General features: G+C 39.6%; 6 protein-coding genes across 6 annotated transcripts; all 6 read right to left on the bottom strand.

Annotated features, from left to right (window-relative positions):
* Nucleotides 1-22,092: 22,092 nt before the first annotated feature.
* LOC117972873 (olfactory receptor 1E16-like) lies at nucleotides 22,093-23,146 on the bottom strand. The gene has a single exon (XM_059029550.1). It carries the CDS (start codon nucleotides 23,059-23,061, stop codon nucleotides 22,093-22,095), a length of 969 nt encoding a protein of 322 aa, XP_058885533.1. The 5' UTR covers nucleotides 23,062-23,146.
* A 7,248-nt stretch (nucleotides 23,147-30,394) lies between these two features.
* On the bottom strand, nucleotides 30,395-31,363 carry LOC117973069 (olfactory receptor 4E2-like). The gene has a single exon (XM_059029549.1). It carries the CDS (start codon nucleotides 31,361-31,363, stop codon nucleotides 30,395-30,397), a length of 969 nt encoding a protein of 322 aa, XP_058885532.1.
* Nucleotides 31,364-35,809: 4,446 nt separating this feature from the next.
* Nucleotides 35,810-38,909, bottom strand: LOC131737822 (olfactory receptor 1E16-like). The gene is made up of 2 exons (XM_059029548.1): nucleotides 38,788-38,909; nucleotides 35,810-37,441 (listed from the first exon to the last, which is right to left on the bottom strand). The coding sequence occupies exon 2, from the start codon at nucleotides 37,394-37,396 to the stop codon at nucleotides 36,428-36,430; it is 969 nt and encodes a 322-aa protein (XP_058885531.1). The 5' UTR covers nucleotides 37,397-37,441; nucleotides 38,788-38,909; the 3' UTR covers nucleotides 35,810-36,427.
* A 10,803-nt stretch (nucleotides 38,910-49,712) lies between these two features.
* LOC131737821 (olfactory receptor 1E16-like) lies at nucleotides 49,713-50,840 on the bottom strand. The gene has a single exon (XM_059029547.1). The coding sequence runs from the start codon at nucleotides 50,804-50,806 to the stop codon at nucleotides 49,847-49,849; it is 960 nt and encodes a 319-aa protein (XP_058885530.1). The 5' UTR covers nucleotides 50,807-50,840; the 3' UTR covers nucleotides 49,713-49,846.
* Nucleotides 50,841-57,868: 7,028 nt separating this feature from the next.
* LOC117406149 (olfactory receptor 4E2-like) lies at nucleotides 57,869-58,837 on the bottom strand. Its single transcript, XM_034010019.3, has one exon. It carries the CDS (start codon nucleotides 58,835-58,837, stop codon nucleotides 57,869-57,871), a length of 969 nt encoding a protein of 322 aa, XP_033865910.3.
* Nucleotides 58,838-62,707: 3,870 nt separating this feature from the next.
* LOC131737820 (olfactory receptor 1E16-like) lies at nucleotides 62,708-63,810 on the bottom strand. The gene has a single exon (XM_059029546.1). It carries the CDS (start codon nucleotides 63,674-63,676, stop codon nucleotides 62,708-62,710), a length of 969 nt encoding a protein of 322 aa, XP_058885529.1. The 5' UTR covers nucleotides 63,677-63,810.
* Nucleotides 63,811-72,089: the final 8,279 nt, after the last annotated feature.

The raw sequence follows: 72,089 nt of genomic DNA, 5'->3' as shown, positions 1-72,089 counted from the left end.
TGAGACCTTGAGGGTGGAAGACTCGCTCAAACAAAGATATGAATACACAATTTAATAATAATAATAATAATAATAATAATAATAATAATAATAATAATAATAATATTTGTTTTTATTTAGCAGACACCTTTATCCAAGGCGACTTACAGAGACTAGGGTGTGTGAACTATGCATCAGCTGCAGAGTCACTTACAACAATGTCTCACCTGAAAGACAGAGCACAAGGAGGGTTAAGTGACTTGCTCAGGGTCACACAATGAGTCAGTGGCTGAGGTGGGATTTGAACGGGGGGACCTCCTAGTTACAAACCCATTTCTTTAACCACTGGACCACACAGCCTCCTAATAATAATAATACCTACTCCCCTTCATCTGCTCGTAACTCAGATACAGGGGAATGGGCAAGAGCTGCAAGTGTCACGCTGTCACTGGAAGAATTGGATCCTGCGCCGTTGACAATTCAAAAATATTAGCGGATGTAAATATCTCGTCTTTTAATAGACCCTTATATTAGAAATAGTGTACAGACCCTGATTAGCAATAATAATAATAATAATAATAATAATCGCGCTTGCCCTGGCAAAATGTTTCTTGACATAATCAAGCATTAATTCGAATAAGTAACAGTCAGTCACTTTATATTAACAATATTTTGTATTGTTATTAAAAAGATACTGGTATATCCTATCATTCAACGTCAGGACACCACAACACAGCCCTGATCTGCTCACAGGCAGCTCCTAAATAGAGATGCCCCCCGAGGCCTATTGGCTCACACACACAAGGGCACATTTACATACACACTGACCAATCACTCAGACCCTCAGTCCCGCGCAAGCAGCTGACTGCCAGAACCAAACACAAATCACAGTGCAGCCACTACAGACCCCATCTACATACAGCTGCACTGTGCTCGTGACACCCCAGGCAGTGTGCGAGCACTGCCTAGACACAAAACACTCTTTACTCACCGATTCATGCAGGGTGACACACAAATGGCGGGAAAGACAGGACAGCACACGCACACACCCACACACACACACTTAGAACAGATCGTTACAATATACATAGTCTTCTGCAATCAAAAAATCTGTGGTGAACCCTGCTCTGACTGCATCGTGTGTCCGAGTTCCTGATAAGTGATGCTTTTGTGAACTTCACAGTCTTAGGAATTGTAGTTCGGCGTGGTGATGTCGTAGCGCTGTTATGTGCAGTCGCTGTAATGTTCGGTGCTGTAATGTCCGTCGCGGTGATGTTGCGCGGTTTTGGACTCGCTGTTATGTCATCTAACCGTAGAAGAGGATGTCTCTGACTGGAGATAAACTAGCCAAAGTCGATTTTTCTCTTGAACCTGCTTGAGGACAAAACCCAATACAGCATTTCCTGTGGGCCCACTACACTACCAAGATGTGACCATTAAGCTTTCAAAAGTAAAAAAAAAAAATAATAAAAGAAATGTTTCCCTAAATATTGGTTGCAGCCAATAAAATATATTTTATCTATGGATACATTTCCCCAGTCCTGGGAAAGCTGACTTCCCATTACCCAGGCATGCTGCACTTTTCCTTTGCCTGGGTAACCTTCACTTGCTACAGAAGCATTTCCCATTACACGGTGTCAAGGTTTGTCTTAGGAGGTGATGGTGCATATAGACCCAAATAGCAGAAAGGCGTTGCAGCAAGTCTCTGATTTATTGTGAAATCTCCAGGATCCCTTTGTTATATATAACTCTAGACAGGTTAGTTTCAGACACACATAACTTTTACATGTAACCCTTTTCTGCTTCTTTTACAAACTTTCAAATACAGTTATTAATGCTCACACTTTAGCCCTATTCCTTCTCTCACGCCATCACACTCTGTCAGCTGCTCCAACTCAGTGCTCTGTTGTCTGTGTGCAGAGTGAAGGAGACGATACACTTGCAGAGATGAGTGGTTACAAATATAACACCTTGAAGGTGGAGTACAGCTTAATATAGGGGTTCATTACACGGGCATGTCAGCATTTTCCATTACCTGGATTACTAGCACTTTTCCTTTACATTGATAACCTGCACTTTTTCTTTGCTACCCACCTTGTCAGGTTTTATCTAATGTTGTTTCATTTAAAAGAAACAATTCATTCATCATGTTAGTAGCAAGCATTTTATGGGAGACATATCCGCTGGTAGTGTATATATGTCCAAAGCAGTTTTTTTTCCAATATATTTAAACATATGTACAGTAGAGCCTATCATATCATCTCATGAAAAATACAATACTCTCTATTGACCAATGGACCTCTGACATGTGTCATTTACACACACTGGCACCAATTGAACGGTACAAATGGAAACTGATCAATGCACATTTTATTATGGGTAGAAAGAGAAGGTTACCAGATTTGCTGAGTGATAAACTGGGATGTTTTTTTTTCTTCAAGTCACTGACGCCGTACCAACTCCGAAGGCGTTAAAATAACAGTATATAATAATACAATCATAGTTTAAAAATTAAACTTCGGGTGTATTTATTGTAGATGATAACAACTCATTATTTGTGTTGTCATCTCGAAACATGTTAAATGTACAAAAAGCCAGATTTAAAAAAGAGATCCTCTATTAGTATTACCATTTAAACGTGACAAACACATAATCCTAATGATTAAACAAATAATTCATAAGATTGTTTATTTTATTTTTGAATAGCGCTAACATAGCCTAATAAACTAGGCCTGTTATCTTGCCGAGCACACAATGCCGTTTTGTACTTAAAAAAAAAAAAAAAAAGGTCATACAATCGCAAAACAGGGTCGATTTAACACTTTTCAGAGGTGGCCAATTTCTAAAAAAAACTTGTTGTCCAAGGGACAAAATGCTAGAAAAATCTACTTGTCCTGCTTAGAAATCTACTTGTCCTTCTTAAAAAATACTTGCCCCCTCCCCATCACACAAAACACACACAAAAAAGTAGAGTAGAACTTGTAGCATCTTGGTTTAATTTAACAGTGAACACAATCAATCAATTAAGTCGCCCTGGATAAGGGCGTCTGCTAAGAAATACATAATAATAATAATAATAATAATTAATGATTAACGGGGGGTCTAACCTTGTAGCTTGACTGGTTCACTAAATTCACAAAAGGTTCCCTGTGACCTCACCTCACCTCAACAAATATATAACATACTTTAAGGAAATGTTTCTTTCAGTGCAGTTTGGAACACATTTGCTAGTACATTTTAAGTAACATACTAAGAGTCCAACTATAATAAGCAATATTTGAGAGTTATTCAAATATAAAAATAGCTTCTGCCTGTTTTTTCCACTCTTCCTTTATAAGCTGAATTCAGCTTCTGATCTATAGGTGTTTTAGTTTGTTGCATCACAGACACACATTCATTGTCAACTATTACACTGCTGCTTTGTGGAATTCTGATTTTCTTGACGTTCTTTCAGTTTTGTAACTGCTGAACCCCAGATTTATAAAGAACGTGTGGTTTACTACCAAAATGCACACAATATTTACAGTAGGCTCCATCAAAAGTTTTTTTTTTTGATAGTTATTTAAAGTCAGAAAAATGAATTGAAACACATATAGCAAGGTTTTTATAGTTATTTAAACTCTTTATTTAAGATTTTTTTTTTTACATGACAACAATGCACCAAGAAGGAACCAGACGACCGCCGTATGTCAATCAAGATTTTATTCACACAAGGTCGGCACACCACAACACAGCCCACAGCAGCATGCAAACTGCCCCTTTATACCCCCAAACCCCGCGAAAACATGTAACATTTAACAAGACACATTATTGGACAACTTTCACAACCACACTGGGACCATGACTCGATCAAAGCCTTCCCCACCCCCCCGCGCACTCGCTCACATGCACAGGCACTCAGGACACTGACAAAACACGGAACAGCGACACAAAACCATATAACACATAACACACTGTGACAAAGAGAAAGTGAACTCTTGTTTTAGAGCTCCCTTCCGACCGGTGAGGACGCTGGGGAGTAGGAGCAGGCGGAGCCGCGGTGCGCAACGTCACAGACCCGGTCGGGAAGTGCGGTGGCAATCACGCATTGGCTGACGGCGGTTGCCCTCGCTGACCAATGGGGACGGGACGGGGTGTACAAAAGGGGGCGTGGCCCAGGGTTCTGTTCCTTCTGGCAAGGTACAGTGAGAGAGAGAGAGAGAGAGAGAGAGAGAGAGAGAGAGAGAGAGAGAGAGAGGGAGAGAATCACCCAGCTACCTCCAGACCCTCATCTCTCCCTACACCCCCACTCGACCTCTCCGCTCCGCCTGCACTAGAAGACTGGCTCTACCTCCGCTACGCTCCCCTGCCTCCCGAGCCCGCTCCTTCTCCACCCTTGCTCCGCAGTGGTGGAACGACCTTCCTACAGATGTCAGGACTGCCCAGTCCCTGACCACATTCCGGCGCCTCCTTAAGACTCACCTCTTCAAACAGCACCTGTAGAACTCCTCTGTTGTATCCTGGGACACTATCACCCTTCATTTAAATATGCTTTATTTTGCTCTTATCTGCCCCCTATTTTACTGCATTTTATCCTGTACCTCAGAATATTGTAATCTCCCAAGTGTTTAATCTGTAGTATTTTGTACTTAATCATATCCTGATGTAACTATCACTACTTAATCATATCCTGATGTAACTTTCACTATTATCTGCTGTATTATTGAATTGTGGTTTGTCACACTTGAGAATTATTGTATTTCTTGTTCTTATTGTATGACTTATATTGTAACACTTGAATGTATTTGTATTTGCTTGCGATTGTAAGTCGCCCTGGATAAGGGCGTCTGCTAAGAAATAATAATAATAATAATAATAATAATAATTTGACAGAGAGAGACGTGCTTAACATGAGCTCCTAAATATACAAAATATTTATTGTCTTAGAATGAAATAAACACTGGAGAAATGTTATTTTTATTTCAGTAAAACAAATAGTACAATTAGAGACTATTTTCAAACAAAAAATATATATTTCAAAACATTAAAAAATAAATAAAGTAAAACTATAAAGACAAAAACAGGACCAGAAGAGATGAACTAACAGCAGAGAGAAGTGAGAGAAGGAAAGAAAGAAAAAAAGAAAGGAAAAGAAAGAGAAAGAAAGGAAAGAAGAAAAAAAGAAAGAAAGAAAGAAAAAGAAAGAAAGAAAGAAAAAGAAAGGAAAAGAAAGAAAAAGGACAGAGTATACAATCAAAGAAAGAACAGAAAAACTGCTAGGAAAACAGCAAATTATCTGGACTTTGATTTATAAAAGGTAAGCCTCTCACCTTATTTTAAATTAAATTAAATCCATTTTAAAGTTAGCCTGCGTGAGAAGTGGCAGTTGGTGTGTGAGTTTGACGGTTGGAAATGGATACATTGAGCAGTGCAGTAATGCAGCCCCGCCCCCTGAGCCTTGCGTTCCAATTCCCTGGGGAGGTGAAGAGCGCTCAGGCCAGGAAACAACACAAGCACAGAGTGCTGAGAGAGAGCCCAGAGACTCTCATTGCTGACTGCTTCCAGGCTGGACAAAACACTGTCACCACTAACCTGCTCCTCTTCACTGAGCACACAGACGCCTGGCACACAGCCATATGTAAAATGTATGTACATGTAAAAAAGGGAGGCATCTGCCAGGGGAGACAGTTGAAAATAAGGGAAGACGCAGACTCACACCACACAGTGTTCACAGTAAATCTGTATCAGAACGGCACTATCATGATACAGGGCAGTGAGGCCAGCCTGGTGTCTTTTGAGGAGAATTTCCTGGCCTTAAAAGAGCTGGCTGAGTCTGCAAAACCAAAGAGCCAAAACACAGGGACACCTACAGCAGCAAGCCCTGTCCCTGACAGCACACAGCCTGCCCGCAGCACTGACAGCACAGCCCCAGTCCCCACTGTCCCAGCAGAGGAGAGCACAGTCCCTGGAGATAGCCAGCCCCTCCTCACCCAGCCCCCGGAGCTCCACAGCACAGTGGCAATCATGAAGGCAAGCCTCTCCCTGCTAGAGGTGGAGCTGACAGAGCTCAGGGAGCTAGTCCGGGCCAGGCTCACAGAGAGAGACATCACACAGCAGTTGAAAGACCAGACCATACAGATCAAGAACGAATATAAAGCCTCATTCAGGGAACTGAAGGCAGAGGTGAAGGAGCTGCAGCAGGACAGGGAAACCCTGAGAAGAGAACTGACCGGACTGAGAGAGGAGCTGCAGCACAGAGACAAAACAGTACAGAGCCTGAGGGAGCAACTGCACACACTCACAGTCTCCCACAGCCCTGCAGGAGGCACAGCAACCCAGACAGCACAGTGCCCCCCAGCGCCAGCCTGCAAGGACACACTGACACACACACACAGCACACTGACACACACACACAGCACACCAGCCAAACACACTGACACACCGACACACACACACACACACAGACAACACCGACAGCCCCCCAGCCAGACACACTGGCAATCACACAAAGCCTGACACACACACCACACACACGAACAGCACACAGAACACTCCCAACACACACGCTGACCCAGGTACAGCCCCGACCCCCTCGGGCAGACCGGCTGCAAAGCACCGCAACACCGAGATCGCCCTGCTGATGGACTCCAACGGGAAATACATCGATGAGAAGTGGCTCTTCCCAAAACACACAGTGTCCAAGATCTGGTGTCCGACCACAGAGAAGGCCCTGGAGGCTCTGTGTGAGTCCACCCTCGGCTCCCCCGGACACATAATCATTCACACAGGCACCAATGATCTGAGGGCCCAGCAGGAGAACGTGGCCAAGTCCATCAGGAGAGTGGCGGAGAGGGCAACCCAGGAATTTCCGCATTCAAAAATCATCATCTCCACCCTGCTGCCCAGAAAGGATTTCCACCAATACACCATCCAGAAGATCAACGCGGAAGTCTCCCGAGGGTGCGCTCTACTACCCAATGTGCACCTGGCACACCACCCCACCCTAGGGCTACAACACCTGTACGACCACGTGCACCTGCACCAGCGGGGAGTCAGCATCTTTGCCAAGACCCTGAAAGACGTCACCCTGGGACGAGACCCAGCCATTCCCCAACACAGCAACAGGAGAGGCCTCAACGTCCACAGACCACAGCACAGCCCACAGACAGCCAGGTGGGCCCCCAGGAGCCTCCGTCCACAGCCTGGACAACACAACCGACACCTGCTTAGCCCAGCCCAGCCCAGAAAGCCCAGGCCCGGCCCAGCCCAGCGCCCAGCCCAGCCCAGCGGACCCAGGTCCGGTCCTGCCAGCCCATTCCAGCACCCAGCCCAGCCATCCCAGCAGCAGGCTCACAGCTACGCTGCGGCCCTCAGCAGACCAGCAGGGACTGGGAGCACAGAGCTGGAGGAGATTCACCACCTCCTGAACCTCATCTGCACAAGACTTATGAGCTAAGTCAATACTATTAAAAAAAAATAAATAAATAAATAGATTGTAAAAGAGAAAAGGGGGAGGAAAGGAAAAGAGAAAGGGGGAAAAAAAGTATATATATTGTACGTAGAGATTTCAGCAGCAAAACGTAAATATAATTAATATTTAGTGAATTATTAGAAAACAAATATGTATATATATATATATATATATATATATATATATTTTTTTTTTTTTTCTTCAAAATGTTTTGTTTAATTCTAAGACAAAAAATAGATAAATAATTACAAATATAAATATGATTAAATCTTTGTCCATCACAATGTGGAATATCCAGGGCCTGAGCTCCTGTTTGGGCTGAAGACCACAGCCCCAGAGTTTATAGAGAGAGTGAAAGGCCTGGATATCATCATCCCTCAGGCTACAGGGAGATCATAGTGCCCTCGCTGAAAAAGACCACAGTCAGACGAGGCAGAGACTCTGGGGGAATAATCATTTGGTACAAAGCAGAGCTCACCAACTCAATAGAACCAATTAAACGGGGAGAGTCACATTTGTGGCTTAAAATCAGCAGAAATATTGTTTCTGCAGAAAATGAAATCTTCCTGTGTGCAATATATATCCCCCCCTCAGAATCCCCATACTATAGTGAGGAAACCTTTACCAGTCTCCACACAGAGATCTGCCACTTCCAGGCCCAGGGAAATGTTCTGATCTGTGGAGATCTGAACGCCAGGACAGGCAAGCAGCCTGACTTCACCAGCACACAGGAAGACCAACATATATTCAGGCAAAAACCCCTATATTCCAGCCCTATTGTCTCCCAGAGAAACAGCTATGATAGAGAAATAAATCAAAGTGGGAGACAATTACTGCAACTCTGTCAAGGCCTGGGCCTGTACATTATTAACGGTAGGATCCGAGGGGACTCTTTAGGAAGGCACACCTACAGCTCAGCTCTTGGCAACAGTGTAGTAGATTACACCATTACTGACCTCGACCCTTCCTCTATTAGTGCATTCACTGTCAGGCCAATATCTCCTCTGTCAGACCACAGTCAAATAACTGTGTTCCTTAAAAGAACAGAGCAGACCAGCAACACACAGACACAGCCCTGCAAGCTGTATAACCTCCATCATTCCTACAGATGGGCTCCAAACAGTGCAGAAGAATACCAGAAAGCAATCAGCCATCCAAAAATCCAATCACTATTAAACACCTTTCTGGTTACACCACATACTCACAGTAAACAGGGAGTAAATCTAGCTGTAGAAAACCTGAATGAAATATTTAGACAGGCAGCTTTAAAATCCAAACTAAAAATAATTCGAATTGGTTTGATGAAGATTGTAAAAATATAAGGAAAAGACTTAGGCAATTATCAAATCAAAAACATAGACAACCAGACAACCAAGATTTACGCCTCAGCTACTGTGAAACTCTAAATTACTATAAACGCACACTAAAACAGAAAAAAAATAACCACATCAACAAGCAACTGACAGAAATCGAGGAGTCCATTAACTCAAACCGATTCTGGGAACATTGGAAAAAACTAAATAAATCAAAACCAGAAGAATTGGCCATACAAAATGGAAATATATGGAAAAACCATTTTGAAAAACTATCAAAACATAACACACAATGAACAACCATTAGATCAAAACAATATTTAAGAAAAACTGAAAAAACTAGAATTGTCAATTAAAGACAACCAGAATCCACTGGACTCTCCAATCACTGCGCAGGAACTTAAAGAGAAACTGCAGACCCTCCAGAATAGGAAAGCCAGCGGGGTAGACAGCGTCTCCAATGAGATGCTGAAGCACAGCAGCCCTAAGCTGCAGGAGGCCCTGCGCAAACTGTTTAACCTGATACTAAGTGTGGGCTACTTCCCTGACATCTGGAACCAAGGGATTATATCCCCTGTCTTTAAGAGTGGAGACAAATTCGACCCCAATAACTACCGGGGCATCTGTGTGAGCAGTAATCTGGGGAAGGTATTCTGCAGTATCATTAACACTCGGATACTGGCCTTCCTTACCGAACACAGTGTCTTGAGTAAGAGTCAGATTGGCTTCCTTCCAAAACACCGCACTACTGATCATATTTACACCCTACACACCCTAATAGACAAACATGTAAACCAAAATAAAAATAAATTATTTGCTTGCTTTATAGATTTCAAAAAGGCTTTTGATTCAATCTGGCACGAAGGATTATTTTATAAACTCCTCCAAAGTGGTGTAGGAGGTAAAACCTATGACACAATTAAATCAATGTATACGGAAAATAAATGTGGTGTAAAGATTGGCAATAAAAGAACACAATTCTTCTCACAGGGGCGTGGAGTGAGACAGGGGTGCAGTTTGAGTCCAACACTGTTCAACATCTACATCAATGAATTGGCCACAGTGTTGGAGCAATCTGCAGCCCCTGGCCTCACTCTGCTTGATACTGAAATTAAATTCCTGCTCTACGCAGATGACCTGGTCCTGCTGTCGCCCACAGAGCAGGGGCTGCAGCAGAGCCTGTCAGTGCTAGAGCAGTACTGTCAGACCTGGGCCCTGGCAGTAAACATGAACAAAACTAAAATCATGATATTTCAGAAAAAACCCAGATATCAGGAAAGTAGATACATCTTCACACTACACCACACCACAATAGAACACTGCATGCACTACACCTACCTGGGCCTAAACATCAGCGCATCAGGTAGCTTTAACCCGGCAGTGAATGCACTGAGAGAGAAGGCCCGCAGGGCTTTCTATTCCATAAAGAAAAAGCTTTATATAAAACTCCCCATTAGAATTTGGCTCAAAATTTTTGAAAGTGTTATCAAACCCATTGCCCTCTATGGCAGTGAAGTGTGGGGTCCGCTCACAGAGCAGGATTACACTAAATGGGATAAACACCCAATAGAAGCCCTGCACACAGAGTTCTGCAAAAACATCCTGCAAATACAGAGAAAAACACCAAACAACGCGTGCAGAGCAGAACTAGGTCAATATCCATTCTTGATCTCAATACAAAAAAGAGCAATTAAATTTTGGCTTCATCTAAAACAAAGCAACCCAAACTCCTACCACAGTAAAGCCCTGCAGTACCAAGAACTGAGCCAAAAGAAGAGTCCCCTCAGTCAGCTGGTCCTGAAGCTCACTGCACTAACACACACTAACACCAACCAGCCTCAGGACAGCACTGCTCCAACACAGACAATTCGAGTGAACCAAATTATAACACAACACAAACAAAACTACCTCACCTATTGGGACACACACACAAAAACACAAAGCAAATTAGAGTGCTATCGGGCCCTAAAAAGACACTACACCCTGGCTGAATACCTGAGCAGGGTGAAAGACAACAAGCAGAGGCAGATCCTAACCAAATACAGGCTCAGTGAGCACAGCCTGGCCATAGAAACAGGCCGACACAGGCAGACCTGGCTGCCCAAAGAGGACCGGCTGTGTCATCACTGTCAACTCCAACAAGTAGAGACAGAGATGCACTTTCTACTGCAGTGTACAAAATACAGAGAAATAAGGGAAACTTTCTTCCCACAAATAAAACATCTCTGCAAAACATTCCCAGACCTGCCAGACTCTCAAAAACTCCCAATCCTCCTTGGAGAGGAGTCCAGCTGTGTCCAACTGGCAGCCCAGTACACAGCCGCCTGTCACAGCCTGAGGGACAAACAGTGAGCACTCTACATTAGTTCAAATCTTGTTATATTTCATTGTTGTTATTGTTAACTTATTAATAACGTGGTTATTATTTATATTTGTTTACCATTATTATTATCATTATTATTCTCATCAGTGTTATTGTCTATTTAATGTTCAGATGATGTACTGTGTTACATTGCTTTGGCAATACTGTGAATAATGGTCATGCCAATAAAGCACCTTTGAATTTGAATTTGAATTTGAGAGAGAGAGAGAGAGAGAGAGAGAGAGAGAGAGAGAGAGAGAGAGAGAGACTTTGACTTTTAAAATCCCTTTATTCTATAAATTAGAAAACAATTATAAAAACTAAATAAAGCCAAAACAAACCAAAAAAAAACACTGGTGCAAAAAAACATAACAAATCCAACATTTCTCATCCCAGTTTCAAAAAGTCCAGTTCAATGAGATCTTAGTCTTTCATAGTTTCTCACAAGAGCATAACAAGCTGCCCCTCCTCAGTCACGGCACACACCCCCTCCCCAATGCACCAACGTCTCTCAAAATTGTCCAGGTCGTGCACCATTTTAAAATAAGCAAATTCCATCTTGATCCTGGAGACCATCAGGATCCTAAAAACACTAATAGGATTTATAAAACCAGTGGTTAAAATCTTATTTTTTCGGGATTTTAAAATAGCTAATTTCGCCTGACCAAGGACAAAGTTAACCAATGAGCACCTATCCCTCCGTGCAAAACTATACTTTAAACTAAAAACAAAAAAAGTTTTAGTAAAAGTAACCCCCAAGGAAGCCAGCAGGTTCTCTAAAAACAAAAAGAAGGGCTGCAGCCGAGGGCAATCCACAAGCAAATGGAAAACAGTCTCTTCCGCGGGACAGAAGGGGCACTGGACACTGACCCCCGGTTCCACACGGCTAAGATAACGGTTTGTGGCAAAAATGCCATGCAGCACTCTCCATTGCAGGTCTCCGGAGCGCTTAGGCAAGGGAAGCTTATACAGCACCCTCCAGGCAGGAATTTCATCAACAGGGACACTAAGGTGAGCCCTCCACTTAGTGTCCACCAGGTCTTTCAGCTTATTAAAATGTCTGGTTTTCACACAGATCTCATACAATGCCTTTTTTTCCATTGTGTGGAAGGCCACCTCAGTGACCTTCCTAAGTGACAGCAACTTTCCAGCCGGCTCCTCCTCCTCCTCCCTCACTGTCACTGAAGGGGAGACCAGCACTGCGGGGAACAGGGGTTCCTGCTCTGGAGCCACGCGCTCCGCCAGAAACCTGCTCAGAAACTGGGAGAGTGCCGGACAGAGAGATGCCTGGAGATCACTCAGCACCTTCTCCAGGAAACGCTCTGATCTAATATTCAGTGCAGGGGTTAAAACCCTGCTGGCTTTCCAACTAAAAAGATTAAAATCAATTAAATGCCCCAGTTTAGTAAAACCTGCTTTAAAAAACAAAGTGGATAAAAAAACAGAGCTAAAAACCTCGCATTTAAAAATGGGGTTAAAAAACAGGGGCTCTTCAAAAACCCACTGTGTGCTCTGTGATTCTTCTGACCTTGTGATCTTTAAAAGTCTCCAAGCATTTAAAAGATTCTTATAAAAACCCTCCAACCCTGCATCACTAAAACAATCAAGAGATATTAAAAACAAATGTCTGTCAAAGCCCAGCCTCCCTGCCTTCTGCAACAAACAAAACGCCAGGTCTCTCCAGCTCAGCTGTGGTGTGTACAGCAGTCTCTGGGTAGCCTGCAGCCTAAACGCTGCCATCCTGCTAGGGATATCAATGAGCCCCTGCCCTCCCTCTTCACGGGGGAGATACAAAACAGCCGGGCGCAGCCAGTGATGCCCGCTCCAAAAAACTGCACCAGGCATTTCTGTATTTCGTTTAACAAAACCAGGGGAGGATCCAGGCACACCAGCTTATGCCAAAGCATGGAGGCGACAAGATTGTTAATGATGAGGACCCTGCCCCTGAAGGAGAGCCGAGAGAGGAGCCACTGCCAGCTCTGCAGCCTCCCCTTCACCCTGTCCAGCAGCCCCTCCCAGTTCTGCTGCATGAATTGCTCATTCCCCAAATAAATACCTAAAAGTTTGACCCCAGTTTTACTCCAGCTTAAAACTGAAGGCAGTAAAGGAGGAGGGGTATCCTCCCAGCTGCCAACAAGAAAAGCTTCACTCTTTGCCCAGTTTACTCGTGCTGAGGTTGCCTTTTCATACATTATAATGCGTGACTCCAGCACAGCGACGTCTTGGTCAGTTGTAACAAACACGCGAAGATCGTCAGCATATGCGGAGAGTTTAATAGGGGTTTAATAGGAGTTTCTCCCTCAGCTGGTGTAACAGGGGCTCTATAGAGAGGGCATAGAGCATCCCTGAGAGGGAGCAGCCCTGCCGTATCCCCCTCTGCACAGGGAAGGGGACAGTCAAACCGTTATTAATCTTCACAACACTAAAAACATTGTGATAAAGGAGTCTTATAAAAGAAGTAAAAACAGGGCCAAAACCAAATGCTTTTAAAACACGAAACAGATACTCATGGTCAACTCTATCAAAAGCTTTTTCTTGATCAAGCGAAATTAAACCAAAATCAACATTAAAAACTTTGGATACATTAAAAAGATCTCTTAATAAAAACAAATTATCAAAAATCGATCTCTCGGGCACACAGTATGACTGGTCTGTGTGCACCACTGATCCAATCTTGGTCTTTAGGCGATTAGTGAGAGTCTTGGAAAGTAGTTTATTATTATTTTTATTATTTGTTTATTTAGCAGACGCCTTTATCCAAGGCGACTTACAGAGTCTAGGGTGTGTGAACTATGCATCCGCTGCAGAGTCACTTACAATTACGTCTCACCCGAAAGACGGAGCACAAGGAGGTTAAGTGACTTGCTCAGGGTAATACAATGAGTCAGTGGCTGAGCTGGGATTTGAACCGGGGACCTCCTGGTTACAAGCCTGTTTCTTTAACCACTGGACCACACAGCCTTCTTACTTTATAATCGGAGCACAGCAAGGAGACAGGGCGCCAGTTCTTGATGTTACAGAGGTCTCCTTTCTTAGGTAGCAGTGTTATCACTACCCTGCGGCAGCTCCCCATCCCGGACACATTCACCAACACAGTTCCAAAACTTCTGGTAAAATTCTGCAGGCAGTCCATCCAGTCCGGGAGCCTTCCCTTTGGAGAGCTGCACCACAGCCACAGTGAGCTCTGGGAATGCCAACGGAATGTCCAGTCCGCTGCTCTCCTCCTTGTCCAGGCTGGGGAGACCCTGGAGAAGCCGCTCCATCTCTCCCGGGTCGCAGCCCTCAGCCTTGTAGAGATCAGAATAAAAGCTCACTGCAACACGCCTGAGCTCCGCAGGGCTGGAGACCTCTCTCCCCCCGGGCAGCCTCAACCAGCACATTAGGTCTTGCGCTCCGCTGTCTTCCTCTCCAGGCCGAAGAAGAAGGCTGTGGGGGCGTCCATATCTTTAAGCTCAGTAAAGCGGGCTCTGAGCAGAGAGGCCTTCACCTTCTTCTCCAGCAGGCTGCCCAGGAGCTGCCTCCTCTCCTGCAGGCCCCGATACGCCCCCCATCCCTCTCGCTGGCCAGCTGGCTCTCAAACTCAACAATCTCTCTGTCCAGCTCACTGACCACTGCATCCACTGACCTGGTGACACTGAGTGTGTACTGTTGACAGAAAAGTTTTCTTTGAATCTTCCCTATATCCCACCACTGTCGTAAACTACTATAATTAGTTTTTTCATTTTGCCAATTTTTCCAAAACAACTCGAAATAATCAGTGAAGTTTTTATCCTGTAGCAGATTGTTATTAAAGTGCCAATATGATTTTGAATGTGATTGGATTGGTAGTAAAACAGTGACAGAAGCAAAATGATGATCAGAAAGGCTACTGGGTGCTATACTGCTTTTAATGAATTTATTAATATGCTGCTGTGGAGTATAGAACCTATCCAGGCGTGCCCCTGACAGCTGATTTTGATTGCATTTGATCCATGTATACTGTCTACTTGTGGGATGAAAAATCCTCCAAATGTCAACCAGGTCAAAAGTATTTAATACAATGGCCAGCTCCCTGACAGATTGGGGATGGGGTTCCCCGTGGTTTCTATCTTTATTAAAATCCATAGTACAATTAAAATCCCCCCCCACCACGAGGAAATTATCTGTACTGCGACCCCTGAGTACCTGACTGAGCATTTTAAAAAATAAAATCCTCTCCTCCCCAACATTTGGTGCATAAATATTAATAAAATCAATAAAAATACCAGCGTGTTTTATTTGTACTTTTAAAAGTCGACCTTGAATAATCTCCTCAATAGATAAAATCTCCGCCCCAAATCCTGGAGAAAATAAAACAGCAACCCCAGCACTAGAATTAGAACCGTGGCTTAAAATGCAGTCGCCCCTCCACTCAGACTGCCAGTGAGACTGATTACTGCTGTCTGAGTGTGTCTCCTGCAATAAAATCACGTTTGAATGCTTACTGTTTAAAAATAACAAACACGTTAAAAAACAAAAGTTCTTAATAAAAATAGCCATTAAAAATGTTTAGATGTGGCTAACGTTTTCCGAACTAAGCTGACATATTTTTTAAGTCTGAACCTTTTTTTCTGTTCAAACTCAATTATAGTCGATTTCCTTAAAATTAAATCTGCAGAACACAAAAACAGTTTCTGGTCTGGGAAGAAGGATTTAATGTCTACTCGCCTCTTACCTTTTGTTTTTTCGAGAAAGTCGCTGATCTCTGTTAGTGAATACAGTTTCCCCCTTTGGCTGGCCGTGATGTCAGAGAGCTGCGAGGTGTCGGAGAGCCCGTCCTCCTATCCATCCTCTTCCGATCCCGCCGATCCGTCCTCCTCCTCGCCCGCAGAATCTCCATCAGCTGCCGGCATCTCCGCTACCGACCCAGCAGGCTGAGGAGTCTCATCACTGGGGGGGACATCAACAGGGCCTGCCTGAGCCCCGAGGCCTTCACCCCCAACATCGCTCCCTTCCTGCACCGAGTCCTCAGACAAGAGATCCGCGGGTTGAGGCCCGCCTTTCTCTTGCCCTTCAGACCCGGTGCTCGGCTCCACCACAGCGGAGGGTTGAGACCCTACGCCGCTGTCGTGAGAGACCATAATGGGCCCCCACACAGATTCCTCCTCACCCGCCGCCGGGTCGGCAGCAGCAGATGTTCTTTTTTTAAGTTTTCTTTTCTTAATGACTGCAGCGTACACCCCCTCCTTGTCTGCGTCGGCCGGCGCTGCAGCCCCCGGTTCGGCTGCAGCCGTGCTGGTACCCGGCTCCTCCGGTCTCTTCATCCTGGGCCGCAGCTCACACAGCTCACAAACCCTGCCGCAGCAGAGCCCTCCCACAATCCTCAGAGCGAGAGAGAGAGAGAGAGAGTATTTTTCTGCCAAACGTACGAGCAGGGAAATAAAGGAAAAAGGAAAGGAATAAGGAGAGTCCTTTTTGTGTGTGTGGTTTTTTTGCTAACCCGTTCACCCTTTGTCGCCATAGAGCACTGACAGGACGCTCCGGGAATACTTCAGAGGAGCGCGGACCCTGAAGTGCCGGACTGTGTACAGCGGTTCCCCTCGCTGGCTTTGAGGAAGGACGGACTGGGGTTTTTCCCGTTGAATATATTTGTGTTTCGTTTCTCCCGTTTCATTTGGGACTGCAACCCTTTTTCATTCTTTTTGGTTTGTCGGGTGTAGCAGGGCAGGGCCCTGCCTGTAAATATTGTTGTTCTGTGGTGATTTGGTGGTGGTTGGCAGGGATGGGGTTAATTTCCTGTCCCTGCCAAAATACATGTGAGAATGTGGCTGGAGCTAATTGAATCATTGATAATTAGGCTCCAGCCACATGGTATAAAAAAGGGGAAATTCTTTTGTTTGGGAGAGGTGTTTTGGGTGAATGTTTGTTTGGTCTCTGTGTATTTTTGAAAAAGAAAAAGGTGTAGTGAAGCCTAATGCCCAGCCTACATTTTTGTATTTTTGTTTGACCTTTTATTTTTGCTCGGTGAGCAGTGTTTTGTTCCAGTTTTTGATTTACTTTTGTTTATTAAACTGCGCAGAAGCGCGTTAACTGCAGTTCCTTGTCTCTGAGTCTCTTTGCCTGCCAATAACATCTGGGCCCACGACGCTACCCTGTCACATCGGGCTACACATTGTTGTGTATCCCGGCGCTGTTATTATTATTATTATTTGACCGGGTTACACATTGCTGTGTATCCCGGCGTTATTTTGTTGTTGGGTTTTGCCGTGTGCGAATTAACAACACGGGAGTTATACCAACAAACCTGGACTGGTCTATTCATTTCTCATCACCCACTCAGCTATACCTGTCACACACACACAGTCCAGATCGTTGCAATATCCAGCACAACCCATGCATGCCCTCTCGTGCCTTATTGCTTAAGCATTTCATTTCTATTATTATAAACATATTTGTCAATCTTAATGTTTCACATAGTTTCACAAATCGATGGATTGTGCATGTCCAATAAATAACTAATATAGTAATATATTTATTTAATATACCGTTTATATATACATAAAAATAAAATGTAAATATGGTAAATAGCAAACTAGGTTAGCAACACTAAAATCGAAAGAAAAAAATCATTACATTTTTTGCCAGGGAAAGTTTGTCCTGAAATGCTTCTAAACAGTAAACTTTACATTTTTTTAAACATATTCCCAACAAGTACACGCTTGACCACGAAGTGTTATAAATTACACAACACGATTTTTCCAAATCCGCTAATACCTTAGCGACTATGGTGGGTTTTTTTTTTTTTTTTTTTTTTTTTTTTAACTTTACTAGATTGGTGCATTTAAATGTCAGTTTCATGTATTAAGAAGGCAGTATAACTGACTTTCAAATTTACAAAAAACAGAAATAATACCTTAAATTTAAAAGATTAGCGTGTGTCTTGACAGAGGCTCTCACTCTCTTGGCAGCCATTTCTAGGTTTCTTTGTAACCAACAGAAGATCAGCTTCTTCTACACCTAGCCAATCAGAAGTAATAGGGGTGGGGCGTAAACACTTTTTAAAATGTATGTGTATGTGCTAGACTTCCGAAATTTGCGTGGCCCTCTACAAATATACACAGAGTGCCTTTCTAGCAGCAGAGCGAACATAGGAAAAAGTAAGTAAATAAAAACTACTTGTCTGACGGGCAAAGTATAACGCCGAAACTTGTTGTCCGGCCTACAAATCTTGGCGTAGGCGATACAAATTGGCCACCACTGCTTTTACTGTTTCTCACTGGGACAAAAAATGAAGGCTGCTTTTGCTGTACTTGCTTCCTCAGAATATTAACTAAACAATGCGCAAAATGTTTACTTCCGAGTGGTGTTACCTTGTATAGTTCGTTTTCATTGCTGTTTTTCTGTTTTGATATTTTTCCTTTGTAAAAGCAATTAGAAGGAGCAGCATATCACAGTCTATCATTCTACCAAATAATAAAGTTGAATAGTTGTATGATTTTGTCTTAGAAGGTATTCACTTCAATTCAGGCCTCTAAAGCCCCTTTCACACTAGCACTCCTACCCGGGTCCGGACCCGGGTTCTGGCTACCCGGGCCACAATCCCGATTAGTGTGAAATCACCCAGGTTCCAGCGACCCATCTCAGGATGTGGGTCGACACGCTTTGACCGAGGTTGAGCGAGACAAAATGCGTGATGGTCGTTCGTAAGCTGACGAAATAACAAACAGCCACGCCTGTGTGAAGGTTTCACTTCCGCAAGGAACATTTCTGTTTATTCTGTTTAGTCATATTTTTGTTGATTGAGACACAACATGAGCCAGATTGCAGCAGGGATGAAAAAAAATTGCTCTAATCAACATTTGGGCCACAGGTTCAATCCAGAGAAGTTTCTAAACTTGAGCTTCTTTCTGCTCCTTTCCTCACAGCCTGCCTCACTTGCGTTGCAGGCTGTCTGTATTTACTGTCTGTTGTATGTGTGTGACTGCCTGTGCAGTATTGATTTAAAGGAGTGTGTGTGTGTTGTCTTTTCAGCCTACACTCTTGGGGAGAATGCCGTTCCTCCGCCGGAGCTAGGCTTTGTGTAACCCCGCCGTTGAGTGTTCACCTGTGTGTTTAATTTCAGCTGCAGTGTAGTTTAAAAAAAAATAAAAAAAACAAACAGCCAGTCAGCCATGTAATTCCTCTACCGGGGCTGCGTTCTAACCTGCCCTGCTGTAGACTCCACCTCAGGTGGTGGAGCACATTTGGGAACAGTTAGGGAAGGCGCAGGTACGTAGCAGGGCATAAGAGCCCTGTGTGTAGAAATGTGGCAGGGCGAGAGTCCTGCTGGTTACTGTGTTATTTTGTGTGTGTTTATTTAAAAGAAGGGTTTATTGTTATTATTATTGTGCTGTATTAGTTTAATGTGATTTGGCAGGGACGAGGTTTGGAGCTCGTCTCTGCCAGACTGCACCCCAGGCTTCAAAAGTCAGGGCGAGCTAACCTTCCTGGAGCACTCTTTGACCCTGCCCCGGGGCATTGCACTGTAAACAGATGACAGTAACAACACTAATTCTGATTGTAATGCTTTGTTTATTGTGTTTCAGTAATATCTGATTGCATCAGGAAAAAGAGCCTCCTGTCATTCATTGCAACCCTGTAGACACCTCTTAGTGCAACAACAGAAGTGTAGAATATACATTATGTCTGTTTTTTCCCAACGCTCGCTATTCTTTTATAAAAAGCCTTATGCAACTTAAGTTTCTTTCTTTTTTTAAATTTTCACTCCTTTTGACTTGTAATGATTGCAATTTACTATTTGCTATATCCAGTCCATTATTGGCTCCTCTTACAGCTGTAAAAATATAATGCTAGACATCAGAAATGAGATTCCACAGACACCTTCTATCAAGGAGAATTTTACCAACTACACCTATTAAGTCTACTATGGGGGCTTTTTCTTTGATTATCTTGCAGGAACTGACAGATCTTGTTCAACATATGAGAGCTACTACATGCTATCTTGATCCTATTCCTACAAAACTATTAAAAGATGTTCTTAGTGTTATTAATACTGTGACAGAAATACAATGATTCTTGGTTGTAAATCTCCCTCCCGACCTGTGAGGGCGCTAAGCACCGAGAACAGAGTTCATTGGACGGGCTGGTCTGACAGTTCTTTCCCGGGGTTCAAGGGAAGTCGGCCATGAAAGGGACGAGACTCTGTTGCAATAATGCATTGACCCGGAAGGGAAACGACGTGGCAGCTGCAGATTAGAGATGTGGTTGCACTCGTTTACCAAGGGGTCATGTGTGACAGCATAAAAGGGGATGGAGAATCGTAATCTGTTCCTTCACTTTGGTTTAATGTGAGTAGAACCGAGAAGGACAGTGAAAGTAATACAGAAACTGAAATCGTGAGTGTTGTGTTTTGTTTGTTTGTAATTGTCTTGTCTTGTCTTGTACGTTGCTAGATAGCTAACACAGTTCCAGAGCTGCCGCTAAGGGCCAGCACTAAACCGGACAACACTGCACTGTTGTCACAAATATAAACCTGTATCACCCACCACGAGCACTACTGCACACACCCAGGACTGGTGACTGTGTTTGTATTATTGTGGGGCGGATATCGTTTATTATTTGGGACTGTCTGTTCTTGTTATATACCCCGTGTTGTACACATTGGTGTGTATTGCCGGGGAATTATTGTTTGGTCGACAGCTCTGAAATCTCCAAAATAAAACATTTCCAAATCGGATTACAATTATCTCTGTCTTCTTCTTTCACGCACTGCATCACTCCTGCAGCTGCTCCCACTCAGACAGTTTGTCACAATCACACATCAATAATAATGGATAAAGGGGTTTGTCAACAAATGTGTGTTTCACAGCTGAGATGTGAAATGTTGGTCTGTTGGTAAAAAGCAGCAGGTACAGGTTCCAGGCCCAGCAGCTGTGAAGCAGTGCAGTCAGCACATGGGAGGGGCACACATGCATGTAGAGCTCTACAGGATTAACTTCAGGTGAAAGAGGTACGACCTGTATATCTTATTTCATATTGTTAACAGGTGTGTAGTCAGTGCACAGCTCGGAATAAATCACATGCCCCAACTTGCATTGTTTGTGCTTTTGTAATTTTAGGAATTGCTTAATATTCCGAGCCTTAGAAGTAAATGTGGGCTGGAAAGGGTTACATGTGAGGTACATGTTTTAAATGTTGATGCAGTTTTTAACAATGCAAATATTACAAAAAGGTGATGTGTTAATGGTATTGTTTTCCATAGCAGTGTCAAAAATAAACTGCTTGCTGCCTCAAGAAACTGGTACAATAAAAATGAGTTCAATTCATCAAATATTCACACAATTGTATTTTTAATATTACACGTATACAGGTCTACCAAGTTTCATAAATTGCATTATTAAATCAATTGTTAAAATAAGAAGTTTTATAGCTCAAGTAATTCAAGCAATTGGAAGTAACCAAATATTCACACAAGTTTAATATAATATTACTGTCAGGTGTTTAAAGTATTGATGAAAGGAACAATGATTCAATTGAATACAATTAAGTCAGTCGCATTAAATAAAAATATTGCAGTTTGATCCAAGAACTGTTACACTCACAAGTCATCTCAGTATTACAGCCAATTCAAGACACACACAGATTTCTACAATATGTTATAATTTAAAGAATTGAACTTCTAATATTTCCTTTCTGTAAATATTTCACAGTTTCAACTTGCTTCACACATGGAGTAAATTGCCATCAATATAGATGTGTTTGTTAAAACATATTGTAAAATATAGGAGCTTCAGCGAACATGACTAAGACCCAAAGCAATAAAAACTAACACAACAGGTTATCATCTCACAAATCATCACTCATTCCAGTTACTGGATGTGAAGAACAAGTAAAGAAAAGGGTAGAATTACACAAGAACATCTGCAGTAGGGTCATTTTATCCATTAACATTTTACAGTATATACCTATATTTTATTAAAATCTTACATGTATTGTAACATGATATGATACAGTCATTATGTGTACAAATATCAGCTTTTTACCTGGAAAATTTTGTTTTTTCTATACAACTTTTTAATCGATTCCATTATTTCTTCAGTTTTCAGAGTGTAAATAATAGGGTTCAAAAGGGGTGGAATGGTAGCAGACAATGAATTATTTAAGATTCTAGCATTGGGATGAATAGCAGAGACCATTGCTGTTGTATACGTCACTAATATTGGGAAATAAAATATTATTACCAAAATTAAATGGGAGGTACATGTTTTAAGAGCTTTTCTTTTGCCCTCCCTAGATGCAATTTTAAAAAGTTCAAATAGAATGCATGCATACGACAATATAATGAGGGCCACTGGTAAAATTAAAAATAATGCAATCAAGAGTTTAGCAAAAATAGAATTGGCTGATGTGTCATTACAGGCCAGTTTGTAAACAGGTCCATGGTCACAAAAATAACTGTCAATCACTGTAGATTTACAGAAGGACAGCCGTGCAACTAGAAGGACGGCGGCAAGCAACATAAATGAGAAAATTAACCAAATTGCAATTATAATTACAGTCATTCTAGTATTAGTATTAATTGTGTGATAATGCAATGGGATACATATTGCAATGAATCTGTCATATGCCAAGAGCACAAGAGAAAGTGACTGCAATCCATTAAAAAAATGCACAAAAAACATATTAGCAAGGCAAGCCTCGAACACAATAAACTGGGAGTTGAAAATGAATGTTTGAATTACAAATGGGATTACCACAGTACTACAACAGGTATCAACTACAGCTAAATGAAAAACAGCAACATATTTGGGGTTATGTAAACTTTGTTCTACACATATTATTAGCATTAGAAATGCATTGGCTAATATTGTTAAAACATAAACAACAGACAAGAAAATAAAATAATAGTTTGCATACAACATATTAGAAAACCCATTAATATAAAACAGTGGTCTACCAGAGGTAACATTCACAGACATTGTTGTTGAATTGGGAGACATTGCAGAGAGTCAAAGATTCTTGAGTACCAGTATCTTCTCTTGGTCACCTAAAAATAAGAAAATGATTAGGAAGAAGCTGTTTCATTTCCAGACTATTAACAATACACTAATGAAGTGATGAACAAATGGAAGCCCACATGTATGACTACTTAAATATGTATATTTTACAAGATTTATTGTAATGGTATCGACTGCATTTCAAGGAAAAGTATCAGAACTTTTAAAGGAACAATAGAAAATGGATCAGAGATTTCCTTTAAGCTGATTGGTCAATACAAGGGCCTTAGTCTCTGGTAAAACGACCTTGAATATTTAATCACTGTTTCAAATAAATCTGCAAGCAAATACTTAAATACAGTATTTGTATATTTTATCTTTTTTCTGCTTGAAGAAAAAAAAAATCTCTGTACACACTGTCTGAATGTTGTCTGTCACTAAGATTGCTTCATCGCTGTCCATTACGTTCAATTTATCTTTTTAAATGTAGTATAGCAAATGAATAAAGTTTAAAAGGCAATTGGGAATTGTGTTTGCTGTCAGCAGCAATACAGTAACCACAATAACAACCTGTCTCTGGTTTCAATGACATGTTGAAGAAATCCAGCAATTGAATGCAGTCTTTCAGCAACTTTATTTCAGCATATCACAGTAACAACAAAGGACGGTGCTCTCTTCTCTAAAAAAGCCAGGAAGGAGAATAAACTTAATGAACACACTGTGAACAAGTTCCTGAACAAACAGCATGATCAGCATTAACACGCAGACTACGAGATATTTTTAATTACTAAATTTATAAATGTTCGGACCTAATGGTAACCTAAATACTGAAACTTACACACATATACGAACTTACACTCAAAACCTAATTAAAAAATAAAAAGGTTAGCTGAACTTTATTCTTTTACATGTTTTAAAAGCAGTTCTGTATGAGGTACCTGAACTGAAGAACAGCTCCACGTAAGTAAAAGATGTTGTTTTAGTATTGAGGTATTATTTAGGCTATTGGAAATATCCACAGCGTGACATAGTCCACCGCTGGGATAATGAAACCTGAGTGCAGGCTACTCCAGACCACAGCCAGAATTCTGAGCAAACCGCACTACTCATGGAATAGCGAGAAAATAGTTTACATTTATTAGCAAAAAAAACTAAAACTAGTGCTGCATAAAATCACGAAAAAACAAACAAACAGAGAAACTGTAAACGTTAGTTTTGTAATGCATCTATTTTCTAATAGCAATAGAACCCTCAGAAGAGAACTTTACAATCTGGCAAGGCCCTTCCCGTTATGTTAAATGCCCTTACCTTCGGGACATTAAACCAGACAGTAAAGCCCTCTTCTTCGGGTTCTATTGCTTAACAAAGGTTTTAAAATTGATTCTCTTACCTCTCAGTACCTTTAATGTATTATCACTGGTCCCCCTTATATTCTGTTAAAGATATTTTGTTCTTTACTGGTAGTTTATACTTGAATGTGTAATATGCAGATATTTCAATGACGACACTATAGTTGAAATGTTGAAGAAGTCTGTATCCTGTAGATTGTTCCTTCTCTTTTTATTAAGTTTGTCTTGTTTTCCCCAAGGGGTGTGAGTTGGGTGTTTGTAAAGGATCATGCTAGTACTTATCATCCTCAAGAGTGAAACTGGTAAACTTTAATGAACTGGTAGTACAGTATAGAGAGTGAGAGAGAATCTCTGGATACATTACAACAAAACTTACCTAATTGCGGCCACTTGGGTTTACAACAGATAACTGCTAATTACATTGTAGTGGGGTTTTTTTCCCACAACTTTCCGGAGTTGTATGTTGACAATGTACTATAGTACAATGTACTATATTTATAAGGACAGCAGTGTGGCGTAGTGGTTAGGGCTCTGGACTCTTGACTGGAGGGTTGTGGGTTCAATCCCTGGTAGGTGACACTGCTGCTGTACCCTTGAGCAAGGTACTTTACCTAAATTGCTCCAGTAAAAAACCCAACTGTATAAATGGGTAATTGTATGTAAAAATAATGTGATATCTTGTAACAATTGTAAGTCGCCCTGGATAAGGGCGTCTGCTAAGAAATAAATAATAATAATAATAATATATATTCATGAGTAAATATTTGTATTTTTTATTTTACTGGCCCCTGCATTACATGTGTCCATGTTGTGTGATAGCATTTCTTAAAACCATGTTTAATTGAATCAAAATGGCTATGCTTTGAACACGCTTTTCCAAGCTGGATAAATATAGTACAATTTGGGGTTCCAAAGGTCGTTGTAAACGTAGTGATTTTTTGGTTTTGAAAGTGTAGAAGAGTGTATCACGACATCACCCTGATGTCAGAGGACCACCTGCATGTCAGAGGAGAAGGAGGCCCCCTCCCCAGAGGCCGCTATGGAGAGTGTGTCCTCTTGCGCCTGCTGAGACGCCTCTTCCCATCCACCCTGAACTCCCCTGGGGGAGGTGGGGGGGGGGGGGGGGTATGGCAATTGGGGCTGCAACGCCAGCGCCTGTTTAGCCAGGAGCTCTAGGACCTGGGCCATCTGGGCCTTGAGGTCCACAATGTCCCTTGCCTGCTTAGAATGCTTCACCCTTCTCGCTTGCGGTGATGGGGAACGACTGCGGGTGGCCTGCACATCAGGGATACCTAGCAGGGGGTCCTGGGACAGGTCATGGAGGAGGGGCTCTTGGGGCGCCAACGGTCCAGCCATTGAGGACGCAGAGCTCGCCCTCGTGGCCCTCTCCAAGCGAGCTTCTTTCACCCGGGGCTGGAAAGTCTCACAGATGCTACAGGTCATGTCCCTCTCGAGGGCCAAGGTGGCATGTTGAACACCCAAGCACCGTGCACAGAGGGTATGCTTGTCCTCTTGCAGGATATTGACATTGCAGGCCATGTAGGGGTGGAACCCCGACTTGCCTGACGTGGGTCTGGGGTTTTGCATGGGCCGTGCACTAAACACTACTTGCACTGCGCTCAAGCACTGGCTAAGTGCGAACGCCGTGCACTTACCCACTAACACTGTAGCAGAGGGTACCTAACACCGTGCACTGAGTACTGTAGGCACCTTGTGCACCACGTGCAGTAGTGTAGTACCAAGCACCATGTGCACCATGCACCGTGCGTCTCGAGCACCGTGCATACTGAGTACCATGCACAATGTGCACCGCGTACCGTGCAGCACTGTGTGTTCCTGCACTAGCATTGTACCAAGCACCGTGTTGTGCACTGTGCACCGTGCACCGTGCATCCCGAGCGCCCGAGTACTGTGCACTCTGTGTACTGCGTACCGTGCAGCACAGTGCGTTCCCGCACTAGCGTTGTAGCAGTGGGTGCCAAGCACCATATGCACCGTGCGTACCAAGCACCACGTGCACTGAGTACCGAGAGCACTATGTGCACCGTGTACCGTGCAGTGCTATGACTATGCACTGACGCTGAGGCGCTGGGCACCGTGTGCCGTATGCACTGAGCACTTGTGCACCGAGATACCTAAGTATCAATGGCTATGCATGCGCCACAGTACCGAGGCACCGGCGGGCACACTGTTTGTTTACAAGGCCCGACTCACCAAGGTGGGCGGGCCTACACAGCCGGCAGGGTCTACTCGACAGCAGGGATGACTGCACAGGCAGTCACTCACACACGACAGACAGATACAAAGAGCGGCCTACCATGCAAGCGAGGAGGCCGCTTAAAGACAGAAAGGCAAAAAGGCTCTTTTTCAAAAAATCTTTTTCTAAGTCGTTAATCCTGGAAAAGGTCAACACAGAGGTCTTACCGTACCGTCTTGAGAATGAAAAAGAGAAATGGCTTCCTTTGGATGAAGGTTTGATCCCCTTGGTGGGTGGGACCGAGTGCATCATCCCAGGAAGGGGCCTATCGGCAGCTCTGGTATAGAGAGCTCATCGATACCTACCCAATGGGCAGGCATATCCCATACATAATGTCATTGGTGGTCGACTTCGAATTGAAAGGGAAACGTTTGTTTGCCCGTTTGGCAGGGCACCTAAAAATGTAATCCTGTAAGCTGCTGGAGAATAGATTTATACCGTGTGTGTGTGTGCGTATACAGTGGTTGTCCAAAGTTTACAAACCCTAATTTATGGAAGTGTAACACCATACAATTAATGTTGAATACATGTATATAGTGCATTCCTTTAAATACCCCTATTTATTAAAAGTAAGTATATGTAGATGGTACATTCCTAAACTCTCCCTATTCTTCTGTTTTCTAATATATACAGTACTGTGCAAAAGTTTTAGGCAGGTGTGAATAAATGCTGTAAAGTAAGAAAGCTTTCAAAAATAGACATGTTAATAGATTATATTTATCAATTAACTAAATGCAAAGTGAGTGAACAGAAGAAAAATCTAAATAAAAAAACTGTCAGTTCAGCTTGTTACAGTTATGCACTGCTTTGTTTGTGTTGTGCTCTTGTAGCCCTGAATAAATATATTTTCAACAAAACAAAATATCACCATTTAAAGTGTGCAACAGAAGCATACATTGGGATACCTTTGACAAACAACTGTGGATATCGGCCAATTGCAATATACGCTGAGAACTTGAGGGTGGAAGACTCGCTCAAACAAAGATATGAATACACAATTAAATAATAATAATAATAATAATAATAATAATAATAATAATAATAATAATAATAATAATAATAATACCTACTCCCCTTCATCTGCTTGGAATTCAGATAAGGGAAGAGCTGCAAGCCTCACGCTGTCAGTGGAAGAATTGGATCCTGCGCCTTTGACAATTCAAAAATATTAGCAGATGTAAATATCTCATCTTTTAATAGAACCTTTTTTAGAAATAGTGTACAGACCCTGATTAGCAGTAGTACTATAATAATAATAATAATAATAATAATAATAATAATAATAATAATAATAATAATAATAATAAAACTACGTGCCAAGCAAGTACATAAATGGGAATTATCTGACTACAACATTTTAATTTCAAACAACAAACTTCGCTCTGGATAAAAGCGTCATGCAGAAAGAAAACAGTGGGTTCACTACGGATATGACAGGGCAGAGAAGCAAGGACAACAATATAAAGTAAGAAAATATTCACTTCAATTCAGTCCACTAAAGCTCCTTTCACACTAGCACTCCTACCCGGGTCCGGACCCGGGTTCTGGCTACCCGGGCCACAATCCCGATTAGTGTGAAATCACCCGGGTTCCAGCAACCCATCTCAGGATGTGGGTCGACACGCTTTGACCGAGGTTGAGCGAGACATAATGCGTGATGGCCGTTCGTAAGCTGACGAAATAACAGCCATGCCTGCGTGAAGGTTTCACTTCCGCAAGGAACGTTTCTGTTAATTCTGTTTAGTCATATTTGTGTTGATTGAGACACAACACGAGCCAGATTGCAGCAGGGATGAAGAAACTTTTGCTCTAATCAACATTTGGTGCCAGTGGTTCAATCCAGAGAAGCTTGGATGGAAGCGTCCTTAACAAGCTGCTTCTAGGGCCATGATACGTGCATTGTGTACTTGTGTCTGTCACCCAGGTCAACTCTGCTTTCTCAAAAGCAGTGTGAAATCGCGTAGCCGACCTGCATGACACGGGGTGGGTTCTGAAATATAAAATTACCTTAACAAAATGTTTTACTGGCATGCAATACTGGGCCGTACCAGCTTACGTTCACCCCTGGGTAAAAAACAGTAAATTCAGCTCTCAGCAGGGCAGAATAGATTCAGTTGCATTCAAAAGCCAGGTACCAGATTAGATAAGAGGGGTATTGCTGCAGACCCAGAGGCATTTGATAAAAGGTGCATTGCGTAATGCAGTTTCAACTTTTACATGCTAGCTGTAACTAAGCTCATCTGAAACCAAACAACAAAGCGAGGGATTCATGTAGTTACTGTGCTGTTAAAAAGGTGAAACGCATTTTGTTTGCTGACCTCCAAAGCCAGATTGTGTTGTGGGAACGCTTTCGTCGTTCTTGTTTTTGCACTTATGCTGCAACAAAAAAAAAAACTGTCTGATTATTTTGGCATGGGCTGAGAAAGCACATTAAGAACTGTTTTTGGAATGCTGTTCTATAAATTGCCAAATACTGTATACAGTGCTTTGTTTTGCAATATGTTTCACTGATTTTCTTAATTTGGTGTTTTAGACACACTGATAGAAATAGTGTATTTTTATTTAAATGTGTGTTTGTGCTACATATGGCAGGTCCAAGAATTAGAATCCCCTCCCTAATTAAGACAATCTTGGAATGTGGCCAGGTGTTAATAGATTGATTATCATCAACCCTGGTCACGTGACTTCGTACTGTGTTTTGTATTTGCTCTTATAAGGACTAAAGTCATTGTATTTTGTTTCTTGATCTTAATTGTACTGTAATTCTTGATATGTATTTTTTGTATACAACTGTAAGTCACCCTGGGTAAGGGCGTCTGCTAGCTAATAAATAAATAAATAAATAAATAAATAATTTAAAGGAGCTGGAAAGGCAGTCCTTTGTTCTTTCTCTCAGCAAGCCTGGAGATGAATGCAAATATTACAAAAAGGTGATGTGTTAATTGTATTGTTTTCCATAGCAGTGTCAAAAATAAACTGCTTGCTGCCTCAAGAAACTGGTACAATAAAAATGAGTTCAATTCATCAAATATTCACACAATTGTATTTTTAATATTACACATATACAGGTCTACCAAGTTTCATAAATTGCATTATTAAATCAATTGTTAAAATAAGAAGTTTTATAGCTCAAGTAATTCAAGCAATTGGAAGTAACCGGATATTCACACAAGTTTAATATAATATTACTGTCAGTTGTTTACAGTATTGGTTTCAATTGAATACAATTAAGTGAGTCGCTGTTTAATAAATACATTGTAGTTTGATCCAAGAACTGTTACACTCACCAGTCATCTCAGTATTACAGCCAATTCAAGACACACACAGATTTCTACAATATGTTATAATTTAAGGAATTGAACTTCTAATATTTGCTTTCTGTAAGTATTTCACAGTTTCAACTTGCTTCACACATGGAGTAAAATGCAATCAAAATAGATGTGTTTGTTAAAACAGATTGTAAAATATAGGAGCTTCAGCCAACATGACTAAGACCCAAGGCAATAAAAACTAACACAACAGGTTATCATCTCACAAATCATCACTCATTCCAGTTACTGGATGTGAAGAACAAGTAAAGAAAAGGGTAGAATTACACAAGAACATCTGCAGTAGGGTCATTTTATCCATGAACTTTTTACAGTATATACCTATATTGTATTACAAGTTTTTACATATATTGTAATATACAGGAATATGATACATTCATTATTATTATGCCCCATTAATATCAACTTTTTACCTGGACAATTTTGTTTCTTTTAAACAACTTTTTAATCGATTCCATTATTTCTTCAGTTTTCAGAGTGTAAATAATGGGGTTCAAGAGGGGTGGGATGGTAGCAGACAATGAATTATTTAAGATTCTAGCATTGGGATGAATACCAGAGACCATTGCTGTTGTATACGTCACTAATATTGGTATAAACAATATTGCTACCAAAATTAAATGGGAGGTACATGTTTTAAGAGCTTTTCTTTTGCCCTCTCTAGATGTCATTTTATAAAGTTCAAATAGAATGCATGCATATGACAATATAATGAGGACCACTGGTAAAATTAAAAATAATGCAATCAAGACTACAGAAAAAATATAATTGGCTGATGTGTCATTACAGGCCAGTTTGTAAACAGGTCCATGGTCACAAAAATAACTGTCAATCACTGTAGATTTACAGAAGGACAGCCGTGAAACTAAAAGGACCAGGACAAGCAACAAAACTGAGAAAATTAACCAAATTGCAACTATAATTACAGTCATTCTAGTATTAGTACTAATTGTGTGATAATGCAATGGGAAACATATTGCAATGAATCTGTCATATGCCAAGAGCACAAGAGAAAGTGACTGCAATCCATTAAAAAAATGCACAAAAAACATATTAGCAAGGCACGCCTCGAACACAATAAACTGGGAGTTGAAAATGAATGTTTGAATTAGATTTGGGATTACCACAGTACTACAACAGGTATCAACTACAGCTAAATGAAAAACAGCAACATATTTGGGGTTATGTAAACTTTGTTCTACACATATTATTAGCATTAGAAATGCATTGGCTAATATTGTTAAAACATAAACAACAGACAAGAAAATAAAATAATAGTTTGCATACAACATATTAGAAAACCCATTAATATAAAACAGTGGTCTACCAGAGGTAACATTCACAGACATTGTTGTTGAATTGGGAGACATTGCAGAGTCAAAGATTCTTGAGTACCAGTATCATCTCTTGGTCACCTAAAAATAAGAAAATGATTAGGAAGAAGCTGTTTCATTTCCAGACTATTAACAATACACTAATGAAGTGATGAACAAATGGAAGCCCACATGTATGACTACTTAAATATGTATATATTACAAGATTTATTGTAATGGTATCAACTGCATTTCAAGGAAAAGTATTAGAACTTTTAAAGGAACAATAGAAAATGGATCAGAGATTTCCTTTAACCTGATTGGTCAATACAAGGGCCTTAGTCTCTGGTAAAACGGCCTTGAATATTTAATCACTGTTTCAAATAAATCTGCAAGCAAATACTTAAATACAGTATTTGATATTTTATCTTTTTTCTGCTTGAAGAAAAAAAAAAATCTCTGTACACACTGTCTGAATGTTGTCTGTCACTAAGATTGCTTCATCGCTGTCCATTACGTTCAATTTATCTTTTTAAATGTAGTATAGCAAATGAATAAAGTTTAAAAGGCAATTGGGAATTGTGTTTGCTGTCAGCAGCAATACAGTAACCACAATAACAACCTGTCTCTGGTTTCAATGACATGTTGAAGAAATCCAGCAATTGAATGCAGTCTTTCAGCAACTTTATTTCAGCATATCACAGTAACAACAAAGGACGGTGCTCTCTTCTCTAAAAAAGCCAGGAAGGAGGCTTTGAATAAACTTAATGAACACACTGTGAACAAGTTCCTGAACAAACAGCATGATCAGCATTAACACGCAGACTACGAGATATTTTTAATTACTAAAATAATAAATGTTCGGAACTAATGGTAACCTAAATACTGAAACTTACACACATATACAAACTTACACTCAAAACCTAATTAAAAAATAAAAAGGTTAGCTGAACTTTATTCTTTTACATGTTTTAAAAGCAGTTCTGTACGAGGTACCTGAACTGAAGAACAGCTCCACGTAAGTAAAAGATGTTGTTTTAGTATTGAGGTATTATTTAGGCTATTGGAAATATCCACAGCGCGACATAGTCCACTGCTGGGATAATGAAACCTGAGTGAAGGCTACTCCAGACCACAGCCAGAATTCTGTGCAAACCGCATTACTCATGGAATAGCGAGAAAATAGTTTACATTTATTAGCAAAAAAAACTAAAACTAGTGCTGCATAAAATCACGAAAAAACAAACAAACAGAGAAACTGTAAACGTTAGTTTTGTAATGCATCTATTTTCTAATAGCAATAGAACCCTCAGAAGAGAACTTTACAATCTGGCAAGGCCCTTCCCGTTATGTTAAATGCCCTTACCTTCGGGACATTAAACCAGACAGTAAAGCCCTCTTCTTTGGGTTCTATTGCTTAAGAAAGGTTTTCAAATCAATTCTCTTACCTCTCAGTAGCTTTAATGTATTATCACTGGTCCCCCTTATATTCTGTTAAAGATGTGTTGTTCTTTACTGGTAGTTTATACTTGAATATGTAATATGCAGATATTTCAATGACTACACTATCGTTGAAATGTTGAAGCAGTCTGTACCCTGTCGATTGTTCCTTCTCTTTTTATTAAGTTTGTCTTGTTTTCCCAAAGGGGTGTGAGTGACGGCTGCTAAACTTTAATGAACTGGTAGTATATAATTTGTACTATATAGAGACAGAGCGTCTCAGTGGATAAATTACAACAAAACTTACCTAATTGTTGCCACCTGGGTTTACAACAGATAACTGGAGCATTTTATTTTTCATCCTTGCTTTTTTCCTACTAAACAAAGGCCATCCCTAGTACTACTGTATGTTCTGAATATTTTCCGACACAGCATTCGATGCTATAAGGAAAGGCTTTAATGTTGAACTACATGGACAGTTCAGCCTTGGTAATTACATTGTAGTGTTTTTATCTGCAACAGTCTGGAGGTGTATGTGAACAATGTACTATATTTGTAATGTATATTCATAAGTAGATCTATAAACAGATTGTCTTGAGATTAGTCAGGGAAGTCTGTTGTGAAACATTTTTTACAATCATGGCTCTGCACGGATGCAGCTCTGTGCCCTTGCACTGTTTTTTTTAATTTTTATTTATTTTATTTTTTTACTGGCCCCTGCATTATTTGTGTTCATGTTGTGTGATAGCATTTCTTAAAACCAAAATGCCTATGCTTTGAACACACTTTTCCAAAAGCTGGATAAATATAGTACAATTTGATGTTACAAAGGTTTTGTAAGTGTGGTGTTTTTTTTTCTTTTTTTGAAGTGCAGCAGAGGAAGTCTCTGCCTTGAGGTAAACTAGCCCCAGTCGATTGTTCTCATGAACCCCCTGGAACAATATGTCTGCAGTTTTATTTTCAAAATTCTACTGGCATATGGATATCCATCAGTGATTTGCCCCTTTTTGAGAAGAAGTGCCGACCCATGGTGATATGCTGTAATATCATCACCCCCACGTGACCTGTTTTGACTAATCAGGATAGAGTATTTAAAATACCCATTTTATAATTGAAAATAAATCCTACGTGTCCGAGTGGTGTGTCGACCACAACCTCCATGCCTCTCACATCACCGGTGCAGATATGATTTATCCAAGTGTGCTTAACCACTTCTATGCTACCAGACATATCTGTTACATCCTCAATAACGCTCGCTCAGTACTGCCGAACGTCCCAGATACGTCCAAATTAAAAACATGTTTTTTCAAAAAAAAAAAAAGAAAAGAAAACACTAGATTGCTGTTTTTTCACTCGGGATCGATCATCCAGAAGCTTTTACAGATAATATGTGGTCGGTGGTTCTAATTTCATTATGTTACAATGATAAAATACCTTCGATGTGACACAGTTGTTATACCTAATTTACAGCCTGTTTGAATGCTAGTGCTGGTCAGCGCGATGAAGTAAGGACATTGTATTATCTTTTTTCTGAAGAAACGAGTAACGAGTCAAAGTAACTTTTTTTCAGTAACGTGCCCAACACTGGATATAGATAAAATTAACCCAAGAACAGAAGGTAAGAAGCACTTTTTTACACAGAGAGTTACACATGCATGGAATAGCCTACCAGGTGAAGTAATAGGATCTAAAACATAAAAAAAAAACAATTAAAAAAGACTCTGCTTTTAAATTTGTTCCCCCCCCTAGTAGGGGAGAATGGTGTGCTAACAAGGGACGAGCCTTGATGGGCCGAATGGACTTTACCCGTTCTCAAGTTTTTCTTATGTTCTTCTTATATATCTGTTAGTGGATACCTACGCCCATATTACACAGACATTGTTAATTTATAATACCCCAATGTTAATAAAACAGCTACAATGTAGTATACCCACTACCTCTGAGATACAATACCTTCACATATCCAATGGACCCCTGGAACCAATCACATCGGATATGACTACTGTTTTTCACAACTATATAGTTTAGGCTATTGTTTAGTCAAAACCAGAAATAATAATAATAATAATAATAATAATAATAATAATAATAATAATAATAATAATAATAATAATAATAATAATAATAATAATAATAATGAAAAAAGTATTATAACCAAAAATGTCTACACCTTAAATGCTGCATATCAATGTGTATTTCTATATAGAGAAGGATAAAGGCATCTACCAAATAAATAAACAAAAAATAATGAGAACAAATAAATAATGAAAGAAATTTAAACTGTGCAAGAACAGAAAGTAAAGAACAACAGAGCGCTTGCATGGACAGTGGCTGAATTAGACACTGTGAGAACTTACACCTTACTAGTACTTGAAGCAAATATTTTCAGACAATCTTTTTGATCGGTTAGCTGAACAAACAAATCTGCATTATGTGCATCACACTGGATCGCCCATCAATAATAATGGATAAAGGGGTTTGTCAACAAATGTGTGTTTCACAGCTGAGATGTGAAATGTTGGGCTGTTGGTAAAAAGCAGCAGGTACAGGTTCCAGGCCCAGCAGCTGTGAAGCAGTGCAGTCAGCACATGGGAGGGGCACACATGCATGACATGCTTGTAGAGCTCTACAGGATTAACTTCAGGTCAAAGAGGTACGTCCTGTATATCTTATTTCATACTGTTAACAGGTATGTAGTCAGTGCACAGCTCAGAATAAATCACATGCCCCAACTTGCAGTGTTTGTGTTTTTGTAATTTTATGAACATCTTAATATTCCGAGCCTTAGAAGTAAATGTGGGCTGGAAAGGGTTACATGTGAGGTACATGTTTTAAATGTTGATGCAGTTTTTAACAATGCAAATATTACAAAAACATGATGTGTTAATGGTATTGTTTTCCATAGCAGTGTCAAAAATAAACTGCTTGCTGTCTCATGAAACTGGTACAATAAAAATGAGTTCAATTCATCAAATATTCACACAATTGTATTTTTAATATTACACATATACAGGTCTACCAAGTTTCATAAATTGCATTATTAAATCAATTGTTAAAAAAATAAGTTTTATAGCTCAAGTAATTCAAGCAATTGGAAGTAACCGGATATTCACACAAGTTTAATATAATATTACTGTCATTTGTTTACAGTATTGGTTTCAATTGAATACAATTAAGTGAGTCGCTGTTTAATAAATACATTGTAGTTTGATCCAAGAACTGTTACACACACAATTCATCTCAGTATTACAGCCAATTCAAGACACACACAGATTTCTACAATATGTTATAATTTAAAGAATTGAACTTCTAATATTTGTATTTCACAGTTTCAACTTCACACGTGCAGTAAATTGCAATCAAAACAGATCTGTGTCTGTTAAAACATACTGTAAAATATAGGTGCTTCAGCCAATGTGACTGGGATCCATGGTAAATAAGAACTAACACAGCAGGTTATCATTTCACAAATCACCTCTCATTCGAAAACAAGATTTGTTTCTTAATGTATGTAATAACAAGTAAAGAAAAGGGTAAAATTACACAAGAACATCTGCAGTAGGGTAATTGTATCCATTAACTTTTTACAGTATATACCTATATTTTATTAAAATTTTACATATATTGTAATATACAGGAATATGATACACTCATTAGGTGTAAAGTTATGCCCTATTAATATCAGCTTTTTACCTGGACAATTTTGTTTCTTTTAAACAACTTTTTAATTGATTCCATTATTTCTTCAGTTTTCAGAGTGTAAATAATGGGGTTCAAAAGGGGTGGAATGGTAGCAGACAATGAATTATTTAAGATTCTAGCATTGGGATGAATACCAAAGACCCTTGATGTTGTATACGTCACTAATATTGGTAAAAAAAATATTGCTACCAAAATTAAATGGGAGGTACATGTTTTAAGAGCTTTTCTTTTCCCCTCTCTAGATGCAATTTTAAAAAGTTGAAAAATAATGCATGCGTACGATAATATAATGAGGACCATTGGTACAATTAAAAATAATGAAATCAAGACTACAGCAAAAATATAATTGGTTGATGTGTCATTACAGGCCAGTGTGTAAACAGGTGCATGGTCACAGAAATAACTGTCAATCACTGTAGATTTACAGAAGGACAGCCGTGAAACTAAAAGGACCAGGACAAGCAACATAACTGACAGAATTACCCAAACTGCAACTATAATTGTAATCATTCTAGTATTAGTATTAATTGTGTGATAATGCAATGGGAAACATATTGCAATGAATCTGTCATATGCCAACAGCACAAGAGAAAGTGACTGCAATCCATTAAAAAAATGCACAAAAAACATATTAGCAAGGCAGGCCTCGAACACAATAAACTGGGAGTTGAAAATGAATGTTTTAATTACAAATGGGATTACCACAGTACTACAACAGGTATCAACTACAGCTAAATGAAAAACAGCAACATATTTGGGGTTATGTAAACTTTGCTCTACACATATTATTAGCATTAGAAATGCATTGGCTAATATTGTTAAAACATAAACAACAGACAAGAATATAAAATAATAGTTTGCATACAACATATTAGAAAACCCATTAATATAAAACAGTGGTCTACCAGAGGTAACATTCACAGACATTGTTGTTGAATTGGGAGACATTGCAGAGTCAAAGATTCTTGAGTACCAGTATCTTCTCTTGGTCACCTAAAAATAAGAAAATGATTAGGAAGAAGCTGTTTCATTTCCAGACTATTAACAATACACTAATGAAGTGATGAACAAATAGAAGCCCACATGTATGACTACTTAAATATGTATATTTTACAAGATTTATTGTAATGGTATCGACTGCATTTCAAGGAAAAGTATCAGAACTTTTAAAGGAACAATAGAAAATGGATCAGAGATTTCCTTTAACCTGATTGGTCAATACAAGGGCCTTAGTCTCTGGTAAAACGACCTTGAATATTTAATCACTGTTTCAAATAAATCTGCAAGCAAATACTTAAATACAGTATTTGATATTTTATCTTTTTTCTGCTTGAAGAAAAAAAAAAATCTCTGTACACACCGTCTGAATGTTGTCTGTCACTAAGATTGCTTCATCGCTGTCCATTACGTTCAATTTATCTTTTTAAATGTAGTATAGCAAATGAATAAAGTTTAAAAGGCAATTGGGAATTGTGTTTGCTGTCAGCAGCAATACAGTAACCACAATAACAACCTGTCTCTGGTTTCAATGACATGTTGAAGAAATCCAGCAATTAAATGCAGTCTTTCAGCAACTTTATTTCAGCATATCACAGTAACAACAAAGGACGGTGCTCTCTTCTCTAAAAAAGCCAGGAAGGAGGCTTTGAATAAACTTAATGAACACACTGTGAACAAGTTCCTGAACAAACAGCATGATCAGCATTAACACGCAGACTACGAGATATTTTTAATTACTAAAATAATAAATGTTCGGACCTAATGGTAACCTAAATACTGAAACTTACACACATATACGAACTTACACTCAAAACCTAATTAAAAAATAAAAAGGTTAGCTGAACTTTATTCTTTTACATGTTTTAAAAGCCGTTCTGTACGAGGTACCTGAACTGAAGAACAGCTCCACGTCAGTAAAAGATGTTGTTTTAGTATTGAGGTATTATTAAGGCTATTGGAAATATCCACAACGCGACATAGTCCACTGCTGGGATAATGAAACCTGAGTGAAGGCTACTCCAGACCACAGCCAGAATTCTGTGCAAACCGCATTACTCATGGAATAGCGAGAAAATAGTTTGCATTTATTAGCAAAAAAAACTAAAACTAGTGCTGCATAAAATCACGAAAAAACAAACAAACAGAGAAACTGTAAACGTTAGTTTTGTAATGCATCTATTTTCTAATAGCAATAGAACCCTCAGAAGAGAACTTTACAATCTGGCAAGGCCCTTCCCGTTATGTTAAATGCCCTTACCTTCGGGACATTAAACCAGACAGTAAAGCCCTCTTCTTCGGGTTCTTTTGCTTAACAAAGGTTTTAAAATTGATTCTCTTACCTCTCAGTAGCTTTAATGTATTATCACTAGTCCCCCTTATATTCTGTTAAAGATATTTTGTTCTTTACTGGTAGTTTATACTTGAATGTGTAATATGCAGATATTTCAATGACTACACTATAGTTGAAATGTTGAAGCAGTCTGTATCCTGTAGGTTGTTCCTTCTCTTTTTATTAAGTTTGTCTTGTTTTCCCAAAGGGGTGTGAGTGGGGTGTTTGTAAAGGATCATGTTAGTACTTATCATCCTCAAGAGTGATGACTGGTAAACTTTAATGAACTGGTAGTACAGTATAGAGACAGAGAGAGAGTCTCTGGATACATTACAACAAAACTTACCTAATTGCGGCCACTTGGGTTTACAACAGATAACTGCTAATTACATTGTAGTGGGGTTTTTTTCCCACAACTTTCCGGAGTTGTATGTTGACAATGTACTATATTTATAATATATTCATGAGTAAATATATAAACAGATAAAACATGTTAGATTAGTCAGAGTAGTCTGTTGTGAAATGCTGAAAAGTAAAACATTTTTACAATCGTGGCTCTGCACCGTTGCAGCTCTGTGCCCTTTCACTGGTATTTTGTATTTTTTATTTTACTGGGCCCTGCATTACATGTGTTCATGTTGTGTGATAGCATTTCTTAAAACCATGTTTAATTGAATCAAAATGGCTATGCTTTGAACACGCTTTTCCAAGCTGGATAAATATAGTACAATTTGGGGTTCCAAAGGTCGTCGTAAACGTAGTGATTTTTTGGTTTTGAAAGTGTAGAAGAGTGTATCACAACATCACCCTGAATCTAAGACCACACAGATATCACCGCGAGTGACATTACAGTGCAGACCATTACAGCGACTTCCCATAACAGCGCTATGACATCACCGCGACGGACATTACAGTGCAGACCTTTACAGCGACTGCACACAGCAGCGCTTTGATATCACCAAACTACAATTCAATTCCCAGAAGACTCTGCGAAGTTTACAAACGCATCACTTACCAGGAACTCCCACCGCCCCCTTCAGTGTGCAGGTTTCAATATGACTTAGCAGTGTCAGCGAGACTCATATTGCACAATTGTAAAGCAGTTGCATACCAACTTTGGAGCATAATATATAAGTGTGCGGGTACTATGTTTGTTTAACTATAAAATCTTTCTACCCTGCACCTTGAAAGACTTCAGATGTGCGTATGTTTTCTCTTTGTTTTCTAGCAGCCGCCCATCCCATTTCTCAGAGCGTCCATTTCTCAAGGAAGAAATAAACAGTGGTTGTTGTTTCCGCTATTTTGGCCCCAAAACTGCCTTTGGTGTTTCTTTTGTCTGCTGCCACCACAATATGTATAACGTTAGGTTACTTACCGTAACCTTGGTTCCCTGAAAGAGAAGACAATCACCAATGACATTATGTATGGGATATGCCTGCCCATTGGGTAGGTATATGAGGTCATGGCTTCTAGCCAGAGACCAAGCCTGGAAATACCTCAACTTATAGGTATACAAAGATCTAGTGGAGTCTGCCATAGCACTCTGCAATGTACCCACAACTGCATCTGATAGCCCTAGGGCTAACCAGTGGTCAATTTCAGGGGCCAGACTCACGGCACGCAGGTGCGGCCTGTTTCAGCATGCTAGGACCCGAGGCCGGACGATCCCATGAAGGCCAGGAACTTTTGAGGGCGAGGAGCCATCGTCTGCGTCCGGAACACGGACCCTGCGTGGTTCCGCCGCTGGCACCCAGGGGACCTGCACGAAGGCTGCAGCACGTCCCGAAACTGAGCTGGACAATGGGGGACACTGGCTTCCGAGGCTACCTCGAAAAAGGTTCTTCCTCAGCAGGGGTCTCGCCCACCTGCATGTCAGAGGAGAAGGAGGCCCCCTCCCCAGAGGCCGCTATGGAGAGCGTGTCCTCTTGCGCCTGCTGAGACGCCTCTTCCCATCCACCCTGAACTCCCCTGGGGGAGGTGGGGGGGGTATGGCAATTGGGGCTGCAACGCCAGCGTCTGTTTAGCCAGGAGCTCTAGGACCTGGGCCATTTGGGCCTTGAGGTCCACAATGTCCCTTGCCTGCTTAGAATGCTTCACCCTTCTCGCTTGCGGTGATGGGGAGCGACTGCGGGTGGCCTGCACATCAGGGATACCTAGCAGGGGGTCCTGGGACAGGTCATGGAGGAGGGGCTCTTGGGGCGCCAAGAGCCGGCAACGGTCCAGCCATCGAGGACGCAGAGCTCGCCCTCGTGGCCCTCTCCAAGCGAGCTTCTTTCACCCGGGGCTGGAAAGTCTCACAGATGCTACAGGTCATGTCCCTCTCGAGGGCCAAGGTGGCATGTTGAACACCCAAGCACCGTGCACAGAGGGTATGCTTGTCCTCTTGCAGGATATTGACATTGCAGGCCATGTAGGGGTGGAACCCCGACTTGCCTGACGTGGGTCTGGGGTTTTGCATGGGCCATGCACTAAACACTACTTGCACTGCGCTCAAGCACTGGCTAAGTGCGAACGCCGTGCACTTACCCACTAACACTGTAGCAGAGGGTACCTAACACCGTGCACTGAGTACTGTGGGCACCTTGTGCACCACGTGCAGTAGTGTAGTACCAAGCACCATGTGCACCATGCACCGTGCATCTCGAGCACCGTGCATACTGAGTACCGTGCACAATGTGCACCGCGTACCGTGCAGCACTGTGTGTTCCTGCACTAGCATTGTACCAAGCACCGTGTTGTGCACTGTGCACCGTGCATCCCGAGCGCCGTGCGCACCGAGTACTGTGCACTCTGTGTACCGCGTACCGTGCAGCACCGTGCGTTCCCGCACTAGCATTGTAGTGGTGGGTGCCAAGCACCATGTGTACCGTGCGTACCAAGCACCACATGCACTGAGTACCGAGAGCACTATGTGCACCGTGTACCGTGCAGTGCTATGACTATGCACTGACGCTGAGGCGCTGGGCACTGTGTGCCGTATGCACTGAGCACTTGTGCACCGAGATACCTAAGTATCAAGGGCTATGCGTGTGCAACAGTACCGAAGCACCGGCGGGCGAGTTGAAGTAGACAGCAGAACACAGTAGAAAGATAGTATAGGGGAGAGCACACTGTTTGTTTACAAGGCCCGACTCACCAAGGTGGGCGGACCTACACAGCCGGCAGGGTCTACTCGACAGCAGGGATGACTGCACAGGCAGTCGCTCACACACGACAGACAGATACAAAGAGCGGCCTACCATGCAAGCGAGGAGGCCGCTTAAAGACAGAAAGGCAAAAAAGGCTCTTTTTCAAAAAATCTTTTTCTAAGTCGTTAATCCTGGAAAAGGTCAACACAGAGGTCTTACCGTACCGTCTTGAGAATGATAAAGAGAAATGGCTTCCTTTGGATGAAGGTTTGATCCTCTTGGTGGGTGGGACCGAGTGCATCATCCCAGGAAGGGGCCTATCGGCAGCTCTGGTATAGAGAGCTCATCGATACCTACCCAATGGGCAGGCATATCCCATACATAATGTCATTGGTGGTCGTCTTCGAATTGAAAGGGAAACGTCTGTTTGCCCGTTTGGCAGGGCACCTAAAAATGTAATCCTGTAAGCTTCTGGAGAATAGATTTATACCGTGTGTGTGTGTGCGTATACAGTGGTTGTCCAAAGTTTACAAACCCTAATTTATGGAAGTGTAACACCATACAATTAATGTTGAATACATGTATATAGTGCATTCCTATAAATACCCCTATTTATTTATGGTAAATATATGTAGATGGTACATTCCTAAACTCTCCCTGTTCTTCTGTTTTCTAATATATACAGTACTGTGCAAAAGTTTTAGGCAGGTGTGAAAAAATGCTGTAAAGTAAGAAAGCTTTCAAAAATAGACATGTTAATAGATTATATTTATCAATTAACTAAATGCAAAGTGAGTGAACAGAAGAAAAATCTAAATCAAATCCATATTTGGTGTGACCACCCTTTGCCTTCAAAACAGCATCAATTCTTCTAGGTACACTTGCACAAAGTCAGGGATTTTGTAGGCATATAGGTGTATGATTAAACAATTATACCAAACAGGTGCTAATGATCATCAATTCAATATGTAGGTTGAAACACAATCATTAACTGAAACAGAAACAGCTGTGTAGGAGGAATAAAACTGGGTGAGGAACAGCCAAACTCAGCTAACAAGGTGAGGTTGCTGAAGACAGTTTACTGTCAAAAGTCATACACCATGGCAAGACTGAGCACAGCAACAAGACACAAGGTAGTTATACTGTATCAGCAAGGTCTCTCCCAGGCAGAAATTTCAAGGCAGACAGGGGTTTCCAGATGTGCTGTCCAAGCTCTTTTGAAGAAGCACAAAGAAACGGGCAACGTTGAGGACCGTAGACGCAGTGGTCGGCCAAGGAAACTTACTGCAGCAGATGAAAGACACATGCTTACTTCCCTTCGCAATCGGAAGATGTCCAGCAGTGCCATCAGCTCAGAATTGACAGAAAACAGTGGGACCCTGGTACACCCATCTACTGTCCGGAGAATTCTGGTCAGAAGTGGCCTTCATGGAAGACTTGCGGCCAAAAAGCCATACCTCCGACATGGAAACAAGGCCAAGCGACTCAACTATGCACGAAAACACAGGAACTGGGGTGCAGAAAAATGGCAGCAGGTGCTCTGGACTGATGAGTCAAAATCTGAAATATTTGGCTGTAGCAGAAGGCAGTTTGTTCACCGAAGGGCTGGAGAGCGGTACACGAATGAGTGTCTGCAGGCAACAGTGAAGCATGGTGGGGGTTCCTTGCAAGTTTGGGGCTGCATTTCTGCAAATGGAGTTGGGGATTTGGTCAGAATTAATGGTCTCCCCAATGCTGAGAAGTACAGGCAGATACTTATCCATCATGCAATACCATCAGGGAGGCATCTGATTGGCCCCAAATTTATTCTGCAGCACGACAACGACCCCAAACATACAGCGAAAGTCATTAAGAACTATCTTCAGCGTAAAGAAGAACAAGGAGTCCTGGAAGTGATGGTATGGCCCCCACAGAGCCCTGATCTCAACATCATCAAGTCTGTCTGGGATTACATGAAGAGAGAGAAGCAACTGAGGCTGCCTAAATCCACAGAAGAACTGTGGTTAGTTCTCCAAGATGTTTGGGCCAACCTACCTGCCGAGTTCCTTCAAAAACTGTGTGCAAGTGTACCTAGAAGAATTGATGCTGTTTTGAAGGCAAAGGGTGGTCACACCAAATATTGATTTGATATAGATTTTTCTTCTGTTCACTCACTTTGCATTTTGTTAATTGATAAATATAAACTATTAACATGTCTATTTTTGAAAGCATTCTTACTTTACAGCATTTTTTCACACCTGCCTAAAACTTTTGCACAGTGCTGTATATATATATATATATAAAGTTCCAAAACAAAAAACTGTCAGTTCAGCTTGTTACAGTTATGCACTGCTTTGTTTGTGTTGTGCTCTTGTAGCCCTGAATAAATATATTTTCAACAAAACAAAAAATCACCATTTAAAGTGTGCAACAGAAGCATACATTGGGATACCTTTGACAAACAAATGTGGATATCGGCCAATTGCAATATACGCTGAGACCTTGAGGGTGGAAGACTCGCTCAAACAAAGATATGAATACACAATAAAATAATAATAATAATAATAATAATAATAATAATAATAATAATAATAATAATAATGATAATAATAATAATACCTACTCCCCTTCATCTGCTCGGAACTCAGATAAGGGAAGAGCTGCAAGCCTCACGCTATCAGTGGAAGAATTGGATCCTGCGCCTTTGACAATTCAAAAATATTAGCAGATATAAATATCTCATCTTTTAATAGAACCTTTTTTAGAAATAGTGTACAGACCCTGATTTGCAGTAGTACTATAATTATAATAATAATAATAATAATAATAATAATAATAATAAAACTACGTGCCAAGCAAGTACATAAATGGGAATTATCTGACTACAATATTTTAATTTCAAACAACAAACTTCGCTCTGGATAAAAGCGTCATGCAGAAAGAAAACAGTGGGTTCAGTAGGGCAGAGAAGCAAGGGCAACAATATAAAGTTGGGGCTCCCGAGTGGCGCGGAGTGCAGGATGGGCCCTATAGCCTAGAGATCGCAAGTTCGAATCCAGGCTATGTCACAGCCGACCGCGGGGGCGGCACACAATTGGCTGAGCGCTGCCCGGAGAGGGAGGGCTTAGGTCGGCAGGGGAATCCACAGCTCAACGCGCATCAGCGACCCCTGTGGCCGATAGGGCGCCTGTGGTTCTGCAGTGGAGCCGCCAGATCTGTGTTGTCCTCCGGCACTATAGGTCTGGTGGCATCGCTGTGGATCTGCAGTACGAAAAATGACGGCTTGGCAGGAGCATGTTTCGGAGGACGCGTGTTCCAGCCACCGTTTCCCGAATCGGCTACAAATCTGTACAAAATATACATTTAAAAAAAAAATCTAAACACGTCATGTCCGTGTATCGCTCCCCAATACTAGGACTATATAAAGAAAGATAGGAAAATGATGTCACAAGTGGGCGGAGTTAGTAAACAGTAGAGCATTTTAACTGTGCACTCGCAATGCTTTTAACTTATTCGCACTTGCCCTGGCAAAATGTTTCTTGACATAATCAAGCACTAATTCGAATAAGTAACAGTCAGTCACTTTATATTAACGATATTTTGTATTGTTATTAAATAAATACCGGTATATCCTGGCACTGCAACACAGTACAGCATTCAGTACTGAGTGGGCTCCACAAATGGTGCCTGTAATTGAGAACTGAACCGAATTGAGGATTGACTTCTTTCCTTCTTTATATAGTCCTAGCCCAATCTCGGATGTCCTGTGGAGGAGTAATCATATACAAATGTACAAATCATATATGTCGTGGCACTGTTATGGGCAGTCGCTGTAATGGTCGGTGCTGTAATGTCCATCACGGTGATGTCGGCGCGGTTTTGTAATCGCTGTTATGTCTTGTAACCTTAGAAGAGGAAGTCTCTGCCTGGAGGTAAACTAGCCGCAGTTGATTTTTCTCTTGAACCTGCTTGAGGGCAAAGCCCAATACAGCATTTCCTGTGGGCCCACTACACTACCAAGATGTGACCATTAAGCTTTCAAAAAAAAAAAAAAGTTTCCCTAAATATTGGTTGCAGCCAATAAAATATATTTTATCTATGGATACATTTCCCCAGTCCTGGGAAAGCTGACTTCCCATTACCCAGGCATGCTGCACTTTCCCTTTGCCTGGGTAACCTTCACTTGCTACAGAAACATTTCCCATTACACGGTGTCAAGGTTTGTCTTAGGAGGTGAAGGTGCATATAGGCCCAAATAGCAGAAATGCGTTGCAGCAAGTCTCTGATTTATTGTGAAATCTCCAGGATCCCTTTGTTATACATAACTCTAGACAGGTTAGTTTCAGACACTTGTAACTTTTACACATAACCCTTTCCTGCTTCTTTTACCGACTTTCAAATACAGTTATTACTGCTCACTTTAGCCCTATTCCTTCACTCACGCCATCACACTCTGTCAGCTGCTCCAACTCAACTCAGTGCTCTGTTGTCTGTGTGCAGAGTGAAGGAGGCGATACACTCGCAGAGATGAGTGGTTACAAATATAACACCTTGAAGGTGGAGTACAGCTTAATATAGGGGTTCATTACATGGGCATGTCAGCATTTTCCATTACCTGGATTACTAGCACTTTTCCTTTACATTGATAACCTGCACTTTTTCTTTGCTACCCACCTTGCCAGGTTTTATCTAATGTTGTTTCATTTAAAAGAAACAATTCATTCATCATGTTAGTAGCAAGCATTTTATGGGAGACATATCCACTGGTAGTGTATATATGTCCGAAGTAGTTTTTTTCCCCCAATATATTTAAACGTATGTGCAGTAGAGCCTATCATATCATCTCATGAAAAATATAATACTCTCTATTGACCAATGGACCTCTGGCACGTGTCATTTACACACACTGGCACCAATTGAATGGCACAGATGGAAACTGATCAATGCACATTTTATTATGGGTATAAACACAGGTGAAAGTAACTTTCATTTCTTACCGGTACTGTATAACTATATAATAGATTTTGGCGTCTGACCAAATTTATATCCGAGCTTTAGTTTTTCACATTGTCCATGTAATTAGGGTTACCAGATTTGCTGAGTGAAAAACTGGGATGTTTTTATTTTTCTTCAAGTCACTGACGCCATACCAACTACGAAGGCGTTAAAATAACAGTATATAATAATACAATAATAGTTTAAAAATTAAACTTCGGGTGTATTTATTGTAGATGATAACAACTCATTATTTGTACTGTCTCATCATTCTACCAAATAATAAAGTTGAATAGTTGTATGATTTTGTCTTAGAAGGTATTCACTTCAATTCAGGCCACTAAAGCTCCTTTCACACTAGCACTCCTACCCGGGTCCGGACCCGGGTTCTGGCTACCCGGGCCACAATCCCGATTAGTGTGAAATCACCCGGGTTCCAGCGACCCATCTCAGGATGTGGGTCGACACGCTTTGACCGAGGTTGTGCGAGACATAATGCGTGATGGCCGTTCGTAAGCTGACGAAATAACAGCCATGCCTGCGTGAAGGTTTCACTTCCGCAAGGAACATTTCTGTTTATTCTGTTTAGTCATATTTGTGTTGATTGAGACACAACACGAGCCAGATTGCAGCAGGGATGAAGAAACTTTTGCTCTAATCAACATTTGGTGCCAGTGGTTCAATCCAGAGAAGCTTGGATGGAAGCGTCCTTAACAAGCTGCTTCTAGGGCCATGATACGTGCATTGTGTACTTGTATCTGTCACCCAGGTCAACTCTGCTTTCTCAAAAGCAGTGTGAAATCGCGTAGCCGACCTGCATGACACGGGGTGGGTTCTGAAATATAAAATTACCTTAACAAAATGTTTTATTGGCATGCAATACTGGGACGTACCAGCTTACGTTCACCCCTGGGTAAAAAACAGTAAATTCAGCTCTCAGCAGGGCAGAATAGATTCAGTTGCATTCAAAAGCCAGGTACTAGATTAGATAAGAGGGGTATTGCTGCAGACCCAGAGGCATTTGAAAAAAGGTGCATTGCGTAATGCAGTTTCAACTTTTACATGCTAGCTGTAACTAAGCTCATGTGAAACCAAACAACAAAGCGAGGGATTCATGTAGTTACTGTGCTGTTAAAAAGGTGAAACGTATTTTGTTTGCTGACCTCCAAAGCCAGATTATGTTGTGGGAACGCTTTCGTCGTTGTTGTTTTTGCACTTATGCTGCAACAAAAAAAAAAAACTGTCTGAGAAAGCACATTAAGAACTGTTTTTGGAATGCTGTTCTATAAATTGCCAAATACTGTATACAGTGCTTTGTTTTGCAATATGTTTCACTGATTTTTTTTTTTTTTTTTTTTCTTTTATTTATTATCTGTATCCCCGGCGCACCGATCGCAACCCCCCCGCCAACTCGGGAAATGGAGGCTGGAACACGCGTCCTCCGAAACGTGCTCCTGCCAAGCCGTCATTTTTCGCACTGCAGATCCACAGCAACGCCACCAGACCTATAGTGCCGGAGGACAACACAGATCTGGCGGCTCCGCTGCAAAGCCACAGGCGCCCTATCGGCCACAGGGGTCGCTGATGCGCGGTGAGCCGTGGATTCCCCTGCCGACCTAAGCCCTCCCTACCCGGGCAGCGCTCAGCCAATTGTGCGCCGCCCCCTAGGAACTCTCGGTCACGGTCAGCTGTGACATAGCCTGGATTCGAACCTGCGATCTCCAGGCTATAGGGCACATCCTGCGAGGAGCGCCTTTACTGGATGCGCCACTCGGGAGCCCCCACTGATTTTCTTAATTTGGTGTTTTAGACACACTGATAGAAATAGTGTATTTTTATTTAAATGTGTGTTTGTGCTACATATGGCAGGTCCAAGAATTAGAATCCCCTCCCTAATTAAGACAATCTTGGAATGTGGCCAGGTGTTAATAGATTGATTATCATCAACCCTGGTCACGTGACTTCGTACTGTGTTTTGTATTTGCTCTTATAAGGACTAAAGTCATTGTATTTTGTTTCTTGATCTTAATTGTACTGTAATTCTTGATATGTATTTTTTGTATACAACTGTAAGTCACCCTGGGTAAGGGCGTCTGCTAGCTAATTAATAAATAAATAAATAAATAATTTAAAGGAGCTGGAAAGGCAGTCCTTTGTTCTTTCTCTCAGCAAGCCTGGAGATGAATGCAAATATTACAAAAAGGTGATGTGTTAATGGTATTGTTTTCCATAGCAGTGTCAAAAATAAACTGCTTGCTGCCTCAAGAAACATTCAAGAAATATTCACACAATTGTATTTTTAATATTACACATATACAGGTCTACCAAGTTTCATAAATTGCATTATTAAATCAATTGTTAAAATAAGAAGTTTTATAGCTCAAGTAATTCAAGCAATTGGAAGTAACCGGATATTCACACAAGTTTAATATAATATTACTGTCAGTTGTTTACAGTATTGGTTTCAATTGAATACAATTAAGTGAGTCGCTGTTTAATAAAAACATTGTAGTTTGATCCAAGAACTGTTACACTCACAAGTCATCTCAGTATTACAGCCAATTCAAGACACACACAGATTTCTACAATATGTTATAATTTAAGGAATTTAACTTCTAATATTTGCTTTATGTACATATTTCACAGTTTCACACATGGAGTAAATTGCAATCAAAATAGATGTGTTTGTTAAAACATATTGTAAAATGTAGGAGCTTCAGCCAACATGACTAACACCCAAGGCAATGAAAATTAACACAACAAGTTATCATCTCACAAATCATCACTCATTCCAGTTACTGGATGTGAAGAACAAGTAAAGAAAAGGGTAGAATTACACAAGAACATCTGCAGTAGGGTCATTTTATCCATGAACTTTTTACAGTATATACCTATATTTTATTAAAATGTGGACATAATATGATATGTCATTAGGTGTACAAATTATGCCCTATTAATATCAACTTTTTACTTGAACAATATTGTTTTTTTATACAGCTTTTTAATTGATTCCATTATTTCTTCAGTTTTCAGAGTGTAAATAATGGGGTTCAAGAGGGGTGGGATGGTAGCAGACAATGAATTATTTAAGATTCTAGCATTGGGATGAATAGCAGAGACCATTGCTGTTGTATATGTCACTAATATTGGTATAAACAATATTGCTACCAAAATTAAATGGGAGGTACATGTTTTAAGAGCTTTTCTTTTGCCCTCTCTAGATGTCATTTTATAAAGTTCAAAGAGAATGCATGCATATGACAATATAATGAGGACCATTGGTAAAATTAAAAATAATGCAATCAAGAGTTTAGCAAAAATATAATTGGTTGATGTGTCATTACAGGCCAGTTTGTTAACAGGTCCATGGTCACAAAAATAACTGTCAATCACTGTAGATTTACAGAAGGACAGCCGTGAAACTAAAAGGACCATGACAAGCAACATAACTGAGAAAAATACCCAAACTACAACTGTAATTATAATCATTCTAGTATTAGTATTAATTGTGTGATAATGCAATGGAAAACATATTGCAATGAATCGGTCATATGCCAAGAGCACAAGAGAAAGTGACTGCAATCCATTAAAAAAATGCACAAAAAACATATTAGCAAGGCAGGCCTCGAACACAATAAACTGGGAGTTGAAAATGAATGTTTGAATTAGATTTGGGATTACCACAGTACTACAACAGGTATCAACTACAGCTAAATGAAAAACAGCAACATATTTGGGGTTATGTAAACTTTGTTCTACACATATTATTAGCATTAGAAATGCATTGGCTAATATTGTTAAAACATAAACAACAGACAAGAATATAAAATAATAGTTTGCATACAACATATTAGAAAACCCATTAATATAAAACAGTGGTCTACCAGAGGTAACATTCACAGACATTGTTGTTGAATTGGGAGACATTGCAGAGAGTCAAAGATTCTTGAGTACCAGTATCTTCTCTTGGTCACCTAAAAATAAGAAAATGATTAGGAAGAAGCTGTTTCATTTCCAGACTATTAACAATACACTAATGAAGTGATGAACAAATGGAAGCCCACATGTATGACTACTTAAATATGTATATATTACAAGATTTATTGTAATGGTATCAACTGCATTTCAAGGAAAAGTATCAGAACTTTTAAAGGAACAATAGAAAATGGATCAGAGATTTCCTTTAACCTGATTGGTCAATACAAGGGCCTTAATCTCTGGTAAAATGAATAAAGTTTAAAAGGCAATTGGGAATTGTGTTTGCTGTGATCAGCAATACAGTAACCACAATAACAACTTGTCTCTGGTTTCAATGACATGTTGAAGAAATCCAGCAATTGAATGCAGTCTTTCAGCAACTTTATTTCAGCATATCACAGTAACAACAAAGGACAGTGCTCTCTTCTCTAAAAAAGCCAGGAAGGAGGCTTTGAATAAACTTAATGAACACACTGTGAACAAGTTCCTGAACAAACAGCAGATCAGCATTAACACACAGACTACGAGATATTTTTAATTACTAAAATAATAAATGTTCGGACCTAATGGTAACCTAAATACTGAAACTTACACACATATACGAACTTACACTCAAAACCTAATTAAAAAATAAAAAGTTTAGCTGAACTTTATTCTTTTACATGTTTTAAAAGCAGTTCTGTACGAGGTACCTGAACTGAAGAACAGCTCCACGTAAGTAAAAGATGTTGTTTTAGTATTGAGGTATTATTTAGGCTATTGGAAATATCCACAGCGTGACATAGTCCACCGCTGGGATAATGAAACCTGAGTGAAGGCTACTCCAGACCACAGCCAGAATTCTGAGCAAACCGCACTACTCATGGAATAGCGAGAAAATAGTTTGCATTTATTAGCAAAAAAAACTAAAACTAGTGCTGCATAAAATCACGAAAAAACAAACAAACAGAGAAACTGTAAACGTTAGTTTTGTAATGCATCTATTTTCTAATAGCAATAGAACCCTCAGAAGAGAACTTTACAATCTGGCAAGGCCCTTCCCGTTATGTTAAATGCCCTTACCTTCAGGACATTAAACCAGACAGTAAAGCCCTCTTCTTCGGGTTCTATTGCTTAACAAAGGTTTTAAAATTGATTCTCTTACCTCTCAGTACCTTTAATGTATTATCACTGGTCCCCCTTATATTCTGTTAAAGATATTTTGTTCTTTACTGGTAGTTTATACTTGAATATGTAATATGCAGATATTTCAATGACGACACTATAGTTGAAATGTTGAAGCAGTCTGTACCCTGTCGATTGTTCCTTCTCTTTTTATTAAGTTTGTCTTGTTTTCCCAAAGGGGTGTGAGTGGGGTGTTTGTAAAGGATCATGCTAGTACTTATCATCCTCAAGAGTGAAACTGGTAAACTTTAATGAACTGGTAGTACAGTATAGAGAGTGAGAGAGAATCTCTGGATACATTACAACAAAACTTACCTAATTGTGGCCACTTGGGTTTACAACAGATAACTGCTAATTACATTGTAGTGGGGTTTTTTTCCCACAACTTTCCAGAGTTGTATGTTGACAATGTACTATATTTATAAGGACAGCAGTGTGGCGTAGTGGTTAGGGCTCTGGACTCTTGACTGGAGGGTTGTGGGTTCAATCCCTGGTAGGTGACACTGCTGCTGTACCCTTGAGCAAGGTACTTTACCTAAATTGCTCCAGTAAAAAACCCAACTGTATAAATGGGTAATTGTATGTAAAAATAATGTGATATCTTGTAACAATTGTAAGTCGCCCTGGATAAGGGCGTCTGCTAAGAAATAAATAATAATAATAATAATAATAATATATATTCATGAGTAAATATTTGTATTTTTTATTTTACTGGCCCCTGCATTACATGTGTCTATGTTGTGTGATAGCATTTCTTAAAACCATGTTTAATTGAATCAAAATGGCTATGCTTTGAACACGCTTTTCCAAGCTGGATAAATATAGTACAATTTGGGGTTCCAAAGATTTTTTGGTTTTGAAAGTGTAGAAGAGTGTATCACGACATCACCCTGATGTCAGAGGACCACCTGCATGTCAGAGGAGAAGGAGGCCCCCTCCCCAGAGGCCGCTATGGAGAGTGTGTCCTCTTGCGCCTGCTGAGACGCCTCTTCCCATCCACCCTGAACTCCCCTGGGGAAGGTGGGGGGGGGGGGGGGGGGGGTATGGCAATTGGGGCTGCAACGCCAGCGCCTGTTTAGCCAGGAGCTCTAGGACCTGGGCCATCTGGGCCTTGAGGTCCACAATGTCCCTTGCCTGCTTAGAATGCTTCACCCTTCTCGCTTGCGGTGATGGGGAACGACTGCGGGTGGCCTGCACATCAGGGATACCTAGCAGGGGGTCCTGGGACAGGTCATGGAGGAGGGGCTCTTGGGGCGCCAACGGTCCAGCCATTGAGGACGCAGAGCTCGCCCTCGTGGCTCTCTCCAAGCGAGCTTCTTTCACCCGGGGCTGGAAAGTCTCACAGATGCTACAGGTCATGTCCCTCTCGAGGGCCAAGGTGGCATGTTGAACACCCAAGCACCGTGCACAGAGGGTATGCTTGTCCTCTTGCAGGATATTGACATTGCAGGCCATGTAGGGGTGGAACCCCGACTTGCCTGACGTGGGTCTGGGGTTTTGCATGGGCCGTGCACTAAACACTACTTGCACTGCGCTCAAGCACTGGCTAAGTGCGAACGCCGTGCACTTACCCACTAACACTGTAGCAGAGGGTACCTAACACCGTGCACTGAGTACTGTGGGCACCTTGTGCACCACGTGCAGTAGTGTAGTACCAAGCACCGTGTGCACCATGCACCGTGCGTCTCGAGCACCGTGCATACTGAGTACCGTGCACAATGTGCACCGCGTACCGTGCAGCACTGTGTGTTCCTGCACTAGCATTGTACCAAGCACCGTGTTGTGCACTGTGCACCGTGCACCGTGCATCCCGAGCGCCCGAGTACTGTGCACTCTGTGTACTGCGTACCGTGCAGCACAGTGCGTTCCCGCACTAGCGTTGTAGCAGTGGGTGCCAAGCACCATGTGCACCGTGCGTACCAAGCACCACGTGCACTGAGTACCGAGAGCACTATGTGCACCGTGTACCGTGCAGTGCTATGACTATGCACTGACGCTGAGGCGCTGGGCACCGTGTGCCGTATGCACTGAACACTTGTGCACCGAGATACCTAAGTATCAAGGGCTATGCGTGCGCCACAGTACCGAGGCACCGGCGGGCACACTGTTTGTTTACAAGGCCCGACTCACCAAGGTGGGCGGGCCTACACAGCCGGCAGGGTCTACTCGACAGCAGGGATGACTGCACAGGCAGTCGCTCACACACGACAGACAGATACAAAGAGCGGCCTACCATGCAAGCGAGGAGGCCGCTTAAAGACAGAAAGGCAAAAAGGCTCTTTTTCAAAAAATCTTTTTCTAAGTCGTTAATCCTGGAAAAGGTCAACACAGAGGTCTTACCGTACCGTCTTGAGAATGATAAAGAGAAATGGCTTCCTTTGGATGAAGGTTTGATCCCCTTGGTGGGTGGGACCGAGTGCATCATCCCAGGAAGGGGCCTATCGGCAGCTCTGGTATAGAGAGCTCATCGATACCTACCCAATGGGCAGGCATATCCCATACATAATGTCATTGGTGGTCGACTTCGAATTGAAAGGGAAACGTTTGTTTGCCCGTTTGGCAGGGCACCTAAAAATGTAATCCTGTAAGCTGCTGGAGAATAGATTTATACCGTGTGTGTGTGTGCGTATACAGTGGTTGTCCAAAGTTTACAAACCCTAATTTATGGAAGTGTAACACCATACAATTAATGTTGAATACATGTATATAGTGCATTCCTTTAAATACCCCTATTTATTTATAGTAAATATATATAGATGGTACATTCCTAAACTCTCCCTATTCTTCTGTTTTCTAATATATACAGTACTGTGCAAAAGTTTTAGGCAGGTGTGAAAAAATGCTGTAAAGTAAGAAAGCTTTCAAAAATAGACATGTTAATAGATTAGATTTATCAATTAACTAAATGCAAAGTGAGTGAACAGAAAAAAAATCTAAATAAAAAAACTGTCAGTTCAGCTTGTTACAGTTATGCACTGCTTTGTTTGTGTTGTGCTCTTGTAGCCCTGAATAAATATATTTTCAACAAAACAAAATATCACCATTTAAAGTGTGCAACAGAAGCATACATTGGGATACCTTTGACAAACAACTGTGGATATCGGCCAATTGCAATATACGCTGAGACCTTGAGGGTGGAAGACTCGCTCAATCAAACATATGAATACACAATTAATGAAAAAAGTATTATAACCAAAAATGTCTGCACCTTAAATGCTGCATATCAATGTGTATTTCTATATAGAGAAGGATAAAGGCATCTACCAAATAAATAAACAAAAAATAATGAGAACAAATAAATAATGAAAGAAATTTAAACTGTGCAAGAACAGAAAGTAAAGAACAACAGAGCGCTTGCATGGACAGTGGCTGAATTAGACACTGTGAGAACTTACACCTTACTAGTACTTGAAGCAAATATTTTCAGACAATCTTTTTGATCGGTTAGCTGAACAAACAAATCTGCATTATGTGCATCACACTGGATCGCCCATCAATAATAATGGATAAAGGGGTTTGTCAACAAATGTGTGTTTCACAGCTGAGATGTGAAATGTTGGTCTGTTGGTAAAAAGCAGCAGGTACAGGTTCCAGGCCCAGCAGCTGTGAAGCAGTGCAGTCAGCACATGGGAGGGGCACACATGCATGTAGAGCTCTACAGGATTAACTTCAGGTGAAAGAGGTACGACCTGTATATCTTATTTCATATTGATAACAGGTGTGTAGTCAGTGCACAGCTCAGAATAAATCACATGCCCCAACTTGCAGTGTTTGTGTTTTTGTAATTTTATGAATATCTTAATATTCTGAGCCTTTGAAGTAAATGTGGGCTGGAAAGGGTTACATGTGAGGTACATGTTTTAAATGTTGATGCAGTTTTTAACAATGCAAATATTACAAAAACATGATGTGTTAATGGTATTGTTTTCCATAGCAGTGTCAAAAATAAACTGCTTGCTGTCTCAAGAAACTGGTACAATAAAAATGAGTTCAATTCATCAAATATTCACACAATTGTATTTTTAATATTACACATATACAGGTCTACCAAGGTTCATAAATTGCATTATTAAATCAATTGTTAAAATAAGAAGTTTTATATGGGGTGCCAAACAGGCAATATATCAACTTTGAGATATACTGTATATACATCAATGTTTGATATATGGATTGATATTTGATATACAGTATATACATCAATGTTTGATATATATGGATTGATATTTGATATATTTGAATAATTAACATATACCGGCATATTATTTTGAATTAGGCTTTCCGTTGGACTACTAAGGGGCTTTCGACTTTACCTCCTAATCTGTAATGAGTAATAGGAGTGTTACTTACAGTATTTGTGAGCAAAAAAAACAACAAAAAAATGGATGGACGAAAAAGTGTCCTTATATTGTCGAGCGCATAGACAGGAAATCTTGTCTGCATCAGGGTTAATGATTAATGTAATTAAAACTACGTCTACTGATCCCAACTATCAAAACTCTGTTTAAGATTATACTTTAATTGATTATTGCTCCTAAAAATGTCAAATGCAGATATAATAGAGTATTTATTTGAATTAGACAGATGCATTTGTGATGCGGCACAGGCTCACTTTGTTTTGAACTGTTTAGAACGCACATCCAGATGTCTTGGAAGATCATGAATCATATTGTACTTCAACTGCATTTCTTATTGCTCTTCATACACTACCCATACCAAATGTATATTTTACCGATACCTTAAATATAAGATCAAATCAATATAATGCAAGTGCTCATTTTTGTGCTTCATTTGCCTTCTGATGTTTCCGTGATTTTTCGTGCTGAAGCACATCATTAGGTGTTCCACATTAAAATCAGTCCAGCTTGCAGGAAGCGTGTCCTTTTCCAATCTTGCTTTCACTCAGCTATAAAACTAAGGTTATAGTTAGGGTGGCCACCTGGCTCCAGATTTACTGGTCGCTTTGAGACAACAATGTTATTATTATTATTATTATTATTATTATTATTATTATTATTATTATTATGTATTTATTTTTTGCAGCCACTTAGTCGCTATTTATTTTTTGTTCGTCGATATTCAATCGCAATAGTGTGCAAATACTCTCCATCTGAAGCCAGGTGTGCTTCAGCACGAAAAAACAAGGAAACATCGAAATGCAAATGAAGCACAAAATGAGCATATATATATATCAAAGTTGATATATTGCCTGTTTGGCACCCCATAGTTTTATAGCTCTAGTAATTCAAGCAATTGGAAGTAACCGAATATACATACAAGTTTAATATAATATTACTGTCAGATGGTTACAGTATTGGTGAAAGGAACAATGATTCAATTGAATACAATTAAGTCAGTCGCCATTAAATAAAAACATTGCAGTTTGATCCAAGAACTGTTACACTCACAAGTCATCTCAGTATTACAGCCAATTCAAGACACACACAGATTTCTACAATATGTTATCATTTAAAGAACTGAACTTCTAATATTTGTATTTCACAGTTTCAACTTCACACGTGCAGTAAATTGCAATCAAAACAGATCTGTGTCTGTTAAAACATACTGTAAAATATAGGTGCTTCAGCCAATGTGACTGGGATCCATGGTTAATAAGAACTAACACAGCAGGTTATCATTTCACAAATCACCTCTCATTCGAAAACAACATTTGTTTCTTAATGTATGTAATAACAAGTAAAGAAAAGGGTAAAATTACACAAGAACATGCAGTAGGGTAATTGTATCCATTAACTTTTTACAGTATATACCTATATTTTATTAAAATTTTACATATATTGTATCATGATATGATATACTCATTATGTGTACAAATTAGGTGTACAAATATCAGCTCTTTACCTGGAAAATTTTGCTATTTTTATGCAACTTTTTAATTGATTCCATTATTTCTTCAGTTTTCAGAGTGTAAATAATGGGGTTCAAAAGGGGTGGAATGGTAGCAGACAATGAATTATTTAAGATTCTAGCATTGGGATGAATACCAAAGACCCTTGATGTTGTATACGTCACTAATATTGGTAAAAAAAATATTGCTACCAAAATTAAATGGGAGGTACATGTTTTAAGAGCCTTTCTTTTGCCCTCTCTAGATGCAATTTTAAAAAGTTGAAATATAATGCATGCATACGACAATATTATGATGACCATTGGTACAATTAGAAATAATGAAATCAAGATTACAGCAAAAATATAATTGGTTGATGTGTCATTACAGGCCAGTGTGTAAACAGGTGCATGGTCACAGAAATAACTGTCAATCACTGTAGATTTACAGAAGGACAGCCGTGAAACTAAAAGGACCAGGACAAGCAACATAACTGACAGAATTACCCAAACTGCAACTATAATTATAATCATTTTAGTATTTGTATTAACTGTGTGATAATGCAATGGGAAACATATTGCAATGAATCTGTCATATGCCAAGAGCACAAGAGAAAGTGACTGCAATCCATTAAAAAAATGCACAAAAAACATATTAGCAAGGCAGGCCTCGAACACAATAAACTGGGAGTTGAAAATGAATGTTTGAATTACAAATGGGATTACCACAGTACTACAACAGGTATCAACTACAGCTAAATGAAAAACAGCAACATATTTGGGGTTATGTAAACTTTGTTCTACACATATTATTAGCATCAGAAATGCATTGGCTAATATTGTTAAAACATAAACAACAGACAAGAAAATAAAATAATAGTTTGCATACAACATATTAGAAAACCCATTAATATAAAACAGTGGTCTACCAAAGGCAACATTCACAGACATTGTTGTTGAATTGGGAGACATTGCAGAGAGTCAAAGATTCTTGAGTACCAGTATCTTCTCTTGGTCGCCTAAAAATAAGAAAATGATTAGGAAGAAGCTGTTTCATTTCCAGACTATTAACAATACACTAATGAAGTGATGAACAAATAGAAGCCCACATTTATTATTTAAATATGCATATATTAAAAGGTTTATTGTAATGGTATCTACTGCATTTAAAGGAACAGTATAATTGGAATGTTTAAAGGAACACTAACAAAGGTTTTAAAATCGATTCTCTTACCTCTCAGTAGCTTTAATGTATTATCACTGGTCCCCCTTATATTCTGTTAAAGATATTTTGTTCTTTACTGGTAGTTTATACTTGAATGTGTAATATGCAGATATCTCAAAGACTACACTATAGTTGAAATGTTGAAGCAGTCTGTATCCTGTCGGTTGTTCCTTCTCTTTTTATTAAGTTTGTCTTGTTTTCCCAAAGGGGTGTGAGTTGGGTGTTTGTAAAGGATCATGCTAGTACTTATCATCCTCAAGAGTGAGACTGGTAAACTTTAATGAACTGGTAGTACAGTATAGAGAGTGAGAGAGAGTCTCTGGATACATTACAACAAAACTTACCTAATTGTGGCCGCCTGGGTTTACAACAGATAACTGGAGCATTTTATTTTTCATCCTTGCTTTTTTTCTAAAAAGGAAAGGCTATCCCTAGTACTACTGTATGTTCTGAATCTTTTCCGATACAGCATTCGATGCTATAGGCTTAGATAGCACAAGGAAAGGCTTTAATGATTGAACATGGATAGTTCAGCCTTGGTAATTACATTGTAGTGTTTTTATCTGAAACAGTCTGGAGGTGTATGTGGACAATGTACTGTATTTGTAATATATATTCATAAGTAAATCTATAAACAGATTTAAATGTTTTGGTATTAGTCAGGGAAGTCTGTTGTGAAATGCCTGAGAAGTAAAACATGTTTTACAATCGTGGCTCTGCTCTGATGCAGCTCTGTGCCCTTTCACTGTTTTTTTTTTTTTTTTTTTTACTGTATTATTTGTGTTCATGTTGTGTGATAGAATTTCTTAAAACTATATGGCAAAATGGCACTGACCAAACCCTTACAGGCGTACTATGCTTTGAACACACTTTTCCAAGCTGGAAAAATATAATACGATTTTGGATTCCAAAGTCGTTGTAAATGTAGTGCCTGGAGTTAAACTAGCCACAGTCGATTTATCTCTTGAACTCGCTGAAGGTGTATATAGGCTCAAATAGCAGAAAGGCATTGCAGCAAGTCTCTGATTTATTGTGATAGATCCAGGATCCCTTTGTTTTACATAACTCTAGATGGGTTCGTTTCAGACACTCGTAACTTTTACACATAACCTTCCTTTACCGGCTTTCAAATACAGTTATTAATGTTCACACTTTAGCCCTATTCCTTCTCTCACTCCATCACACTCTGTCAGCTGCTCCAACTCAACTAGTGCTCTGTTGTCTGTGTGCAGAGTGAAGGAGGCGATACACTCGCAGAGATGAGTGGTTACAAATATAACACCTTGAAGGTGGAGTACAGATTAATATAGGGGTTCATTACATGGGCATGTCAGCATTTTCCATTACCTGGATTACTAGCACTTTTCCTTTACATTAATAACCTGCACTTTTTCTTTGCTACCCACCTTGTCAGGTTTTATCTAATGTTGTTTTATTTAAAAGAAACAATTCATTCACCATATTAGTAGCAAGCATTTTATGGGAGACATATCCGCTGGTAGTGTATATATGTCCAAAGCAGTTTTTTTTCAATATATTTAAACATATGTACAGTAGAGCCTATCATATCATCTCATGAAAAATACAATACTCTCTATTGACCAATGGACCTCTGACAGGTGTCATTTACACACACTGGCACCAATTGAACGGTACAGATGGAAACTGATCAATGCACATTTTATTATGGGTATAAACACAGGTGAAAGTAACTTTCATTTCTTACCGGTACTGTATAACTATATAATAGATTTTGGCGTCTGACCAAATTTATATCCGAGCTTTAGTTTTTCACATTGTCCATGTAATTAGGGTTACCAGATTTGCTGAGTGAAAAACTGGGATGTTTTTATTTTTCTTCAAGTCGCTGACGCCATACCAACTCCGAAGGCGTTAAAATAACAGTATATAATAATACAATAATAGTTTAAAAATTAAACTTCGGGTGTATTTATTGTAGATGATAACAACTCATTATTTGCATTGTCATCTCGAAACATGTTTTATTTTTAAATGGCGCTAACACAACCTAATAAATTAGGCCTATTATCTTGCTGAGCACACAATGCCGTTTTGTACTTAACAAAAAAAAAAAAGTCATACAATCGCAAAACAGGGACAGTTGAACACTTTTTCTGTTTCTGACTGGGACAAAAAGTGAAGGCTGCTTTTGCTGTACTTGTTTCCTCAGACTAAACTACGCGCAAAATGTTCCGAGTGGTGTTATCTTGTATAGTTCGTTTTTATTGTGAAGCATCTCATGGTTGTTTTTCTGTTTTGATATTTTTCCTTTTTAAAAGCAATTAGAAGGAGCAGCATATCACAGTCTACCAAATAATAAAGTTGAATAGTTGTATGATTTTGTCTTAGAAGGTATCCACTTCAATTCAGGCCACTAAAGCCCCTTTCATACTAGCACTCCTACCCGGGTCCGGACCCGGGTTCTGGCTACCCGGGCCACAATCCCGATTAGTGTGAAATCACCCGGGTTCCAGCGACCCACCTCAGGATGTGGGTCGACACGCTTTGACCGAGGTTGAGTGAGACAAAATGCATGACGGTCGTTCATAAGCTGATGAAATAACATACAGCCACGCCTGCGTTTCACTTCCGCAAGGAATATTTCTGTTTATTCTGTTTAGTCATATTTGTGTTGATTGAGACACAGCACAGGCCAGATTGCAGCAGGGATAAAGAAACATTTGCTCTAATCATCATTTAGGCCGACGGTTAAATCCAGAGAAGCTTGGATGGAAGCGTTCTTAACAAGCTGGTTCTAACCGTGCACCAGCGACCCCTGAGAACTTGCCAGGCACCTACGGGTGTTAATGGTATTGTTTTCCATAGCAGTGTCAAAAATAAACTGCTTGCTGCCTCAAGAAACTGGTACAATAAAAATGAGTTCAATTCATCAAATATTCACACAATTGTATTTTTAATATTACACATATACAGGTCTACCAAGTTTCATAAATTGCATTATTAAATCAATTGTTAAAATAAGAAGTTTTATAGCTCAAGTAATTCAAGCAAATGCAAGTAACCAAACATTCACACAATTTTAATATAATATTACTGTCAGATGTTTACAGCATTGGTGAAAGGAACAATGATTCAAATGAATACAATTAAGTCAGTCGCCATTAAATAAAAACATTGTAGTTTGATCTAAGAACTGTTACACTCACAAGTCATCTCAGTATTACAGCCAATTCAAGACACACACAGATTTCTACAATATGTTATACTTTAAAGAATTGAACTTCTAATATTTCCATTCTGTAAATATTCCAAAGTTTCAACTTGCTTCATACATGGAGTAAATTGCAATCAAAATAGATGTGTTTGTTAAAACATATTGTAAAATATAGGAGCTTCAGCGAACATGACTAAGACCCAAAGCAATAAAAACTAACACAACAGGTTATCATCTCACAAATCATCACTCATTCCAGTTACTGGATGTGAAGAACAAGTAAAGAAAAGGGTAGAATTACACAAGAACATCTGCACTAGGGTCATTTTATCCATTAACATTTTACAGTATATACCTATATTTTATTAAAATCTTACATGTATTGTAACATGATATGATACAGTCATTATGTGTACAAATATCAGCTTTTTACCTGGGAAATTTTGTTTTTTCTATACAACTTTTTAATCGATTCCATTATTTCTTCAGTTTTCAGAGTGTAAATAATAGGGTTCAAAAGGGGTGGAATGGTAGCAGACAATGAATTATTTAAGATTCTAGCATTGGGATGAATAGTAGAGACCATTGCTGTTGTATACGTCACTAATATTGGGAAATAAAATATTATTACCAAAATTAAATGGGAGGTACATGTTTTAAGAGCTTTTCTTTTGCCCTCTCTAGATGCAATTTTAAAAAGTTGAAATATAATGCATGCGTACGATAATATAATGAGGGCCACTGGTAAAATTAAAAATAATGCAATCAAGAGTTTAGCAAAAATAGAATTGGCTGATGTGTCATTACAGGCCAGTTTGTAAACAGGTCCATGGTCACAAAAATAACTGTCAATCACTGTAGATTTACAGAAGGACAGCCGTGCAACTAGAAGGACGGCGGCAAGCAACATAAATGAGAAAATTAACCAAATTGCAATTATAATTACAGTCATTCTAGTATTAGTATTAATTGTGTGATAATGCAATGGGATACATATTGCAATGAATCTGTCATATGCCAAGAGCACAAGAGAAAGTGACTGCAATCCATTAAAAAAATGCACAAAAAACATATTAGCAAGGCAAGCCTCGAACACAATAAACTGGGAGTTGAAAATGAATGTTTGAATTACAAATGGGATTACCACAGTACTACAACAGGTATCAACTACAGCTAAATGAAAAACAGCAACATATTTGGGGTTATGTAAACTTTGTTCTACACATATTATTAGCATTAGAAATGCATTGGCTAATATTGTTAAAACATAAACAACAGACAAGAAAATAAAATAATAGTTTGCATACAACATATTAGAAAACCCATTAATATAAAACAGTGGTCTACCAGAGGTAACATTCACAGACATTGCTGTTGAATTGGGAGACATTGCAGAGTCAAAGATTCTTGAGTACCAGTATCTTCTCTTGGTCACCTAAAAATAAGAAAATGATTAGGAAGAAGCTGTTTCATTTCCAGACTATTAACAATACACTAATGAAGTGATGAACAAATAGAAGCCCACATGTATGACTACTTAAATATGTATATTTTACAAGATTTATTGTAATGGTATCGACTGCATTTCAAGGAAAAGTATCAGAACTTTTAAAGGAACAATAGAAAATGGATCAGAGATTTCCTTTAACCTGATTGGTCAATACAAGGGCCTTAGTCTCTGGTAAAACGACCTTGAATATTTAATCACTGTTTCAAATAAATCTGCAAGCAAATACTTAAATACAGTATTTGATATTTTATCTTTTTTCTGCTTGAAGAAAAAAAAAAATCTCTGTACACACCGTCTGAATGTTGTCTGTCACTAAGATTGCTTCATCGCTGTCCATTACGTTCAATTTATCTTTTTAAATGTAGTATAGCAAATGAATAAAGTTTAAAAGGCAATTGGGAATTGTGTTTGCTGTCAGCAGCAATACAGTAACCACAATAACAACCTGTCTCTGGTTTCAATGACATGTTGAAGAAATCCAGCAATTGAATGCAGTCTTTCAGCAACTTTATTTCAGCATATCACAGTAACAACACAGGACGGTGCTCTCTTCTCTAAAAAAGCCAGGAAGGAGGCTTTGAATAAACTTAATGAACACACTGTGAACAAGTTCCTGAACAAACAGCATGATCAGCATTAACACGCAGACTACGAGATATTTTTAATATAATAAATGTTCTGACCTAATGGTAACCTAAATACTGAAACTTACACACATATACAAACTTACACTCAAAACCTCATTAAAAAATAAAAAGGTTAGCTGAACTTTATTCTTTTACATGTTTTAAAAGCAGTTCTGTACGAGGTACCTGAACTGAAGAACAGCTCCACGTAAGTAAAATATGTTGTTTTAGTATTGCGGTATTATTTAGGCTATTGGAAATATCCACAACGCGACATAGTCCACTGCTGGGATAATGAAACCTGAGTGAAGGCTACTCCAGACCACAGCCAGAATTCTGAGCAAACCGCATTACTCATGGAATAGCGAGAAAATAGTTTGCATTTATTAACCACAAAAAACTAGTGCTGCATAAAATCACGAAAAAAAACAAACAGAAAAACTTATTCTTGTAACATATCTATTTTCTAATAGCACAGAACCCTCAGAAGAGAACTTTACAGTCTGATAAAGCCCTTCCCATTATGTTAAATGCCCTTACCTTTGGGACATTAAACCAGACAGTAAAGCCCTCTTCTTCGGGTTCTATTGCTTAACAAAGGTTTTAAAATCGATTCTCTTACCTCTCAGTAGCTTTAATGTATTATCACTGGTCCCCCTTATATTCTGTTAAAGATATGTTGTTCTTTATGGTAGTTTATACTTGAATGTGTAATATGTAGATATTTCAATGACTACACTATAGTTGAAATGTTGAAGCAGTCTGTACGCTATCGGCTATTCCTTCTCTTTTTATTAAGTTTGTCTTGTTTTCCCAAAGGGGTGTGAGTGGGGTGTTTGTAAAGGGTCATGCTAGTGCTTATCATCCTCAAGAGTGAGACTGGTAAACTTTAATGAACTGGTAGTACAGTATAGAGAGTGAGAGAGAAAGAGAGTCTCTGGATACATTACAACAAAACATACCTAATTGTGTCCAGCTGGGTTTACAACAGATAACTGGAGCATTTTATTTTTCATCCTTGCTTTTTTTCTACTAAGGAAAGGCTATCCCTACTACTGTATGTTCTAAATATTTTCCAAGACAGCATTTGATGCTATAGGCTCAGATAGCACAAGGAAAGGCTTTAATGATTGAACTACATGGAGAGATCAGCCTTGCTAATTACATTGTAGTGTTTTTATCTGCACTACTATTTTGACAATATACTATATTTGTAATTTGTCAGGGTAGTCTGTTGTGAAATGCCTGAGAAGTAAAACATTTTTTACAATCATGGCTCTGCACTGTTGCAGCTCTGTGCCCTTACACAGTTTTTTTTTTTTTACTAGCCCCTGCATTATTTGTGTTCATGTTGTGTGATAGCATTTCTTAAAACTATGTTTAATTGAACCAAAATGGCATTTACTAACCTCTTACAGACACACTGTGCTTTTTCCAAAAGATAGTATGATTTTGGGTTCCAAAGGTCATTGTAAATGTAGTGATTTTTTGTTTTGAAAGTGCAGCAGAGGAAGTCTTTGTCTGAAGGTAAATTAAAGATCCTCCACCATATTTTACAGTAGGTAAAATACTGTAAAGTACTGGCATGGAGGTGGCATCTAATTGTAGATTTGGAGACTTGGTGACCCCAAGATGCAACCAAGTTCTGTAATTCTCCAACTGTGGGCCTTGGATTTCCCTTTGCCTCCTGAACCATCTGCCTCACTGTGCGTGGGGGCAAGATACACTTGCGTCCTCTACCAGGCAAGTTTACCACTGTTCCAGTGGTTTTGAACTTCTTAATTATTGCCCTAATAGTGGTAAGTAAAAATATAAAAATAAAAAATAATTTATTTCTTAGCAGACGCCCTTATCCAGGGCGACTTACAAGATATCACATTATTTTTACATACAATTACCCATTTATACAGTTGGGTTTTTACTGGAGCAATCTAGGTAAAGTACCTTGCTCAAGGGTACAGCAGCAGTGTCCCCACCGGGGATTGAACCCATGACCCTCCGGTCAAGAGTACAGAGCCCTAACCACTACTGTGGTATATTTAGTTTTTTAGTTGTTGTTTTGTACCCATTGCCTGATTGATGAAGGTCAACAACCATTTGTCTATTCATTTGTGAGTTCTTTGCTTTTCCCCATGGTGATGGATGACAAATGGATTTCATATGCATGTTACCTCATTTTTAAAATCCAGTGAAACAGGAAGCCATGGAAGGCCACAATACAGTTCCTTAAGACTAAGATGAACTTAAAGAAGTAGAATGTTAATGCAGATTTAATTTTGTTTGATTTTATTTATAAGAATCTTTAGGGGTGCCAATAATTTTGTGAACATTTTTTATTACTTGTTAATAAAAAAATAAAAATAAAATTTCTCTGAGCAATTGTATTAGAATAAAAGAATATGGTTTCCCATATATTTGAGCATAAAATATAGCTCATTACCCTTGTTGTTTATTTTATACAGCCTTTTCTGCTCATCTTTATCAGGGTGCCAATAATTTTGGAGGTGACTGTATATATATAAAGAATAGTTATAGTTATATTAGAATAATATAACTATAACATATAACTATAACATAGTTATATTAGGCTGTGTGGTCCAGTGGTTAACGAAAAGGGCTTGTAACCAGGAGGTCCCTGGTTCAAATCCCACCTCAGCCACCGACTCATTGTGTGACCCTGAGCAAGTCACTTAACCTCCTTGTGCTCCGTCATTCGGGTAAGACATAGTTGTATGTGACTCTGCAGCTGATGCATAGTTCACACACCCTAGTCTCTGTAAGTCGCCTTGGATAAAGGCATTTGCTAAATAAACAAATAATAATAATGTTAAATACATTGGATTGACAGCATTTCTCCATGTCTTTCTTACTTTTCTTACAAGTTTCTTTGAAGCAGGCTGTGATGTATTTTCTCTCTGCCTTGCAAAAACTTCAGACACTAAGTGCCCCTCTCAGTGATGTTACATATTTTAAATGACTCACTTTGGAATCAGATATTTTCAAACTGTCAAATTACATGTAAGTAAATATATGTATGTGATGAGTCAAAGGGGTTTCGGTCTGTAATTGAGCATCCCGACAGTAGAAGGCACCAAGTTAACTCAGGACTTCCCTTACCAAGATCACATGACCATGACAGTCACCTTTATGAGGGACGACACCTTGGTGAGGGGTGGAAGTGTGAGTATACAGATCTCCGTCACTTGAGTCAAGTGAATTGTAACAACACTTGTCAGTTTGGGATTGGTGTTCCACTGACTACAGGGGAGGGGTTCTGCATACTCTGTGCTACTGTGTTCCAGGTTGGTCTTTGAAATACAGGCGGGGTTACGAGGCTGGAGGGGGAAAGTAAGGAGTGCTTGTGCCACAGCAGAGAGGTGTGGTATTGTTTTGTGTTTTGTATTTCTTTTTTTATGTACGGTGGCCGATCCACAGAGGACTGAGAAGGCACATGGAAGAATATTATTTTTGTTTGATCCAGCACTCCCTCCCTCACGCCAGTTAATTTTGTTTTCCATGTAACAAAAATATACATTTTTTTTTTGTTTCAGGTATATTTTTGTTTGGAAATGCCATTATTTTACTCACAATAAATGTTGTATTATTTGTAATTGTCTTTCAATATAATTTCATACCACTAGCAAACAGGTGTGACCAATCGATTAATCGTTTGCATAGATTGGATGATTAATCGATCAATAAAAAACGATTAAAGATTAAAACCTCTATTATTTATACATAAGTCACGTAGCTGTATTGTTTAGAGCAGTGGTTTTCAACCTGTGACGGGCTTGTAACTGGTACACACCAGCAGTTGTTCTTTATGAAGATGATTCCTCAACCACAATACTCCTTCAGTCACACCATCGTAATGTATCAATCTGTTTGTACCACTGAATCACAGAGAAATTTGAAATTAAAAAATAAAAAAATAAAAAAATACACTTAAGGTTTGTACATTTCACAAAATGCCCTGGAAACTTAAAATAAAGAAAATAATTAATGAAGGGATGTAACACATCAAAAAGCTCAACAATTAAACTAAAAAGGAAGTGAAAAGGTTACTGTATCAAGCATGAAAAAAGTTTTTTTCTGAACGCCAGTGAACCAGCGTTATCTTTTGCCACCCAAATCAGAGTGCCTGAATAAAGTTTTGAGTCAACATGAACAGATTTTTTTCGTCTGATGCGTCTTGCATCCCAGACATAATTGATTTAGTTACATTGTTTACCGTCAGGAGTTTAAGGATGATTTAATTGTGCAAGATTCCCCAGTTAGACGATGATCTGATAATATCTCTTCAGCCAAAGAAGCAGGCATGGTAATTTAAGAGTACCGTTACCATTATGTAAAACAGTAATGTTGCGTGAGTTTTGTACTAAAGCAGGGTCAGCTGTTGCAGGGAAAACAAAGTTTATTTCTCAAACTGACCATTTAAAAAAAATTGAAAGCAGAATGCACCGAAATAATTGAGACTGTAATTAGGAAGTGTACTGTGTACTGCAGCTTACTTGACTGCAGTAAAAAAAAAAAAAAAAAAAAAAAAAAAACGCCATTCACTAAATTTAATAATGAAAATATCTAAACTATATGACAATGTGCTTGCTGTGGTGTATTGAATATCACGAATATAGCAGAACAAATTCACTGCAATTTAAACTTGTTTTTGCTGAAAAATAAACGGTATGTAAGCATAACAGTTGTGTTACATGCTGTCAGATCAGGACTTCACTAACACTGAGCATGAGAGCTACAGCATGCTATTTTTCATATTACAACTGTACACAATTAAAGGTGCGGTCGCCAATTTCATGCACAACACTTGCAAAATATTTCAAATATAAACATGCTTGTAGCACAGTGGGGATGGGATTGGAATCATCCCCGCAGTAAAATGTGTGGTTTCGTTTTAAGGCACATTTGTTTAATTGGTTTTGTTAATTATTTTATTGTTTTTGTTAATTGCTTTATTAGTAATTATCCCCTGCACCTGGTAGCTATTGTTAAATTAGTACCAGGTGCAGGGTATTTAAGAGAGACAGTTTGCTCAGGGCTGCTAAGAAGAAGGAGGCAGGAAGTGGTACTCTGCGTCCTGGCAGTCGTGAGAAAAGGTGCTGTAGAAAACCTGTGTGTGATTTTGTTTATTGTTTTAGTGGGGAAACAGCCTAGCTGTCCCACTTGTAGTCAGGGTGTTCTTGTTCTTAGTTAGGGCTCGTACAGAGCTAGGTGTTTATTTTGTATTTTGTTTTGATTTTGTTCTGCATTAAAAATTAGCGTAAAAGCGCGTTCAAACCCTCCATCTCTGTGTCTGGTCAGTATTTTAAAGGGGCAAAATGAACCCGAGCCGCAAGGCTCATTGACAGCTGAGTTCATTGCAGTCATCAGCTGCATAGATTAACCATTCAGTAGAATGAGGCAACAAACAAGTGAGTACAGACACAACAGCTGTTTAAGATTGAACATAGTTACTGTACTGACCAGTAGCTCCCATATATGCTCCATGTTCTCATCATTTTATGGATCAGAGTTTCATGCCTTATTGTTGGTGTTGGTCGCTGCACACCCACCTTTGCACAGCCGTGTTTTAACAGAATCTTTAGGTTTGAACAATGCCAGTGGTGGGTCGTAATTTGATGAACAAGAGAACTGTTGTTAATGCATTTTTTGGTGTTTTGCCTTTTGGGGTGTAAAAAAAACCTAGTCATTTTCTTACTTACAGACATCACCCCCTAAAATATATTGTTAGAGTACTCGTTTGTAATTTCATTCAGGGAACAAGAAAGCTTTTTGTATGTATATTGTGCATATAGGGTTCATAATTAGAAAACTGTTTAATTTTCGCTCATCAGACAAAAAGGTACCAGATCTTGGATCCGGTGTGATACGACACAGATGAACCCCTGGTAATACTGAACTCAGTGTTTGGTTACTTTTGGGAACGTTAACTGTGATTAGGGACTAGATTTAATTAATGAAATATTAATTATTTTAACTTGCTTCTGGGAGCATTACAAGCCTTAAATCTACATGGGGATTAATATTAATTAACACTGTACAATTTGTATGAGTACAGCATATCTATATTTGCACCTATACCATTTTATACCTATAGTGCAGCTGTTCTCACAAATATCTGCTAAGGCAGGGGTTCCCAAACTGTGGGAACAATGGGCTGCGACGCAGTCCTGAGTGGGCCGTGGAAGCAGCATCATTCTATGTATTTTTTATATATATAATAACAAATGATTTATAGTGTTACAGGGGTTTTTTATTTTTTTATTTGTCATTGCTCTTAGGAAGTGCTAATAGTGGGCTGCAGTGCCTAATGCAGCTGAACAGGGCCTCAGGTAAAAAAAAAAGTTGGGGAACCCCTGTGCTAGGGTCTCTGCTTACAAATACATTTGAAAAGAGCCGGGTCCTGGCTATACTGGAGGAGTTTTGATCTTAGACAATTCTGAACCAGCGCAAAAGATAATGGCAGTGTGCCCAGTCTCTGAGATGTCAAAACACTCGCTCTGTGTGGTAGATCATCTGGGGGTTAATTAGGTGTCAGGCAACAGTTGCAATCTCATTAAAACCTTGTAGTAATTAAACAACGACAGAATCAAATCTTGAGAGTCTCCTGTCAGTGAAGACATGCTTAAAATAACATAAGAAAAACAAAGCTGCATGCATGTTGTTTCAGTCAAGCTTGTGGAAAAACACAACTACGGTATAAAAAAAAAAAAAAGTCTGGAAGAGAAGTACAGTAAAAGCTTTTCTTTATGGTCGCCTAAATTTACTAGACAGTAACCCCAGAAAAAAGTAAACGACAAGCAACCACACACTCTGTTTCATTGTGACCTACTAAGGTGTCGAGACTGGTGAGAAGTCTTTAATTTGGAACACAGTCAGTTTGGATTAAGGGTGTTCAGAAAAAGGGAGTTCTAATGTATTTTATAGACAGACCCACATACCTTACAAGACATACCTTTTTGTAACAATATTTGTAACTGTTTTAATGGTTGGAATTTTTTTTAAGGACACTTTTTAATGTTAGTTTAATAGAAAACATACATTGTTAAAAGAAAACAAAATGCAAAAAGTACTGTTCAGCACAAACCTCAATAGCTCCCCATGTCTGACATCATTTCAGTGCATCCAATTAACAAGCCATCACAAAGGAGTTCCAGTGAGGCTGCGCTGTGTGGGATGTTGGGGATTTTCAGGTATCTGTGTCTGTGGAGATTAAACAAAATATAATGTCCTAATGAGGCTTTGTAACAAAACATTTCACTCACGGGAACCAAGCTAATGTTGTATGTATTCATCTGACACCTGATTAGCAACTTATTTAGTTTGATAAGTTTTATATAATACACAGAAGTTACCAGAAGTTACATCATATTTGCATGCTATTTGTCTACTTGACTTATTGGTTTACCTCAACATTTATGAAGACTTTTTTCCCCATTAGTGTCAGAAGCTTCTCATATGAATTCTTCTTCTCTTGTTGTACACTTTTTTTCCTATCTTGATGTCAACACACGTACAGTTCATTGCCATTAAGCACTCAATTCTTCATCCCAGAATTCAGTCACACGCTATATTAGCCTAGGTAATAATTATCAGTGATTATAGGGTAATTAATAAGGTAATTACCTTTGCTACACAATAATAATTGTTAA

This window comes from Acipenser ruthenus, chromosome 8 (assembly GCF_902713425.1).
Source record: "Acipenser ruthenus chromosome 8, fAciRut3.2 maternal haplotype, whole genome shotgun sequence".
In the NCBI taxonomy this organism is placed as follows: Eukaryota; Metazoa; Chordata; class Actinopteri; order Acipenseriformes; family Acipenseridae; genus Acipenser; species Acipenser ruthenus.
This window is presented reverse-complemented; position numbering and strand designations above follow the sequence as displayed.

Coding starts and splice junctions, on each gene's coding strand:
- LOC117406149 (XM_034010019.3), bottom strand. CDS start 58,837: ATGTCTCCCAATTCAACAACAATGTCTGTGAATGTTGCCTTTGGTAGA.
- LOC131737821 (XM_059029547.1), bottom strand. CDS start 50,806: ATGTCTCCCAATTCAACAACAATGTCTGTGAATGTTACCTCTGGTAGA.
- LOC131737822 (XM_059029548.1), bottom strand. CDS start 37,396: ATGTCTCCCAATTCAACAACAATGTCTGTGAATGTTACCTCTGGTAGA.
- LOC131737820 (XM_059029546.1), bottom strand. CDS start 63,676: ATGTCTCCCAATTCAACAGCAATGTCTGTGAATGTTACCTCTGGTAGA.
- LOC117972873 (XM_059029550.1), bottom strand. CDS start 23,061: ATGTCTCCCAATTCAACAACAATGTCTGTGAATGTTACCTCTGGTAGA.
- LOC117973069 (XM_059029549.1), bottom strand. CDS start 31,363: ATGTCTCCCAATTCAACAACAATGTCTGTGAATGTTACCTCTGGTAGA.